The sequence below is a fragment of the Saccostrea echinata genome, unplaced genomic scaffold, assembly GCF_033153115.1.
Source record: "Saccostrea echinata isolate AGI-Se365-2 ecotype Australia unplaced genomic scaffold, CSIRO_AGI_Sech_v1 ptg000002l, whole genome shotgun sequence".
Classification (NCBI taxonomy): domain Eukaryota; kingdom Metazoa; phylum Mollusca; class Bivalvia; order Ostreida; family Ostreidae; genus Saccostrea; species Saccostrea echinata.
Window position 1 is genome coordinate 24,818,514 of NW_026889751.1, and position 72,089 is coordinate 24,890,602.

Consider the following 72,089-nt stretch of genomic DNA (forward strand, 5'->3'; position numbering starts at 1 on the left):
GAGGGAAAACGTCGAAGATGTTATTTTTGATTAAGACACAAATTCAGTGCAAAAAGGTCATTTTAAATGTACTGTAGCGCCAAAAGAAGCATATTGACCCCCATTTTTTGTTTTGATTTTTAATTAAGCTATGTGTGTAGAAGCTAAAAATATACTTGACAAAAAAAGTTTAAGACTTTAAATATCAGGATCCAACGTCGTTAAATAATACAAATGTTTACTAATAAATAGACTGAGATGCTCATATTGCAAAACTTAACCTGTGTTCTTTGATCGGTTCACTCAAAATTCTCGTGTTCTCTATTGATTGATTCTCCCCCATTCATTTTTATCTGATTGGAGAAAAAAATCAATAAATGTATATGAAGTATTACACAAAGCAGGATGGGAAGGGCTACATTCATGACTTAATACGTCACGACACGAAATATGAGAACTGCTTCTGATATGTTTTACCAGGGTGACAATTAAAATTAATTACTAACCGTTAATGAATAAAGGGTATATATACAATATGTAATATTACACTCCCGGAGGTACTTATGACTGGGATGGACACAGAAGAGAAAATATTACTGTTTTATATGCACACTGAGATTACACACCCAGGAAATCGTACCCATATTTGTTTTATTCACTACATCTGGCTGTTTTAAAGAACAGTATATCAGAAATTTCGTACCTGATTTCCCTTAGAATCATTTTCATCTTTCTGATAATTAATTTTTATTTATTTTATTCTATTATTATTATCTATTCATTCATTTTTTTTTCATTTAATTTTTTTTTTGCTTGTACATATGAAAATAAAATGCCTTTATTGATGCTATGATAACGCAGTGACCTAAACTTTTCCTAAGATCAGATGACTGCATGTATGTTTCACAAAGTATCAAACGAAAATGTACTCAATACCGAAAATATACACTAGACTGCATTGGCTTATGATCGGCGTACATGTTCATGTGCCAACATTGAAGATAAATTAATTATAGGTCATAAACCTGTGGACAATTTGGATATAAAAGCAAAAGAAATAAATCATAATTGATAACTGATGGTTATGAGCCTAATAAAGACAGAGGAAATGTGCAGGTGGGCATATAAATGGCCTCCCATCATGCACCAGTACACGTAACTACTAAACTGGAAACGTAACAGAGCAGGTGACATATTAATTAATTAACACAAATTAATTACATGTATCTATCAGTACCAATGTTGTGGACCCAATAAAAAGATTAAAAATTGACCTTTCAATCTTATTTTTGTTAAAGACGTACCTGGTGGTCCGAGGGAGAAATCAATGGGGTCATGGGTTAAAGATCAAGGTCAAAAACAGTGATAATGTTTTACAGTAGTCTGAATATGAATTTAAAATGTTCATAATTGTTACCGATGTGCTAAATACCAAGAAAAAAGCATTGCAATGGTCTGAAGCAGTGATCAGCCCTTACATCTATAATGTCAAAGTTAAATCAGCAAAACATTTTCCAAGAATGCTGATATTGATATTTTTCGCTCAATCAATTCTGTTTTTAGGGTATTCAGAAAAAAATGTTGACTGTTTAATCGATACAGCGTCTGTCTTTTGACATGAAATGGAAGAAATCCGTAATATCCATCTCCATAGGGAGAAATACAGAAAATGGCTTTCAGTGGCGGAACATGGGGTATTTTTTTCCATAAGTTCATGATGTAGATCCCAGAGGAACGATTTATTTTCTGTATACAATACAAATGACCCGAAATTAATTCTACAATATAGCAGACCCTCGACAAAATCAGAAATCGATTGCATTTTTGTGTAGGTTTATAACTTGACTTATCCTTTGATTATTATTTATGTAGGATAGAATTAAAAAAAGATCGTTTTCCTAGTATAGTGCTGACGCGTGAATTAAGTATGTTTTCATCGATATTCAATGGAAAATATGGAGTTTTCTTTGAATCAGCTGCTGCAACATTGGGATTTATAAGATTTTTTAAGGAGTGGTTTATCAATAAATATAGGAAATTGATGTGTTATGTACTTGCACGTTGTTGGACCTTTTGTAAATATTCAACTTGCCTCAGAGTTCGATTAACTAGTAGTTTATAATTTGATTTTTGTTACATGATAAAATCATAACCTACATTGCATGAGGCTGAACCAAGATAGCTGGATATGATTTTGAAGAATATCTCACACCATATAAGGTGTTTTATAGCCGACGTCTACATTACATATACAACGACAGAGAAAAAAATGTTATTTAGGTGAAAGTTACTTTAATTTATCCTGAAAATTGTTTCAATTTTGTGGAATCCAATTTTAAAAAGATGGTTCTACAAATCCACTGTATGTAACAGATTCTTCAAAATTCACTCTTTTCTTTTCTTTTTTTTTCTTTTCTTTTTTTTTATTCTCCACTGCCGGAACAAATAGTTCATGCGCATACGTATATACAACCCTGAGTCAATCCAATATAATTTAATTGGATTAAAAATCTTAGTTTATGGCCCGTGTAGTTTAATCCCTTGCACTGAACGCACCCTTCTGTATGATATGCACGCGGAAACTTCTATAGCATGTGTTACATTCAAACATTTTAAACCACATTTTCAATGTTTGACGATTTATCTCTCACTATCCATATTTGATAATATGATTATGAATATTTTACGATGCTGTCCTTTTTTATTTGTGAAAAATTGTAAAATCAACGACCTCAAGCGCCTCTCCTGTCAACCGGAAACCAAACCTTTAATATCGATTTTCGCCATGCTTATTGTTAACTTTTCTCTCAAAAATATAAGGAAAAAAGTTTTATCAGCCAAACCTTTATAAGGTCAAAAGCTTTATCTCAAGTGCATGTTTCACAATAGTTTTCGATGACAATTTCAAAATCCTATTTCCGGGGCACCTGTCCTCGTTAGCGAGCGACTTGTCTGTTGTATCGATTAATGAAAAGTCGTGTATGAGAATGCAGGTAAATGTCCCCAGGGGGTTGTAACTACTCAGTTTATCAAGATCAAATAAAACCGACGTGTCATCAGCGTTAATACCATCAGCCTAAATTAATCGCATCCTTTTTGGCAATACGGAATGATTATACTAGATGATATATCTCAAAGTGTTGATCGCGCTTTTCATGAAGTTTGTTGAAGAAAAATGATTAGGAATTTTTCCAAGCCTTTCATTTGATTTAGTTGATTTTCCTGATTTTTTTTCCAGAGGACTGTGGAAATTGAGATTTGGTGAAACTTGAAACTAATATTTCTGTGGGGGAAAATATCTGTTTTTAATATCATCTCTCAAATTTGATGAGGATTATCTCGACACGCCCCACCCATAATGTAGCAGTGTGTTCATTGATACCGAAGAGGTTCGATATCGTGTGCCTCCAGTTCTAGTCTGAAACATACAGCGGTATACACAGTTCATCGCAGAAGCAGAAGACATCTCGTTCATCAAACGGAAACCGGATAGAATTGGAATTTTCTACCCAGACTTCAACAAAGGCATTGAATTATCGACCAACAGTAGGAAAATACAAATTTATGAAAGAAATCCCGCATGATTTTGCTTGCTTCCAGCTACATCGCGTAGTCTGATAGGCGGAGCAAATTTCCGACTCTTTAACAAAGCGGGTATATGCAGGCTTGTTCAATAAATCACGGAGAGTAGCCTAAATGGATGTGCAGTTTCAAAACATACGTTACTAGTTAATGCTTGGATAGAGCGCATAACCAATATTGTTGAAAGAAGAGCTAATATTTATCTGCTCAATCTTACAGGGCCTACAGTGTCCCGCCATAAAAATCGTGAATGAAAAAAGCGTGTACAACATCGCGGGCGAGCCATTATTTTTTAAAGCCATTGTGATGTGATGGGACTCGATGATTTTATTTGTTCCGTATGGACCATATTTACTGTGGGATATTTAGTTGAAATCGGAAATTGTGCGTCAAACAAGGTTTGTATTTTTAAACTTTATTTTTAAACTTCATTTAATGTTTGTGGACATAGCTGTTTTTTTACGCTTGTCCTTCAAAATCTGACTTCAAACAGATTATTAAAGGTTAATTCGGGATTTTTTTGGCATAGAATGTGTTCAATTTATCCCAAAAATAAAAGTACCTATGACACTTAATGTAATTTCCTGTTTTTACCTGTAAGCTCAGTAAATTTAGTGAAACCCACTTCCTCGTTATAAACACTGATAAGATATATACGTGAACTACTATATAACTTCCTCGTTTTCTTGAAGTATTGATTCAGTATTTCCCCTGTCTATTTTTAAGTGTGTAACAGCTTCTGTTTTTCTTAATATGCTGAAAAAATATTAGAATCTAATATTTTACGACCCGATGCTTGAGAGGGTCTCCATTTGTTTTAATGCAATTACTAGTGAAGCTGAGTGTTTGACAGCCGACCCCCAAATTCACCATTTGGTCGGTTATCTTCGGGAGAGAGAAAAAAACGAAGAATGTTGTCGTAAACATGACATTCCGAATTCAGAAATTCTTCTCCTGACATCGTTTATTGTAATTAACCATGGTTCATTAAGCGTCACCTGTCTTTGTTGCTTGTGCCAGGGTATCCTCCAAATCCATTGATTAAATGGATAGAATGGACCCCTATTAAGACGTGATTATCTATTATGCAAAGTTAGACGGACGACTAGATACATAACAAAAGGCCTTGTCATAAATCTGACAGCCGAGAGATCTTATGGGATAAAAATTCCTTCAAATGACAAAAAAAGAAAGAAAAATAAATGATGAGTTATGCTTTTGAGTGCCTGACTGTGAGTTCTGGTGTACATACGATTTCTTTCTTTCTTTTTTTTTTTTTTTCTTCCCCCTAAAAATGATCAAGATTATCTCTATGTTGTTGTCAGTGAACCTAAAACCCAGAAGCGAACAAAAATTAGTATGTGTGGAAGCAGCGTCTTTTGAAGTGCTCATATAAAGGTTGAAAAGGGCTCTTGAGTGCGACGGTCATAACTATTGGCCTGAAAACTGTTTTTCACAGCTGGACTCTAAAACGAGCGCTGTTGTCCAAAGATAACCATCACAGAAGACGATTAATACAATAGATTCTACACATGCTTAGCTGAACCCCCCCTTTTTTTTTTATCTCCACTCTCTTTCGATTAGGATTCTTCCGTTTGACTTAGGTTAGGGTTAAATAAATATTGATAACAAGAACAAACCTGGAACAGCAAAGTTTTGTTACCTTGTGAAGCTTTTAACAACTTAAATGGAATCTATCACTTCGATGGAATCGACTTTGATGACTTTTTGCATGTTTGGGGGGTCACTGGGTAAGGCTATTGAGGAAAATATCAAATATGCTAGAACAGCAGTATGAACAATTGAACACTTTATCTGTACATGGTTAAGGCCGGAGAACAACTGGTCTTAATGTAGAAACCGTTATCTTGTTGGCGACACAGTAATTGAGTAAATAAATGGTCTGTATGGTGCCTTACTCTTACGGTTAAATTTTCACGTCTTGTGGTTTATTTGCCGCAGAATCCCGAATGACTGATGTCAAATGTGTAAGCGACCCCTGTTGGTAAGTAAAGATAGATTTTTTAAACAATTAAGACATCAACACGATGTTTGTCCGAGGTCAGTTTGCTAATTACTGCCATGAGATTTGATAAGAATTTTGATATCACGCAGCGGGACAATAATAGACGATTAGAACACTGATGACGATAAAACGATGATATTTATGATCGCAATTTGATTTTTTTTTTGTTTTGAACAAGGGTGGAGTTGCAATAAACTACCATAAAATTGAGGGAATAAGTCATAATGTCTATTTATTTTAAATATTCTTATCATTCTGGATTATTTTCTTCTAAGTACACTCCGATATTTAAGCTTGCCCTTGTTATACATTCCATGTAGCGAAAACTTGCACATTTCCTCGACCTGATGAGCTATAAAATTTAGCACAGTAACCAAGTCGCATTAGGAGAGGTAATTGAATATTTTGTCACCCAATAACTCGTTTTATTGCTTACAGGCACGCTATCGTCCATGCACTGCCGACACTCACAGCTGATTTTTCTTGCCACTGTAACAGAATGTCAATTTTCATTCTTCCACAGATCAGTACTTCTGTTTATTTTGAGGGCCATCTGGTAGCGACAGCTGGATATGTTTTATTCAGAAATGTTGTACAAGATGTCGAAAAGTCACTTGAAGGGTTTATTATCTTATAAATAGTGGCATCCTAGATACATACAAGTTGTGGCATCCTTTGCAATACCCCCTAGATATATACAAGTTGTGGCGTCCTTTGCAATACCCCCTAGATACATACAAGTTTTGGTGTCCTTTGCAATGCCCCCTAGATACACACAAGTTTTGGTGTCCTTTGCAATGCCCCCTAGATACGTGTACGTTTTGCCAAAAGTAAGCCAGATTGCCTGTATACTTCATCAAGTTCTCTGTCAGTGGGCAGTAAATGAATTCATCTTTTGCAGTAAAGTGATGGATTGTTGCTCTCGTCGCACGCGCCTTTTTGTACGCGTGCAGAATTTGCTTGATATGACCCACATGTCTGATTGCAGAATACAAAAGACAACCAAGTCTTCATTAAGAAGACATCATAATTAGCCAAGATAATACGTCTGCAATTGTCTTCAGATTTTCCTTTCTTGATGCATATATTCTGTCATTAAACCGTTTGTGATATAGATGATTATTTTCAGAAAAAAAGAGCTCATTTCTTTGATGTTCATCTTGTATTTTCACTTTATATACATGATATTTGTTTTTAATTACTAAAAAATTGATTTTTAAAAAAGATCATACCATGTGGTCAGAGGTTCCATTTTGTAATTCTGATACGGATTATTTAAGGGATAGAAAGAATTAAATAACAAATATTTGAATTAAGACCTATTCTGGAATGTGCTGAAAAAATGGTAAATGCAGTTTTGTCTGCTTCATTATCATATGCTTCGTTATCGATTACAAATCTGCCGCAATGTTTAGTGATGCAGTATAAATGTATGTTTGAGGAACATATGCAGGGAAAAAATCGCTCATCTATACGAATTGATCATTACTTTAGATCTTTGGTGAAATAAACAAATTATATCGATAAATACAATTAAAAATTTGTTCAGAAGGTCAATAAAAAGCTATTCTTTACACCAGACATCGACCTGATGTGTTGGCTATTGCAAAGTTGAAAGACTTATTTAATTTGTAGAACAACCTTTTATCAGAAGATTATAAGATTTTCTATTGGATCAGATGATCTTGGAAAAAAAATGTTACGTCAGCAGCAGACGGTATTCATAGCAGACGACATTACAGCTTGTGTCCATGTACCTTATGAATTTCAATAACTGTAACGTGTTTCTCGGCGACGGCCGCTGCACATGAATCAAAATGTCTAATTTTTCTGGCCATCAACCCCCGAGGGCGCATTCTTTACAAAACATCTGTTTCCTCTGAACTTTTGTTCGTACTTTTTGTGTAGTCAAAGGATCTTCATATTAATCGGGACACTCTCGTTTGAAGTGATGATACACTTGTTTTATTTTATTATGATGTTCAAACACTTTCCTTCTGAATTGGATGTTAAGATACTCATTTGAACCGACGAAATCGTTTAATTAATCTCTTCTCCTTTTGTTTGGATTTTTTTCAAGTGGACGGTAGGCACTCAAGATGCAAGAAGTAAGAAATGTTTCGTGTTCTTGTAGGCGAAGTCGGTAAAATTATTCTCTTCGATATCCAATTGAAAAGGTTCATGGACTTTATTGTTCTGTTACAAGAAATATTATAAATAATAATGCATTTTCATGAGAAGATGAAAATTAAACTAGAAATAACTAAGATATGAAGATATGGATACACTTTAGTAAAAAGGACACAAATAAATGAATGTTATCAACTTGTTTTGTGTAGTTTAATATTTGTCACAAGCTTTAATTTTTTAATGACATTTTGGAGGTTTTGAGGAATTCCCTGTCTTTTTGTAGACTTGACTGCCAGTATCAGTTAGGTTGCCTTATTACAAAGTGATTTCGTTTGGGAGAAGATAACCGTCAAACATAATCTTTCTTTATCATGACGTATTCGCGTGTAATTTAGATTCTGTGGAATTAGACACGTTATGTATGAATTGGTTATGCCCCTGCTGTCTGGCCCAATCCATCAAATGTGAAGTTGGAGGAAATTCTGGTGTAATGAAACATTTGTATTGTACGTACGTCTGCCACGTTGATCAAATTGGAACATCTTGTCTGTTTTATCTAATTGAACATCCGTTGTTGCCGTTCATTTGCAAAAAGTTTAGTTTGCAAGAAATTGGCTCCTCTCTCTCTCTCTCTCTCTAAACAAAACGTGTTTACTGTTATGAATACAAGTATATGTTTTATCTTCAGCTATTGCGAGTGCAGCATGATTCTATGAAAAAAAAACCTGCATTATTCTTAGCTTATCTCATTTTCATCAAATACTGAGGAACGAAAAACATCATAAACCTGTTGATATTGCAGTAGTGCACCTCTCATCACACAAATACATCTATGTATGTTTTGGCAATCTGCACTTATGTCTTAATCACTTGGCCACAAATATCTTCTGCCTACTGATAACATAAATTTGAACGATATCACTGTATATATACACTTTTACTTAACAGGGCATGGTGTTCATGGCTATTTTTTGACTATTAAACCTCATGGAAAAGAAAACCTCTGTATGAAAATATATAGGAGATTGCATTAGATATTCTAGCTGGAATATGTGGGGTTCTATTTTTCTTTACTCCATGTACATAAAGGTTTATAGCTAGAAAAATTATATTTCTTACATTTTAGTTGGATATTTTAGTTGGATTTTAGTTGACCACTGGAGGACTTAGAGAGGGGCAGCCCCCCCCCCCCCCCCCACAACTTGTGACCAAAAATATACATAGATTAATAAATTAATCTATTTTGTTTGAGGTATATTGCATTACTTATACCTAAAATTAGCTGCCTGTCTGTCAATATATTTTTTTCGGAGAGCTACAGATCTGCAGCTAACCTAAAATATACTATAGTAGCTAAAGTAAGTTAAAAACAATTGTTCAAATAAACTTAAACCTGAGAGCTTTCGGGGGATTTGCCCCTTGGGCCCCCACCCCAACAGGCCACCCCCTTTCAAGAATCCTGGGTCCACTGTTAACCACTCAGCCCCCTTAAAAGAAAAGGGTGTGTACACGAGTATATTATATTTAGCTAAATCTGAAAAATGCGTAGGTTGAGAAACAAATTGTTTCATTTGAGTAGATCGAAAAACTTTTAAGAGGCTGTAAACTTACAATCAACAGAAGAATCAAAATCACGTTAATAAGTTTCATACCACTCAATTTAGACGTGAAAGTAGAACCCTTAGACAAACACCCAGCAGGGGAAATAAAATAGTGCCTTATCATGACGCGGTGATAGGGTTTTACTGGACAACCTTAAAGTCTGGCAGAAATCGTTCAAACAGACAGGTGGCCATTTTTCGTAGCCAGCTTCTGTAAATATTTACACGAATCTAACGTCATGATCGTGTGCCAAGCTGAACTCTGGCTTTGGGCAATATAAATGTGTAGATAAGAGAACTTGAACTCCCTTGGTTTGAGCTTTGAACTCCGTATTGAGGCTGAAACATTTCATTTAGATTCGTATAAAATTTGGACGTGATGGGCTTAATCTTATAACGGAAAAACGGATTTCAAGTTTACTTTGATTTTAATAGTGTTAATAAAATTAAGTCATAAAATCTCTAAAAATCGATTTTAGATAATGTCAGCAGAGATTGAATAAAAATATTTTAAGGTGTCGGTATAATTAATACAGTTTAAAGACGGTTTTGAGTAATTTCGATGACAGGCGAAGAGCTAAATTAGTAAATGGTGATGTACAGTTACAAGAACGATTTACATATAAACATATAAAATATATTTATTTCGCTGACAGATATTCCTGAACCAAGCTGTTAATCTAATAACTTCTCGACAACGTTTGTAGAATTTGTAGAATCCAAGGATTGTCACACAAAATTGTGCACCTATTGTAAGACTATTAAATCTAAAAAAAAAAAATAAAAAAAAAAAAGGAAAAGTTACTTCATCACATATTCTTCGATAGTACATTAGTGGGCGGGGACACGTAATTATATTACGTCACACCGAACAGCCAATCAGTGTATATTTCACATTAAATCAAAGTGTTAGTAAGGTCGACGTTAAATTTCATATACTTTACTTTATGCATATTGCGTTTTCTACAATAAATACGTTCTAGGCTTACGTCATCTTTTTTTTTTTTGGCATAATTTAAAGAGCGAACTATCGGTGAAAATAGCCCTAAAAGAAAGTTACAGAGATTTCTGAATCACGTCTTTCATTGCACAAATTGTTTTTCTTTTTTAAAAAAAAAAAAGGGGGGGGGGTATTGTTTCTCGTGACAATAAAGAAAAAAGTTCACCTGCTCGACATTCGTTTTGTTATATCAAAAAGGAAGTGATCTTCAAGAAAGTTATTGATTTTAGAGAGGGGTTATTGTTCTGTTGCACGCTGCTTCTTGTATTATATAACTAATATTCCATCGGAGTAACAACTTATAAATTAGTTTCTTGTTGACTTCCTACGAAGATCGACGTTTCCTCTTGTTAACCATTTGTGTTTAAGTGGAGAGTATAATGAAAAGCATATTGAACGCATCGTATGACGTAAGTGCTATTGTAGACTTAATTGTATTATGTGAGTTCTACATGTTATAAGTTTGATACATGATTTGCATCCTGTAAGTAATTAAAATTTTATTGACTATACAGATAAAATTTTGTGGTATATTTTCGGGATAATGTGTTCTTTAAATGGTTCATAGTGTATAGGAAAAATTGTTTTGATTTAGCATTTTTATTTGTGGTGAAATGGACTAATGCATTCGGATAGTTAAAATTAAAAATGGTTTTGTAATGTTTGCTTGAAAGTTTGTATCAGGATAAAATATACATCTTTTTAAGAGGAATAAATCACAGAGAGACAGAAATTAAGAGATAAAATTTATATCTGTAATTTTAAACTATTGCTTGGGAACAATGAAATATTTCCAAACCTCACTTAGATACATGTAAGTGTATGTATAAATTACGCTCTGTTTTTACACCATATCTTTTTTGAATTATATCCGTTTCCATTAACAGTATTGCATGGACTTCTACAATATTTATTCGATTCTAGAAAGTGAAACTCTTTTTGAGAAACATCCTGTATTGATTTTGTTGAAACTTCCATTACAGGAATGATGATGCATTCGAGAAAATGATTTCCAAGTAAAATAAGACTTTATCGAAAAATCTAGAGCGTGATCTTGGCAAATCCCGGAAGATTTTTCTTCACAATTTGAATATTTTCTATCGCCTCGGTGCATGGAAAACACTTCTTAATTCTTCAGCGAAAGAGATCAAAACCGTTTAGAAATTATCAAGGGATTCTCAGTCTTTCTCATTACTTGTGTAAGCGCGTCATAGATTAACCGCACGTGCCCTGCATATACCTCACAGTAAGATAATTGGCGTTATAGCCCCATTTACACCCTTTTCTCTGAGAAGAGCGTGTGACACGTTATTCATGGTGTATTGATCTCCTGGTCACTTTTAATCAAACTTCGTATTAGTTGCTGTGCACTATATCGATAATTTGGCGAAAATTTGATAATTGTCCTTAAATTTTTATCATCCTAAAGTCCATAAATTAATCTTTTTCTTAAATAACGTGTAAAGCTGTCAACAAATCCTGAAGCCGATGCAATTACAGAAACAAAATGAAATACTGGCAGGACTTTTCTTTGATATGATAATACTCCCCGGGAAGCTGTTGTTTTTCCAGATTAGCACAGTATAAAACGTTTATTTGACAACACACCCTAAGTTTTCGTTAAAAAAATCTTTGACTGTTAAAATTTTTAATCTATGGGATGGATGCAAATTTTAAAAAAAATACAACTCTAAAATTGAAAAGTGATGTTATTTAGTTAACGTTATCAGTGAAATAAAATTAGATTGATGCAAGATACAAAAAAAGAGTTCTGTGTTAGAAAGCTTTTGATACCCGATAAATTTAATTCCGAATTCAGTAAATCTCTTTTTAGAATAAAACAAACTTACATAGTGAATTTACGCGACGTTTCAGGAAAATACATAAAAAATAATCAGTAAATTTATTTTATTACAGTGTAACACTAGCACCGATCAGCAATGCACCGATCAAGAATACCGGAAGTACATATATTCAAATCCAGAGGCATTGTGGGACATATTTCCCTGTCCGCCTCCATGGAAACCAGAGTTGATACTAGAGTTGCCATGGAAAGAGAAACTAGGCGATGAAGATGGAGACAGACTGTGTAAGAGAGTGGCCAGGCGGTGTGGCCTCGATCTAGTCAAACTGCAAGCCATGGCACTGCAGGATGCACTCATTTTTAGTGACTGTGATTTGAAATGCTTCATTGGTCTTCTGCTGGGATTCTTGACACTGTGTCTCTGTGTAGTTATTGTTGTGATTTTCTTCAGAAGAAGGTATTTTTTTCTATTTTTTATTTTAAGATGTAGGATTAACAATATATCTTTATATGAAAATTAACTTTGACTGCTAATCATGCTAATGGTCTCTTTTCTTTCGTATATCATGGTGAGACATTCCTAGAATGTTTGGGGTGGGGTGGGGTGGACTTTTTTTTCTTGGGAAAAAGAAAAATGTTTCAAACTGACAAGCGTACACTTTAACTGACATTTTCTGTTATGACTAGTGCACTCCGTTTCAAGTTTACGGTATGATTAAATTATTCTAAATATTATAAATACATTCACTTCACTTGTCAGTTGAGATTGAAAGGAATTTCGTTTTGCTTTTCAAACAAATTGGACCGTCACGGTAGCTCAGCGATCGGAAGGTCGTGTGTTCGAATCAGGGATACGATGCGACTGACCTAAGTCGATAAAAACACGATAAAGATCCCTCTCTGCTCAGTTACCCTGAGTGCCAAGTAAAGGTCTAAATTTGAAGTCCTTCACCGGTATATGGTGACGTCTCTTATATGAGTGAAAAATTCTTGAACGGGACATAAAACAACATACAATCAATCAATCAATCAAACAAATTGGTTTCCTTTAAAAAGAAGACTTGCTGATTTTTGATTGGAGATTTTTTTTTAAAATACATAATGAGACTTTTCGCAAACGCTTTTTTTCTACGTATTAGAATCATTAATTAAAGGATAAACTGATTTAAACTGATCTTGAACAATACTTTAAGAACTATATATGGCTTAATTTTTTTTACTTATTCCAGAAAAAAGAAATTTTCCAAAGTCCCAGATCATAAAAATGAAACTCAGGTAAGTTCACATACTAATGCCATGAGCACTCTTTTTCTAATATTGTGCACTATAAAATGTGTTTAAAGTCATTTTGTCATTCTTTGACAGGTTATTTTAACATCCAATGGAGTTCAAACAAAATTGATGAACGGCGAAAGTAGTTCTGGAGAAAACAGTTCCCCTGAAAAGAGAGGAAAGTATGGTATAGATTTTGCTCGTTTCTGTCGGAGTGCCAATGTTTATGAATCTGATGAAGTGAAGCGCCATCGGAGCGACATTTCGGAAAATGCGTTTCTGAGTGCTGGAGACATGTCATACACGTATGATTCGGTTAATACCAGTGAACAGAGCTTCTCTAATAACATGTCGAATTCATTTGAAAACCATCGTTTTAATGAGGAAATGATTTCAGAACTGAGGGAGAAATATGGATTCAGAAATTCCGAGTCAGCTTCTGTACATGAACCTCGTAGCGTAAACACCCCGGTGTCCAATCTACTGTACGACATGCGAAGTCCCAACCCCACTGTTAGCAATGCTCTTTATCAAGCTAGACGTCAATGTGAGGCCAGTTCTATCCAGTCAACCAATCAAATTCCGCTTAATTGTCCGTGCAATATTTGCTGCCAATCAAATTCTTCAATTCCGTACAGAGGACAGGTGATTAATTTAAAACAAAATTATAGTGTTCAGCGTCAAGATTATCCCGTATCTTGTAAGTGTTACCCAAGAGGATATCCAGACGAACACAAATGGAGAAGAAATAATGTCATTGAAAAATTTCCTTACGCAGATGACGTAATCAATTCAAGTGTTCAGAATCATTCCTTTTATGACAGAGAGCAAGGGGCTTCAGACTTTCGAATAAATAGTGCTTGTAGTTGTAAACAATGTGTTGAACAAAGGCTTTCTATATCCGAAGAGGACTATTCAACTTATTCAACAGGAAGTGACGTATATGGTGTGCCAAATACTGATCTGAATTATCCCAGGGAAATCCAGTGTAACTGCCGACAGTGTACAAAAATGATTCCGATTGCCGCTTACACAAAACGGTTTTCTCAGACGGAGGAATATACACAAAGGGATAATGTCGACATGCAGTTTATGTCGGCAGGTGACATCATTGATAGCGATGGACCAGAACACAGAAAGCGCAGGCGCAGTAAACAAAGACCACCCATATCGTCAACGGCTTCTTCATCCGATAACACCGGAAGTGAGAAATCTTTTAGAAGTGGTAAAATGAAGACAAACGGTTCCCTCTTTAATTCAAAATTAATCAGCAGATAGCGTCGGCGCTCTATTGCATCACTTTGAATAAAATCAAGGTGCAATGCATCTCGTAAGAATTTCCAGAACAAGAAAAGTGCTTAATGGAAGCTTTTGATGTAAAACCCCTTGTTCCCAGTGTGTTCGCCTTTCTGCATTGATACAATGTGCTACTTCATGACGGTGCAATATAAATTAATTTTTTTATGGTAGTACATGTACGCAATTTTAAATTGATTTGGCTTTCGTTGCATTCCAGCTGAAAGCGATAATGTCACAAAATAAATGAAAAAACATGCCAATTTTTGTTATTGTCTTCAGTACATGATTTTGGTTGTCGTACATGTATAATTATGCTTTTCAAATTTCATGACTGTCAATTTTCACGAAGTTATAGGATTGTTTAGGTATCGATCATCGAATCCATAACGGATCATGTTAGATTTTATTGAGTTGGTTCGTAATTGTTCGTGAATCTGTTGAACTTTAAGTCTTGGGTTCTGAAAATCTCTGTGTATCAAAGAACTAAAAGGCACCAAGAGAGCATTTTCCTCCCATTAAACCAGGTCTTGCAAGACTGTAACCCATCCAGGCAAATCCCTGGCGTCCGTACATATATTTAATACCGTTGCAAATGAAGTTTGGGGAGGATACTGGAATCTCTAATTCTTTTGTCAGAGAATTACGCAGGGATTATTTCTAAAACCATGAAGTTATTTTATTCAAACTTTGTATAACTAAAGAATACTATTTAAACTAGTGCATCTGGCAATTTTAGATTTTATTAAAAAAAACATTTAAGGGTTCACTGTGACAGAAGTAAAAAAAATAAAATTCGTGTGTGGATATAATTAATTTGAAAAGTCTTTTAAACCGATAAACTTGAAAAGCATATACTTCAAAGATGGTCTCTGTCTAGAGGCGTAAATTGACATTGCATGAATGAGATCAAGGTCATATGGCATGAAGGTATTAAATCATGGTTCCAGAACAGGTGTTAAAAGATTAATCTTGAGACAAGATTGATTTTGACCTGAGAGTATGTCCTTATCCAGGGTGATATGGACAGAGTCAAAGTGAGTTTTCAGAAGTGTAAAATTCTTTCCGTGGCCATAATTAACTTTGAATCAGCAGAGCATTTTAATAAATTGCCAGACAAAAAGGTTGCTTTTGACCAGAGGGTATGTTAAAACCCTCTATAATGGTCATTTGGACAAGGTCACTGGGTTGGAAGTGTAAAATTATTGTTCGTAGTAAAATTCTGTGATGGAACATCTTCCTCAGAACATACTTAGCCTTAGAATTAAATATGATTAAAGGAACTTCAAGGGTTCTGACGCTAAAATAAGGACATTTAGACAAGGAAAAATGATTCATTTTTTAAAAAGTGTAAAATGTTAAAAGTGACCAAGAAGTCTATATCCTGAAACATAGCCATAATTGTTTGGATAAGATCAAAGTCACATTGTTCAAAAAAGACATTCTTATGCCCCGTAATCGAAGATTCGAGGGCATATAGATTTTGCCCTGTCCGTCCGTCTGTCTGTCTGTCTGTCTATTTGTCCGCAAAAACTTTAACCTTGCCCATAACTTTTGATTGGTTGGAGCTATGGCTTTTATATTTCACATGTATATTCCTTGTGACAAGACCTTTCTTTGGGTACCATCAAATTTGACCTTTTGACCTTGGAGTATGACCCACTTTTGCAAAATTTTATGAGACTTTAACCTTGGCCATAACTTTTGAACAGTTGGTACTTGGGCTTTCAAACATGTGTATTCCTTGTAAAAGATCTTTATTTGGATACCAACAACTTTGACCCTTTGACCTTGACCTTGGAGTTTGACCTACTTTTGTAAAAAAAACTTTAACCTTGGCCATAACTTTTGAACAGTTGGTGCTAGGGCTTTCAAACTTCACAAGTGTATTCCTTTTGACAAGACCTTCTTTTGAATACCAACAAATTTGACCTTTTGGATACAAAAATTTTCGCATTGACCTTGACCTTGGAGTTTGACCTACTTTTAAAAAAAACTTTAACCTTGGCCATAACATGTGAACGTTTGGCTCTAGGGCTTTCACATTTCACGAACATGTGTATCACTTTTGACAAGACCTTCCCTTGGGGCCCCATTTGACCTTGAGCTTGACGTTTTACTTACTTTTAAAAAACTTTAACCTTTGTCACAACTTTCGAACAGTTAGAGCTAGGGCTTTCAAATTTCACAGGTATATTCCTCGAGACAAGACCTTACTTTGGGTACCAACTTTTTTTTATCTCTAGACCTGGATTTTGACTTGCATTTGAGAAACTTTAACCTTCGTTATAAGCTGCCATACGGGGGCATCAGTGTTTCACAAACACATCTTGTTTATCGTAAGACATGGAAGGTCATACTTTCAACTGATCTTGAAATAAAGGTTGCTCTTTTATAAAGGTGTATACCCAAAATTACATATAAAATGTAAAACAAAAGACCATTGGAGGGATTCAAAAAAGTGCAGAATTGAGGGAACAAAACATATTGCAAAGGGCTATAAATCTTCCATTTTTAACATCGCCTTGCTCCTGAAGGGTTAGACCTGTCTCGCCCCCGGCCTACCATGGGAGGGGGGATGAGACCAAATAACAGAATCCGTGTGGTCTTAAAATCTTTCTGTCCACAGCTAATGATCCTTGGCTATGCGTGTGTAAATACGATTATACATTGTGGTGAAAAAAATTTTGAATTTACGTTAAGAATTTATTTCTTTTCCCATCTCCCTTAATACATTGTGTCCTTACACGGTGCTAGTTAAAGGAAAAATATATTTTAAAATTTATTCAACATTTTTTACAAGACCTTCTTTTCTTAATTTTCACTTAAAGCCAAACAATGTACTTGAAGATATGCAATTGCTAGGATGTTATGGGACTAAATTGCAGGGGGGGGGGGGGGGGGGGTCTTGATTAAATGGTAAACATGCTATCAATATTTCACACTACTACCCATAACAGAGGGGGAATATTTTTGTTAGAATTTTTTTTTACTACGTACGAAATATCGATCATTAGAAAAATCACACTCGACTGATCCTAATGGGCAAACTGCAGATACTAAATCGAGGGGTTATCGTCATTTGTGTTTTTCTACAATAAGTCGAGGTGTTGTGACTAGACAAATTAAGAAGAGAGGTCGACGTTTCTATTAACAGTTAATCTCTTCTATGTCCAAAACCAAGGAATATAACTCAATATCTATCGGTACTGATGGGTGTTTCCTGTAACCCTTGTGTCGATCTTACCGCAATCTTATCTTTGTTTTGTACTGAATTTACCACCAAGATAGGGTTTCCTACTATATTTCCTTCTCTTGAAATCCTTCATTGACGAAAGAACAGGGGCCATCATCTATTTAAAAATAAATTCGTTACCTACTTGCGGTCTTGGGTTTTGAAAATTTAAATTACAGTCTTACGTTCCTGCACGATTTAAAACTAATCAGATAAGATGTTTGTTACATAATCCTTCGACGATTTTTTTTCTTTTGGATCGTAACTAAAAAAAAAGGGGGGGGGGGTTCAAGGTTGACAGCCAATTCATTGAGTAATTATGTTTTCACATGCAATACCTGTACTTTAGTATGTAAATGACGAATTCTGTTACAACACAACATGTGTAACACGTCATTTAAACTGGAGTAATGAATTCTTTATTACCTGACATCAAATGAGATGATTTGCGATCCTTTGAAGAGCGCCTCTTGCGGGACAATGCTATAAAAAATCAGTCTGAATGCAGATATTGGCATCATTCGCTCAACTCAGCTGGTAGCACAAATCCTCATCATACTTTGAAATATTTGAATGTTTTTAAAATCAAAAAGTACACAAAAATTGGCTTCAACTTCTGCGAGATTCGTCTGCAATTGCACCTGTTAAATCATCGCGAATAAGATAAAGATGGACATAAAAATATAACAAAGCAAAACGTCATTTTTCTTTTCCAGAAATTAACTAGGTTATGCTTCGGAAGGTAATGTACACGAGACTAAAGCATGGGTCGCGAGGAATATACCTTTAATTAAAGAATGTAACCTCAGAGCAAGAGGGAGATGCTAATAACTTTATAATGATCTGACAAAGCTAAATTTTGTGTTATTGCGGGGGAAAATTGTTCGCTGCTTATATAGCAGGACATAATGTAGAGGGATTGTTGACTTTAATGTTCGATGTCTGCTGAAATGCAGTTAGTTTGAGGAACCATCCTCTGTTATTTTAGTACCTTGTGTAAGAACGACAATCCATTTATACCATACCTCCCTAACAAAACTCTCTCTCTCTCTCTCTCTCTCTCTCTCCTAACAAACAAAGAAAAGGAACTGAGTTAAAAATTAAGATTCACCCATATACCGTAGGTCATTTTTTCATTTGTGCTAATGGAGCAAACAGCCGGTAATATGGAATGCATACTGGTTAAAAAGATACTCTATCTTAGCGATGCCCCTCTAGGGAGCCAGAATACATTTACGATTTGGAGGGCATAAATCGACTTAACGTTAACACGAGGGTCCGACACCTCGTAGGTTTTAATAACGGCTCAAACATTGGCAATTGTCATTTTGCAAACGTCACGAAAAGTTCATATCTATTTCCAGAATGGTTCTGTAACATGTTGGTAATATTCCTCTATCAATCATCGTTACATGTATATTTGGTTGGCCTGGGAAAATGGACATTTTATTCAAGAATTCGTTAGCTACATTATGGATTTCAAACCTCCCTCCCTCACTCTCTCTCATTAACGAGTAGGCTACATATATATTCTACATATTACCTTACTATACCTACTCTGGAGAAAAAAATATTTTTGCAGAGAGTTGCCCATTAAAGTAATTTTCCTTTTAGCTCATGTTTGTCAGATATTTTCTAGTCTTCAAAGCAAAGTAAAAGCAGGTTTGTTGAAATAAAGAATTTGTCTGAGATAATCTATCTATATTAGTCTTCGTTTTGCATTGCATGTACAGTAATCGCTATAATGCAACGTAAAAAAGAATAGATATGGTATCATAAAATTGAATGTACTTCCAACATGAAAACAAGGCATGTGTGAAATGTCTAGAAGTAGGACAAATTCAACATAGAACACTAATTAGTTGGGATGAAGATCGTGGATTTATGGAAAGTCGATCATTTAGTATCATCTTAGAGAGAGATTTATTGACCATCAAAACAGAAGCAGACGATCTGATGGTATGCATTTTACTATTGGATTGCGGACTGAGTTAATGGACTTCAACAGTGTAAACAGAGGTAGAATTTTTACAAGAACAAAGATACAATCCAGACGTTTGGCTATTTTACCTATGATAAATACCTATGATAGATTATAGATTTATAATATACCCCCCCCCCCTTTCAAAAAAAAAGATCAAGACTCAAGTTCCGGATTTGAGTGGTTTAAAATTTAAGGTGATCGTCATAACAATATTTGGCGGCATGCCTCGTTCTACCAAAATTCTTTCAAAAATCTTGCGTGATGGAAAAAAAAAGAATTTCCCTCTTTTATTTCCATTTAATGTTTCCTCTCTCCAATTGAATAAAATGTTGCTATAAAAATAAAGATTTTCAAAAAGAAATCTAAATTATTTTTGAAATGCAAATCATGTTAGCATTCATTGCAGTGCAAAATTTGACAGAATTTGCCATGTGACAATTTTTTATAGGGAATAAAAGTTGTCAATCCCAGTTAGAGTTATCTCTCTTGTCATAGAGTCAATGAACCTTAATAGAGTATTTTCTTGGAAAATTAAGTAAATTTTATTTCATTTACACCTAATAGATATACACTAATTTTTTGATTGAATAAATAATACACACGCATATAACTTTGTAAATAAAGGGTATTTTCTTCCGCAATCTGAATACAACTTCTGCAGATATGCAGTGAAAAAGCCAAGTGTACATGTTGAGTGTGTCTGCAAGTGTGCACCTGGCTGTTTATGTATGAACACGTGAGCACCTGTTACATAATTATATTTCCAAAACTAACAATAACAATTTTTTATGATTTTTTTTTAATATAATTTCCTGAAAATTATCGACACTGCAATGTGCTCAATGTACTTAGTTGCAATTTTAGAGTGCGATATTTCCTCACTGGAACAAATACCAGGACATTAATGCTATAATAAGCCAGACAAAGTCATGATTATAATTTATGCTATTCTGCTCAACACAAATTATTTATTACAAGAATTCTAGGCGAACTCAATATAGATAACTCATCACCGATATCAAGATTAATGATTCATCTTTAACTACAGCAGGCAAGTTCAGAATTTTATCTTTTTCAAAATTTTAAACATCGTTAAATTTTTTTCATTATAAATTTAATCTGTTTAAATATATATATATATATAACTAATACGTATTTTGGTGCATGGCTTACATCAGAATTTTTCTTGTAATTTCTAATTCAAAAAAGCTCAATTTATGGACTTTAGGTTCAATATTGTACCTGTGGTGACATTGCTTGTCGAAATATTCGGAATCTCAGCTAATTTCAGAGTCTTTATGGAAAGGTTCATCGAAAATGAGCACATATCTTAATCAAGCTCAGCATGTCCTGCTGTGTGATTGTCAAAATCCGGTTGAATTTTCTTGTAAACGGTGTCAGGTTCGATTATGTGAGGCATGCTTGCCGGTACATACACGACTCAAAACGGAAAACGGACACGCCATTGTTGAATATTTTACAGAAGACGACGAAGATAACGAATGTTCTTGTGCTTTGCATCCTGAATTCGATCGTGGAGCATTTTGTGAAACCTGTGGAATTCCTGTTTGTCTGCTTTGCGTGTCATTTGATCACAAAAGTCACGTGATATCAGAACTGACGAATAAAATACCAGAGCTTCTTGAGACTGTTACGCGGGAAAATCTGAGACTTGAATCATTATCAAATTCTTATGAAAGAGCTTTACAGTACATCAATACAAGGAACGAAAACATAGAAGAAAACTACCAAAAAATGACAGACAATGTTAAGCAAAGGTTAGTGTTCTTGAAGCAAGAGATTGAAAAGGCTGGTGAACAACTACTCACCGATCTAAAAGAGCTCGAAGAAGAGCACAAGGATAAAATGGAAAAACAACGAGTGGAGGTTGTAGACAAATTAGACCAATTAAGAAAATTCCGAAGTAAAATCCCAACGAAGCAGAATATAAATAGTGCATTAAAACTGCTGAAACTGGGAAAAGACTTGGAAGAGTTCAACAGTTTACCGCAAATAGAAGATGCGACAATGCCATCCATCATATCAAGATTTGAAGTTGAAAAAGAACTACGGAAATATTTTGGAAACCTTGCTATACCGGAGCACTTTCAGGTCTATCTACCAGAAACTGAATCCACTAAAGGCATACTGACTGTTTTGAATCCACCCCAGCTTTCTGCAACCGTAGATACCAAGTTTCCTCCTCGATTAAACCAAAATCGATTGTTTGATCTGGTATTTATGCGTGGACACAAATTTTGGGCTGGGGGTAGTGTTCAGAAACTGAAATTGTTTGACTTTAATGGAAATCTTCTTGATATCAAGCCAATTGAAAGTGAATGCGGTCTTTACTTGACTCTTCATAAAGGAAAGTTGGTCTTCAACAACTACATGTTCAATCGATTGGACGCGATCGAAAATGACGCAGGACAAACCACTTCTACATGCATCATTGACTTTGGCGTCTGCTGCACGGGATGGTCAGCTTCCGGTATTGCAAGCACACGAGCAGGGGACTTCCTGGTTTGCATGAAACAAAATGAAAAGTTGATGAAGATTGTTCGATTCAGTCGCCATGGAAAAACAATCCAAGAGATACAGTTCGATTCCAAAAATCGTCCACTGTACAAAAAGCTAGTTTACGTTGCCGAAAATGGAAACGGAGATGTCTGTGCAGCGGACTGGGGGAGGAAAGTCATAGTTGTGGTAGACGAGTCGGGGCAGTATAGATTTACCTACCGTGGACACCTGAAGGAGGACAGTCTTGTCGGGGGTTCCCTGACCACGGACAGTCTCTGTAACATAATTGTCGCTGACTGCCTTGGGGATAAGATTCATGTCATTAACAAGGACGGGTTTTTCTTGTGGTACATAATTGTGCCCGAATTGGACAGTCCCCGGGCGCTGTCTGTGACGGACGAAGGGGAACTTCTTGTGGGAGAGTGTCGAAGTGGACTCGTCAAATGTATCAAATATTTGAAGTAATAGTCCTTTGTGAATTAATTGTATTACAAGGGTTTATATATATAGCTTGCCTTACTAGTACGTAAGGGAGGGTTCGTGTCGCCCTACATATGTATTATATATTGTCGCCAGCACATCATAAATCATCTATATTAAAACTTTATCGATAAAAACATTTCGGAATGCCCTTTAATTAATGAAATTGTGCATTATTTTAAGATACATATATTTATATGTCATGTTCTATGCAGTAAACATTTGTCTCATAATAGCCATCTTCGCTAGCCAAGGGTTTTTGATCCGCTACTCTCCTCACAAACCCTTGGCCCATGGTGCTGTCAAGTCGGGACTGTTTACGTCATGTGATCTCGAATCTTACAACATACGCTTAAACTGCGTCATCGACAGAAATAAAAAAGCTAATTCAAAAATTAAAGTGTTTAGAAAATAAACAAGAAGATATCGAGCGATGTTTATTTGTTTTTTAAGTTGCAAATTTATATCTGCAATATAGATTTCTCATCAAATCTTTGCACATCAACTTAAGGACAAGATCTAGTAAATGAAAGGTGCCTACAGATTTCTCAAAATTGAGAAATAAATTCCTTTAATGGTGCTTTATAACTTTAGCTTGGTCAAATAAGGTGTTTCGGGGCATAATTTGTAGATGAACAAGACGAAAAATTATATTTTAAACTGTCATTTTCAATAAAAAATTAAGAAAACTAGTCATGAATACGGGAGGTTTTTTTTTCCATATCAGACAAAGAAATGCATCCAGATTGCCTACAGTCTCTCAGAAAACGATAATTTGTATGTTCTTGGCCTCTTCTTTAAAATAATATTAAATTGAATATAGTTATCGAGATTATTTTTCACATTATTTCAAATTGAATTCCATGAAAGTACTCTATTTTCTACAAAATTCTACTAGAGCCGTTAAGTACGGGAAAAAGAAAGTTAAAATTGATTATGACGTCATAATGGATCTAGCACCAAAAAGTTAGTCTAAAGTCATTAACTAGATCTTGACCTTAAGATTGGATGACACCATAGCTATTGTTATCTTACGGATCGTTGTTTACTTGTGTTTTTCATTCCCGGGACTAAAAAGTCAAGATATATCCCGAACGCAGATATCGTCATTTACAAAAACCATTTGCTGATTGGTCGAACGATATCAATCAACTCCAATCACAACTCGAGAAAAAAATCCCAACTTTTTTTTTAACACCGTAGGCCAATGGTTTGTGAGGAGAGACCCTTGGCTAGCGAATATGCATAATAGCTTGGGGGGGGGGGTTATTCGTATGTACGTGTAAATAATGTAGTAATTATCATTTTGGGGGAAAAACCAGTCATTCGTCAATTTCATGTGTACCGTATGTGTACGATAAGTAATGGACATCCCTTCTCTTTTTGTATTTTTCTAGAATAATAGAGACTGAAAACAATAAATAATGTTATTATATAGTCTATAAATAGTCCCTATATAATCTATACAAACGCAAACAGTTCATAATACTACTTATTATACCTCTACTGTAATTACTCTATATAAAATTAATACCATAAAACTGTCTATTTCCACGAGAAGAGACTATTTCCCTCATCTGAGGACTACTCCCTGGAAAATCACAGCTACTCCCTGGGACTACTCCCTCATGAATATTTATAAGTAATTTTAACCAATCAAAGTGTTCAGTGGGCGGAGCGTTTAAGAAATCTCGAGTCTGTGACGTCTTGTTATTAGCAATGTAACTATGACGTCAAAACATTTCGACATGCGATGTCAAAATCATACTTGTGCCCTGTTCACACGGAGAGTTTAATTCGCAGTAAATTAATGCGAAGCAAACTAATGCGAATTAAACTAATGCGAATTAAATTGCGTTCACACGACAGCTAATGCGAATTAAACTAATGCGAATTAAATTTTTATTTCTACAGTAAGGCTATTCAGTAAGGCTATTATGACGTCATTTTGCGAATCACGTCACATTGTGCCGAGCAGATACATTTGACCACTGATTTGACATAATGTCATAGTGTCTGTACACATTTGAGTGATTATCATAATTTTCCTTTGTTTTCCACTCAAAAGTAGCACAAGTACCTATATCTGACCATCGACATGTGGCCTGTGACTTAATTCTGCCCTTACGCATGCGTCAAAATTTAATTCGAATTAGCTTTGCTTAGCGTTCACATGGAGCTAATGCGAAGTAATTTAATGCGCAGTAAATTAATTCGAATTAAACTAATTCGCATTAAATTCTCCGTGTGAACGCGGTTCAAATTTAATTCGCAGTAACTTACGTTTAATTCGAATTAAACTCTCCGTGTGAACAGGGCATTGGATTCTAGCGAAATGAAGGCAACGATAATTCTTAGAAATGTCAGTGAAAATACTTTTTAAAAATAATTTAATTGTTTTAGTACACGATGCATTACTTATAACAATGTGTCAAACCGCATGTATTTGTGATTTTGCCTCTACATTGTTTTTTTTTTAAATGTCGGAATGTCTGGTGAAAAAATTAAATCGTCTATGATTGTTTCGGTATAATAAAACAGTTATGGAATGGGTACGAGGGAAATAGCAAATTTATGGTTCCCCTCGGTTGGAAACTATTTCCCTCGGCGGCTTCGCCGCCTCGGGAAATAGTTTCCTCCCTCGGGGAACCATAAATTTGTTATTTCCCTCGCACCCATTCCATAACTGTATAATATTCACTGGATTTGAAGCCGTATTCACCGGAGGGTCAGTGCGCGTGCAGCGGCATTATGACGTCACAATCAATACCTAGAACAACGTTGAAAACAATGGTTGCAACGGCCGGAGCCAGCTGTATATGCTGTATATCTGAGCAGGAAAACTTTTAGGAAAATTTCTCGTAGGATTATTTTCCAAACATTTCGATGTCTTACACACAGCAAAAAGGAAAACACGGAAGTTATAAGTTATAATCTGGACATTTTTAAAAAAATTTCTACGACAGAAGTTCGTTAATGAAAATGGAGTCGTCATGCAGCCTTCAATGTCTTATTCATTCAAATCCTGACTATATAATAAAACAATTATGGACTCTTTCGGTGGTGAATATGGTTTGTTATTCACCAGAAAAATATCAATATTGACCTCGGCTTCGCCTCGGTCAATATTGGTATTTTTCTGGTGAATAACAAACCATATTCACCACCGAAAGAGTCCATAATTGTATATTATTCATGGCACACTGACAAGACACAATTTGGCGGATTTCAAAATTAGTCCGCATCTATGATTTCTAAAGAAAATATTAAAAATACTGTAATCTCAAAACCTTCCCTCAATAAATTTGTTTACACAGCTACTAAACATAAATAAAGGCAAATCAATTCATTAACATTTGTCTTATGCATAGCACCGCTTAAATTGGATGAATTCAACATTTGGTAGTATATATACACCTCTAGTCAATACACTGATCAGTAATCAAAAGATAGAACCTGCTTTGATTTTTTAGAGAAAAAATTTAAAATAATGTGATTATATTTTGATATTTCCACCAAACGTCAAACATTATTCATATTATGTTTTATTACAATTCAATTTCAAAATCAATCCACTACTTAAACGTTGAACATTGAGAATTTCTGTCAGGAACAAGAAGCTCAACAGAGTCGTCAGTGAGAAACGATAGGTCGGTTCGATTAGAAGTAGTCGAGGTCAGCCTTTCATACATGTGCTTTGAATGAAGTCTTTGAAAATCAATTCCAGATGATCTATAACTGTTTCCTTCAATTAAATTACCTTCACAGTCAGAATCATCCGAATAGATAGACTTTAATGTACTACTTGTATAAGGTTCATTTAGTAAGGACGGTCTGGCTGTATCGAACACACTCTTTTTAATTGTTGCATAAATATGATTCGTCGTGTTACTAAAACTGTATGTTGAATTTGATAGATTAACTTCATTAATCATTAAATCACAATCAATATCATTGTATTGGTTTTCTGATTCGAAATTCTCTTCAAAGTCGTAATTCGAACGTTTCCCACTACTTTTCGGACTTTCATCGGAATCTAGTGATGTCATTTCCATGTCATTTTCACTTCCACAAGCGTATGTTTCCTCCGTTTTGCGTGAATATGGCGATTCTGTAAAGTCAATATCGCGACCATAATATTTTTTAAAAGCTTTCCTTAATAGAGTGAACTCATCTATTCGAGATTTACGTTTTTCAAGGTCTTCATAATGTTCACTTCCGGTTTTTTCATTACATTGAAGTGGCGAGCTTTGTGAATCGAACACATCCACACAAGGAAATTGTTTGTATGTGCTCTCCAGTGGAGACTGATCAGAATGGTCCGAATGTTTCTGATTCCGCCTCGGTATAGATCCAGTTTTTGTATATTTTCCATAATTATACCGGCAGTTACCCTACAAAGAGATTACGATATTCATATTACAGCTGGACATTCGAGACTTCAAATTCTACTGACAAGAGACGAACAATACCCACATTACAGGGGGAGTTGGTTTCCTTTTCTCCGTCAAGGTGAATACAAATACACCGATCACGTGATCTGTAGGTTACCATGGAGACTGTCTTTTGTCGACTTTGATTCCTAAGAGAGAGAGAGAGAGAGAAAGGGGAGATAAAAAAGAATTTTCGCAAAAGCGTGCCATAAATATCACAACACTTTATTTAATTTTAAAAAATGAAAATGTTAACAAAAAGTTACCTTATAACATATATTACTATTATCACCATGACGACAAAAAAGATTAAACAGGAAAACACGATTGTATTTACACACTCTGAATCACAAAACGTAAAGATGGCGTTCCCGCCAAGTCGAGCAGGAGATTTTAACATTTCCGGTACAGGAATGTCACAGCGTTTAGCTATTCTCAAAATTATTCTTAGACCATCTTCGTCACTTAGAAGTCTTTTGTAATCAACTTGAAAGAGAATTTGTGGGTTAGAAGGTGGCGGGCATGGAATTTTGTCCCAGAAGGAGTATGGATCCGCCAATAAGTCGCATAAAAGTTTGTCTTTGATGAAGCAGGCATTATTCATTATTCAGGAAGCTGAGAATGAAATCCAGCTGGAATTAGAAAATAAATTTAAATGGTTAAATATTTTTAATTGTTTCCCTATCTTGAACTTGTCGAGTGACGTTCTTAGGAGTGCATACGGAACAAAGAACGATTACTCTGAATTATAGCTGGCTCTATAGTTTAAGAGAGTTACGTTTCCTGACATAATAATCCGAGCATTCATTCATGATATTTCCATTGCAAGATATCCATGCCACCAGGCAAAAAATTATAAACGGTCTAAATGCTCCACAGACTTTTCTAAAATTCAGCACAAATGGTAAATATAGAGGCGCGACTATTCACTCCCTACAAAATCTTGGTAAATTTACACTAAATAAATTGTTAAAATCCTGTTCGTTTTTTGGATGGTTTATCGCTGCTTGTTAATTCCTTTCTTTTGTCAAAAACTTTTATTGCTTAAAACACAGTAGGGTATCTCTTTATCAAACCCATAGAGAATAATGGGCTGTCATACACTATAATCCAAATCGGTGAGGTCAGTAGTTGATGACGTTCAACATTGTCCAGTCCTCTAAGTACTCGTATGTATATAATAGTTATGATTTGTTAATTCAGTGATATTTTGCATTGCAAGAAGACTGCGTGTAATACAAATTGGTCTACAGATTTTTAAATGAAAAAGAGAGTATGATGGAAATAGATCTAATGCATGAATTTTTTTAAAATGAATGAAACTTCAAAGAGCATCGTTGTATATAATATTACTTTTTTGTCATTTTTACACCACCCATTGTTAAAAAAAAGAAACGATTTCAATCAGTCGTTTGTATTTGGACGCTGCCGTGTCAAGAGTCTTATGATACATAATTTCGCAGTCAAGATATAAAAAAAATCAGTATGATACTAAGAGAGAGAGAGAGAGAGAGAGAGAGAGAGAGTTTGAGTTAGCATTTGTTCCCCTCTCCACACTTGTAAAACAAATAAAGTTCGATGCAGTACGTAATGTCATGTCAATTGTTTATGTAGATAAAAAATCAGTGATAAAGAGAGGGCACAAACAGCTGTACTTCAAGTCGTTCAAGTAGTCACTTAAATGAAAAGATTAACACTTAAGCTAAATCTCGTCGAGATATTTTTTTTTTTTTTTTGGAGTGTGATAAAATGAAACTTCTTCTGCACGTCAACAAATCGCGTTCGCAACCTGAACACCACACAAACATCCTCTTTGTTACGAGGAGGAATTCGTGCCGACATGCAGATCCCACAATACAAATTACACAATGTTCTATATAAAAGACATAAAGTTCAGCTCCAGTCCATGATAAAAAGAGAAAATAATGAATTCAAAGAGAAAAAGTCTCATTATTTGGGATTGTTAGTCGGGGGATTACCTCGGTTATTTGAAGATCAAACACATTATGTATCGTACAGAACTTTTGATAAAAGATAATTAGGAATAAATGGAGGATGTGTGATTCTTTTACAATGAAATGAACAATATCGTATTAAAATTATATCATGGCATCTATAAACTACACAGATATACGCATAATAAAAAAAATCTTTTATTCTAAATCTTATACAGATGTCTTCCTTGTACTTTTATATTCAAAAAGATAACCTTGTCCCTGATAACCAAAAAAAAAAAAAGAATAAATAAATAAATAAAAATTTAAAAAAATTAATAAAAAAAATTAATAATAAATAAATAGAAACAAAGAAACAAATATAGCAAATATATCTAAAACTATTCTAAGGATCCCCCACTCTCAGCTGTTAAAAACATTAGCAAAGCTAAAAATATCATAGGACGAGGGAAAGAAATATAAATAAATCTGTCGTTGATATGACCTTGACCTTATTCAAATCTAATAAATCTTAGGTATAACAAAGTATGACATTACAAAATGAAATTGGTATGTAAAAAAATGTATTACTGATCTTGACTGTATGACCTTGACCTCTCAAAATGGCCATGGCACATTCTATGGTCATGACAACACTCGTATCAGGTAACCCCAGCAATACAAAGATATAGCCGTTCAGGATTGCCGTCCTGTGACTTTGTTACTGTCCAAATGACTAATAGCTAAAGTTCCACGGCATGATATATTTTTGGTTATGATTTTATGGTCTATCAAGTGTGAACTTCAATAATGCTAGAATACAGACAGAAATGAGAGACTTTTGGGCATTATATCTTGATTTTGTATACATGACTTTGACGTGGAATAGCAGTACACGGTTTGGTCATGAGTAACTTTAATACCAAGAGTTCCTGCACTGCAATGTTACACCCCCAGCCCACCCCCCCACCCCCACCCCCAAGGGACACAAAGGGGTTCAGCTAGCTAATTAAACAAACTAACAGAAAATGTGATTTCTAAATTCCCTCTCCAGTATCTTGCAAGAAGCATAGAAAACCACGGACGAGATAGCAGATGTAGGGTTCACATTTTTTTTAAACCATCGACGTAAAGTTAATTGCGCATGAATCTTCAATTTCATCAAAGACAGTTGTTTGAATTTATATATGTAGGTCTTAAATAATCTGTAAAAGTTACTGCAAAATTGGTTTCAGATGGCTGATTAAGCAATAAACGGACCCCGGTGATGAATCACATGTCAGAAATTAACATCAAATAATAATTCTAATTTCTGGTGTTAACTCGCGCTTTGAGTGCTCAGTTCCTCAGAACTGTCTTACAAACCTGATTTAGCGCCGATGAAAGAGCTATTTTTTTTCTTAAGTCATAAATAACGAGAGTGAAGGAAAAAAAGATTTTCTCAATGGATATATTGCTCTCAAATTCAGACAAATATAACACTAAGAGAACATCTCAATGTCTTTAATTACAGTAAAACCCGGTTATGAGGAAGTCACATTACAGTAAAACTCGGTTATAAGGAAGTCACATTACAGTTCAACTTGATAATAAAGAAATCACATTACAGTAAAACCCGGTTATAAGGAAGTCACATGACAGTAAAATCCGGTTATAAGGAAGTCACATGACAGTAAAACCCGGTTATAAGGAAGTCACATTACAGTAAAACCCGGTTATAAGGAAGTCACATGACAGTAAAACTCGGTTATAAGGAAGTCATATTACTGTAAAACTCGGTTATAAGGAAGACACATTACAGTAAAACTCGGATATAAGGATGTCACATGACAGTAAAACTCGGTTATAAGGAAGTCACATTACAGTAAAACTTGGTTATAAGGAAGTGTCAGTGAATTCGAATTTTTCTTTCTTAAAACAAAGATTTTTTTTCACATCCGTGAAAGAAACATGTTCCAGTCTTCTGGAGATTTATAAAGTTTCATTATAACCGATATTTCCTTATAAGCGGGTTCTTTATAACCGATTTTTACTGCTAGGTGTTACAGGTCACTAAATTATCCCTATTTCATTGAAAGTCCAAAAACTTTATACCAATTCATGTATCCATTTTTTTTGTAGCAAGTACAAGTCCTTACGGATAAATTACATAAACTTTTTTTCAGAATTCAGCAAAATATCCAATGCTTTTTATGTTCAAATAATTTAAGTAACTTAGATAATATTTGTTAGAGTAAGTGTGGAAATTTTATTACATTTTTTAGTGTTATAAAATTTGTGCAAAATTTTGTATAAATTTATATAGAAAAATAGCACAAAGTTGCCTATTTCAGCACAAAGTTACCTATTTCAGCAATAAGGGGTTCATTATTAATCCATGCATCATTTATTTATTCTTAAAAGCGGTCCTTCTTTATAGCTTCACTCGATTTAATTTGTAACTTACCTATCATGCAATTTGTTTGAATATCTGACAGTTCTCACGTTTCTGTTACGGCTGTCTAATCTAAACAGACTTCCATTTTATACAAAAATACAAACAATGAACTAAAAAAATACACGTATAACCTATAGCTTATAGTAAATACTGATTATTTGTCCGAAAATAAAACCAGAACTACTTTTTGCGAATTTCAGCAACATCAATCGTGTTACTGTCCGCAAAGAAAGCTTACTGCGGAAAGAGAAATTGGGCCTATTTGACATTTGCGGATGTATAACAAAACTTCATTTCCGGCCAGTAATTCCTACTTCTGATTGATGAGGCTGGGATTTGGATTGTTTTGGGGGGTTCAGGAGTTTACAATACTAATGAAGTGTCATCTAATAAATAGTTTGATGTAACGATAAGCAAAAATAGAATATTTTGACCTATATTTCTGTTTTCAAATCTCTTAGTGCATTAAAATACAATGCGCACCATGACACCTACTTGGTATTAATATGTGGTACTTAAGAAATCTGGACTAAATCTCAAGCAACACCCATTCTTCAACGACAATGTCATTCTCATTCCACTTAAAAGTTTAAATAAGACTGTGTTCTTAAACGATACAATCAAGTTCTGAGTCGCAAACCAAATATTTTGCCACCGATTCCAGAGACCATAACAAGGGGGCTTTGCAGAACAACAAACATTGCAGTATGTTGCAGATTTACACCTTTTAATCCATTAACCCTATTTTAAGGCCCCTCTGGGGGATCTTTTTATGATTCCCGAGGACAATGTCTAGCACGTTAAGTCTGTCTGGGTATCATGAGTTATAAATTACAGGAGAGCCATGTGTCTCTTTCTTCTCTCAGACTTGGGACAATTAATTGTAAGATCTATTAATTTTCCTTTCATCATAGCACTATTACTGTTTTTGTGACTCCTTGCATAGAGGAGGGTTTAAAGCATATTGCACATATGTACTTAATGAAAACGTATTGCAGATGCAAATGTTAGGGGGGCAAACCATAGTGACTATTGTCTAAACAAGGTTTGTGGTTTCTTGATTTGACAGAGGAAACCAATGTAATGTGAAAAATTAAGATGTCTTTACAATGCAGGGGTTAAAAACTTGAAATTTAATAAGAAACACCAGAGGCGGATCTAGGATTTTTTGTGAAACTTTTAAAAAGTTAAAAAAAGAAAGAAAGAAAGAAAGAAACTAGATCACAATTCTTGTAATTTATATGAGTTTAACATCATACTTTTTCTTAACATTTTTTGTCGTTTACTGATTTTTATTTAAAAATTAAAATAAGTACACTTATTTTAATTTTCAAATAAAAATCAGTAAACGACACTTTCTTAAATTTAAACAAGGACGTCAGGTGCCGCGCTAAATGCATCGCTGATAACGACGCTCAAAACGACTAAGACAATAATTTCAAGAGCTGGAATAAAACTGTAACATGCAAAATATTTATTCAAATTTAACCTAGAATTCCAAGGTTTCACTGTAAAAATAACACTGAAACATGATTAAAAAATCACTGAGATATGTAGAGCTTATTTTAGGATATTTTCAGGTCATGGGCATTTTATATGTTGAAAAATAAGTTCAACTGATCAGATAAATTCAACATTTTTTCATGTTAATGAAGCACATGTGTGATATGTTACATTCAAATTCCGACAAGTTAGCTCTAATACGGGGCTTATTAAGATAAATACATGCAAATTAACTAATATGCACGATTATAGTCATTTATACAACGCCCGTGTGCATTGATAGGCATGCGCATGAGGATAATTAAACCTATGCCTTTTTAAAATGGGGAGTTTAATTATTGAAACATGCACTCAATATAGAATTTTAGTTAAGAATTGTAAGTCATTTTCCCAAGCTATTTCAACCACTTAAATGTCACATAAAGGAGTTCTACATCAGAAGCAAAGGGCGTATGAATATTGTGCCTTTAGGGTGTTTTTCATGTACACTCTCTTAGGCCAACAACTAAATGAATTGTTATTATTTTATCCATTATTTGTTTTCATTGGTTGTTTGCTCCTTTTGTTTGTTTGTTTGTTTTTGCCACTTTTTGAAATGTAGAAAATATAAAGAAAAAAATCTTCTTTATACAAAATATATCACCGTAAATTAATTATCGACGTTTTAAATCTAAATATCCAATCGATCAAAGAATTAGTCGAAAGCAACCCTGATAAGCTTTTAGGCAGTGGATTAGAGAAAGTGAATAATTATTTGCCTCGTTGGTCCTCTTTATTAGCGAGTAAACATTTTATTATGAATAAAACCTGGAAATATCGATTCGAAAGATCCTTCACAATTTGTAAAACAAAAATTCCTTCATCATTGTAAAACATTTTACTCGCGAGTTGATCTTTTTATTATCGCTGTTTGTCATGATCAATGTGTATTAAAGAAGCATTAAACATGTCTCTATTTCCATGCTTAGTTTGTGTATAATGAAGTAGAAAGGGTAAGCTCAGATCAATGCATGAAACAGCAAATGAATGTTAACTTTATAAAGGTAGAAAAATAGATTGGATTCTCAGTAGGTATTCCAAGTAACTCAGAATCTACCAAGGTTTAAAGATGTGTAAATTTTTACAAAATGTTCTTCTTCCACGAGTATGGGTCAGCAGACTTCATCTTGACCCTAATGAAACGTGGCAACAAATAAATTTACCAAAAAAGCAAAAACTGTGGGAAAAGTTGGAACTAGAAAATTAGTAGAAGACTCATGCTTTCTGACTCAATACTTCCAGTACTGCAAGGAAAGTTCTAGCGACTGACACATCCGTCTGTCTATCTGTCTGTATACACTCCCACCCCCACCCCCACCCCCACGCAAACACACAATTCATTATTGTCTCATGTGGTTTCAGATTTTGATCAGTTGCATATTGCTTTTTGAAAACTATTTTTAAAAGAGGAACCGCGCCTGCAATTACATGTATTGTAATTTACTAACACACCTGAAATGGTTGTAAGGGTCGAGGAAAGTGTATACCCTCATACCCTTTGATTAATTCTTTCAAAGAGATCGTTTTCATGATAAAATATGGTGTATTTTGCATTATTTATGTACATTGAGAGAAATGTATCTACAGTGCCCGTCTGTCTGTTATGAAAGAGAGAAAGAAAGACAAAAGAAAGAATGACATTATGGCCAGGTATTGTGCTACTAAAACTACTCTTACACGAAATATTAAAATACATTCTTAATTATCAAAGGACTTGTATTGAACTTTTACAAAATTGACCTAGCATTTTGGATAATGTGAAGTAGCTAAATCTGCAAAGTTCCACGAACTTTATGGACAATCTTTGTACATTTACTAGTACACGTATGTCACTACATCATAGGGTAACTTGAGAGAATGCAGTGCAACACAACGAATGAACTCAGTTTTTTCGTGATATCGTACTGGAACTTGAAATTTTGAATAATATGCAGCACGAAAAATGAGAAGTGCAGTCTAAATTATTCATATCGTCGATGGGTTGATTTATTACAGTCCGCTGAACTCTTTACAAGATTTGAAAAATTAACCAATACATAAAACTTTGATCAACAATGATAATTTTTTTTTTAAAAAAATAATCATAAAAAGGAGAAAACGTGAAAACTACTCACTTTGAAGTGCCTCCTGTTTAAACCTGTGTCTCCGGAGATTTTCTAAATGTACTTTCATCCAAAACATATGTTTTTTTGTCTGGAAATAAAGAGAGGGGAGAAGTTATTTTGAGGCCACACAACGATCTAACCATGTAAGACATTAATTATCGCGTAATCAAATATTTTCTGGCACGCTATGTTTGTTTTAATAAATTAATCTAGCAAAAGGCTCGAGCTATAAAGAGGCCAGTTGATGTGATATGCAGAGCATATATCTATAATCTCGCGTGTGTTCGATCGCCGTATCCACAATGGACTCAATGGTTTTCTTTATGTTTTCTTTTCTTACCTTTCTGAATATATAAAATAGAATTTTGACTTCGATAAATCTCTGTATTTAACCATCAATACTATGCATTGAACTGACCATACTCCATCCACCTTTTTTTTTGGGTGGGGGGGGGGGGGGTTACTAATTATTGTTGTTTATTATTACTTCTATTATTATTTTTATTTATTTATTTATCTCAAAAAATAGAAGGGAAGAGATAATTAAGTGCTATATGCAGTTTACATTGTTGGTGGCTGGAGATCATAAATCCACCGGGAAAAAAAACAATAAGTTTTTTTTTTCGTTTTGGAACGAAACTGGTAACTTAATTGTAGAAATGCAAAGGTTATTGATGTCATTTAAGGTTACTTTATATTAAGAGGTGGTCATGATTTTAATGTGGTTAAACGGTTTGGCAACACTCACATCAGAGATATGGTGATAGTGCATTAAATACTGACATTTATTAAGGCACTAAAATTCGCCGGGAAGAAAACTATTCTTTTATGTTCACTTTTCCCAGAATTAACATTCTTTCACGAATAAAGTTGGTGGTCTTGTATAGAAGAATAGTGTATTTCACGATCGTAGCACATTCTATGTATATATATTTTCTTGTATCCATTCAGAAAATTCATAATATTAAAGTAAAATCGCCGAATTATAGCATTACTAATTTAGATTATGAAAAATCATTGTTCATGTCATGGCAAAAAATAAACTGTGGGATTTCTTGTAATGACACTTTACCGGTCATGGTTAAAGATCGGGGAGGCTGGGGTGGGGAAAGGGGGAGGGGGATCGTGGTCATGATTAACTTATTACAAAAGTAATCATTTGAAGGTCAATACCATCAGTTAGTTATAAAGGCAAGCGATGCAAGTGGTGTACGGTCATAACTCAGCAAGGGTCAATTGTCCAAAACCAAGATGTGTTTGTGAAACACTGATGTCCCCGTATGGCAACTCATAACAAAGGTTAAACTTTCTCAAATGCAAATCAAATATGTTGGTACCCAAAGTAAGGTCTTGTCTCGAGGAATATACCTGTGAAATATGAAAACCCTAGCAGCAACTATTGAATAGATATGGAAAAGGTTAAAGTTTTTCAAAAGTAAGTCAAACATCAATGTCAAATTCAAATGGTCAAAATTAATGGTGTCCAAGGAAAGGCCTTCTCGCAAGAAATATACATGTGAAATATGAAAGCCCTAGCACCAACCGTTCAAAAGTTATGGCCAAGGTTAGAGTCTTTCAAAAGTAGGTCAAATTCCAAGGTCAAAGGGTCAAAGTTGTTGGTATCCAAAGGAAGGTCTTGTCACAAGGATACATAAGTGAAGTATGAAAGCCCTAGCACCAATTATTCAAAAGTTATGGCCAAGGTTAAAGTTTTTCAAGAGTAGGTCAAACTCCAAGATCAAAGGGTCAAAGTTGTTGGTATCCAAAGTAAGGTCTTGTCACAAGGATTACATATGTGAAGTATGAAAGCCCTAGCACCAACCGTTCAAAAGTTATGGCCAAGGTTAAAGTTTTGCAAAAGTAGGTCAAACTCCAAGATCAAAGGGTCAAAGTTATTGGTATCAAAAAAAAGGCCATGCCACAAGGATTACATATGTGAAGAACGGAAGTCCTAACATCAACCATTCAAAAGTTATAGCCAAGGTGAAAGTTTTGCAAAAATTGGTAAAACTCCAAGGTCTAAGGGTCAAAGTTTTTGGTATCCAAAGGAAGGCCTTGCCACAAGGATTACATATGTGAAGTATGAGAGCCCTAGCACTAAGCGTTCAAAAGTTATGGCCAAGGTTAAAGTTTTGCAAAAGTAGGTCAAACTCCAAGGTCAAGGTCAAAGGGTCAAAGTTGTTGGTATCCGAAGGAAGGTCTTGTCACAAGGTATACACATGTGAAGTATGAAAGCCCTAGCACCAACCTTTCAAAAGTTATGACCAAGGTTAAAGTTTTTTCAAAAGTAGGTCAAACTCCAAGGTCAAGATCAAAAGGTCAAAGTTGTTGGTATTTAAAGGAAGGTCTTGTCACAAGGTATACACATGTGAAGTTTGAAAGCCCTAGCTCCAACTATTCAAAAGTTATGGTCAAGGTTAAAGTCTGAAAAAATTAGCAAAAGTGGGTCAAACTCCAAGGTCAAGGTCAAAAGGTCAAATTTTATGGTACCCAAAGAAAGGTTTTCTCACAAGGAATACACATGTGAAATATAAAAGCCATAGCTCCAACCAATCAAAAGTTATGGGCAAGGTTAAAGTTTTTGCGGACAGAAGACAGACAGACAGACGGACGGACAGGGCAAAAACTATATGCCCCCGAATCTTCGATTACGGGGGCATAAAAAATTGTCCTTTTCGATGAAAGTCAAGTATAAACATATTGTATATATAAACAGTACTAGCACGCATCAAATCACGCAAAAATAGCTTTCTTGACAACAAAGAAAATTCTGGTAAAAACAACTTCCGCTAATATATGTTAAAAATCTAAATGAAAACCAATGGGTATAGTGCTTAGTCTTCTTAGTATACCTATAAAGTCTCCATACAAAACCCATAAAATTACAACTACTAGAATGTGATCTATCACTTCCCAAATAAATTCGCGGTCAAAGGCCAAGGTCGATATTGGTGTTATGACATACCGTATATACTCGCCTATAAGTCGGTTTTTTGGGAGTTAAATTTTGGTCCAAAACTCTAGGTCCGACTTATAGGCGAGTCATAAAAAGATTAGTATTATCTGGACGTCGAAATGTAGTATGGATATATCATATCATTTATGCATTCTAAGATTATACATAAAGTATAAGTATTTACTTTATTTTTATTTAAAGTGTGCATTATGTATTTTTCTGAATGATTTAAAATTAAATATCGGTGTCATTTCTAAGAATATTAACCGAAACCAGGTTAAAACATCAGAGCATTGGTTTGAAATTGTCAACTGATTCTAACAAAAAGTTGTACCGACTTATAAGCGGGTCAATGGCAAATCCCTATTAAATAACCTCAAAAAATACAACCGACTTATAATCGAACCGACTTATAGGCGAGTATATACGGTATGTCTTTCTTTTTTGCCCATGAGGGCCCTTAATTGGTAAATAAACTAATTGAATATGTCTTTTGAAAGATACCAAATACTATTATATTCGTTATACCAATGAAAAGTTATTAGTATAGGGCGAGTCGGTAAAACATTCAAATCGACCCTTACGCTGATCTAACTTCGTGAAAACTACAGTAGGTGCAGGGAGACACAGTTGAAATGTAATGAGTTTATAATGTGCCAAATAAGTTCTATATTAGTTCTCTTAATTTGAATTCTCATTCCAGTAAAATCATATTCATGTACATTTGTTTGGAACAAACAAATTTGGCAACCTGCTAATCCAGTTGAAGCACCAAAAGTAAGAGTTACAATATCTCGTTATAAGATTATATCTGGATAAAATAGCTTCTGCGCATGTAAAAACGATGTGTATCCATTACCAAACAATATTCTGAAGGATATAGAAGAAATCAAAAGGTAAACGGCCATATATTTAACAAATACTTCTCCTGCTTCAAATCTTCTCAGTCCCGTTGATAGACATTTTCCACTCATAAGATATGCCTCATTTCTAGAAAGTTATGTTAATGGCGATTTTAAGAGGATGAAGGGGGTGAAAGATAACTTCAGCGGCTTTTTGTTGCATATTCATCACCTTCGCCGTGATAATTATCTAACACCGTTCCTGTTGATCTTAGCGAACAGGAAGAAGGTTAATTATCATTTAATTAGGTGTGTTCCTTCTGCTGTAGTCATGCTGTGCCATTTCTTTTTCCGTGTTTTCCTTTTTTTCAAAACTGCACGACGGAGTATATAAATCCGTAATACTGTGAAACAGGCAAAGTTTCATTAATTTTGTGTATTAACAACCAAACTTGCGAAGAAAGCGCTTTTCCCTCTACAGTGCTATATCCTGTAAAGTATTGTCGTAATACAGCTGCCAGCTATGCAGACGTTACGCAGACAGATTAAGATCTATGCAACAAAGGAACAAAATTTTATTGAAAAGGACATTTTTTTTTATTATTCCGCTTATCTACATTATCTTTATAATCATGTGGACTTGATTGAAAGATTGTCATTTTTCATTGCCTGTTTAGGGAATAAAGTCTACTTTGAGCACATGGTATCACTAAACTATAAATAGTAATACATGTAGGTAAATAGATGTCCCGCCAAATGGTATACAATTGTATTGCAACACGAAAGGAAATACATGTATATATGAACATTTGTTTCTACGGACTGGCCTTTTAGTATAAAAAATTAAAAATACAGTTGAACTTCGGTATCTCGAACATTGATATCTCGAATACCATGGATATTTTAAAGTGATATAGAGGTCCCAACCATTTATTCTTTAAGTATTTCACCCCTGATATCTCGAATCCTCGGATATCTCGAAATTTTTTTTTCTCGGTCCCATCGAGTTCGAGATAACGAGGTATATCAAAAGAACAGTCTGATTAAAATCAAATCTTCACTAGCTCCTTTTTTTATTTTGATTGTCGCGTACAATGAAAATAAAAGGAGGTTTAGTGAAGATTTGATGTTAATCAGACTGTCAAAAGAAGAAATTTCAATTTTTTAAATGTTCACAAAAACTCCTTCCGTAAATTTGTTGCTTTTTGTAGCATGACATGCAGTCGAGGTTGATTCTACCAAATAGAGGTTAACGGCTCTGATGTCTGTTTTTCAAATTCATTGTTGCTCTGTGCAGCAAATTTAAAAACAGAGTCAATTTCACAAAATTGAGGTATGATAACGTTGCCCTCAAATAATCCACTAATTCAATCAATATGAATTTAGAGCAAATTGGGTTAAGTCGTTTATTTTAAAATCGTAATTTCTTGAAACTTGAATAAAATTTTAGTGGAATGAACGAACAGACGGAAGGACGTCAGGTTTGAAGGACAGAAATGCAAACATGCCCCCGCCATATATCTGACATCTGACAGCAAATAAGATGTACTATAAGGCACCTCTACGATCATTATTTTGGTTATGTAATAAAACGAAGATAACAATCAAATATTTTTCTGGCTGAAATAAAAGACCTTTACGTTTCTTTGATGTAAAGTTACATTTCCAACCCCCTATACTTTAATGAAATATTAATAACACTGCGTATGAATTATATTGTATATCATATCTTTACCTATCCCTTATGCGTGTACTGTGTAAATTACCATGGGGTTTATCAACAATATGCCTGGCATTTTCCATTTCGGAACATCACATAAAACATATAGACAAGAGTACGTAAATATTTCATCGATCCCGGTCCCTCGTGTGCGGATGAATTTGGATAAATATGTATTGTGATATATAATTCACAATTAGCTTAATGATCACTAATCGGGTGTGGGGTTCTACAAGTTACTCTTCCTAACAAGGCAACATATCTCCCATTGATTTTTTGGGAAGTTGGATCATTAGGATCTCTTATAAAGGACTAAAAATGTGTGTTTATCCTTAGTGTTTACTGCGATTTATAATGGCATCAAGATAACGAACGCTCAACGGCTGTGTTCGATTGACAATTTGTGTAGAGAATACGGGGAGAATATGTGGTTTACTAATGATTCTTAAATCCAGTGACTTATTAGCGTATCCTTTAACACACTTCCTCATTTAAAATTATTTATGTATATATCTTTAAGAAGAACAAGCACATTTAACAATGGCTTGGAAAAAAGTACACATTGTTCAGTTACTGTTTAAGTTTTTAGCTACATTACTAACAAGGTACCTTTTTGAAACACAGTCAGATGTGACTTACCTCAAAAAGAATGAAAATGAATATAATTTAGGGAGATTGTATAATGGATCATAAAACCATAACGAATGCATTGATTTCAAGAAAATAAATAAGAGAAGGGTCATAAAAGAACAAAATCAAGACCATATGTTACGAATCCGCGTATAGGGAGGGATCACAATGTCCAGGAAGTGTCCCTCCTTTTTACTTATACTAGACTAGTTGACTACTTGTACTAATAAAAGAATATTAATTCACAAAATTCTCATAATTTATAGGATATAACACCTGGTAGATTCTTATGTCACGTGCAATGTACTTCACACTGTCTCTTGAATTTATATTAGCATACGAAAACACCGTTTCAAAAACTTTCTAAAAACCAGTAGCGGATTTAAAAAAAAGACTGTCAAAGTTAGATTCATAGTTTCGACGAGAAAATGTAAAAATGTCTACTTGGTAAACCTCATTTTTACCCTACAAAATCTCGAGAGTCCAGAAGCTTTCGGGGGTTTCGCCCCCTAGGCCCCACCAGAGCTTCGCCCTGGACCCACTTGGGACCGGGACCTCAAGGCGCCCCAGACCCCCTGCCTAATTTTTACGCCCCCCCCCCCAACTTCATTTTCTGGATCCACAACTGAAAACGACATCCAACTTCTGGTTATTTAAAACAAAATCATCACAGCAGTATCATAATTACTTGATAATTTTAAGATAAACTAATACTCATTCAAATAAATTAGTCCCTTTTAATCATTTTACTCTCGGAAATAACTTAAATTTTTCTTTTGCGCTGTATTTTTTTTAAGTAAAATATGTGACGAAACAAATGTATTGGTTCTTAAAATTTTTGTACTCGAAAGAGGACTATTTATTTTGATTTAAATCTAAAATGAGACTGAAAGCATTATTTAGCAGAAGTATTCTACCTCCATTACAGCTCTCATTTCTCTTAAATTACACAGATTTATATAAAGAAAAGTACATCACTCAAGTGAAACTCTCTTCAAGAAAAAGCAAATGTAATTTATTTAATCTCTCAAATTGATTAAACGGCAGTTGACCTCATTTTTCTATTATTTCTTTGGAGCCAACAATTTAAACAAATTAAACTCTAGCTCTGGTATACAATTTATTTCCATGTGTGCGTTTTTTTTTTCGTCGAAAATATATACAACCACTGTTTCTTCTAGATAGCATTTTTGTTAAAGTATTTTTGAAACCGCAAAAATTGTATTTATGTTTCTAAATGCGAAAGATTTAAAGAACAAATGGAAAGTGAGTTTATTTTGGGGGTAAATAGCAGTAAAAATGGTTCACTCCAAAAAACCTCACAAAGAAAATGAAGAATGCTGTAACAAGAAAGAAGAAACATCTTTCTTAAAAAAGAATAAAAATCTTGGCTATTTGCGGAGGCAACTGTTTTCAGGGGCGACCATTTTAAATGACTTAATGAGCCATAATCGAATCACCACTGGACATAGGCGTTACTAAACAAGCTTGTTCCGGGAAACGATGAATGTCAAAAATGTATGTTTCGTTTGAAGATGTCAGATTTCCCAAGCGATCTTTCGGTAAATTAGACGATTTAGGATAAAAGTGAACATGGAGTTAGCTTCTAATAACGTTGTCTATTTCATTGATTAAAGTGATAAGGACACCCAAAGAGGAGTAGAACTGTATGCACATCTCTACGTAATTCGGTAATTTGATAAAATATATGTCAAAGGGGCATCTTTAATTAATTTAATCTAATACCATGATATATTCGACGTATGTGAAATACTTTACATTTTCTCTATAAATCTTTAAATACTGATTTTTAACGACACATTTAAATAAAGTGCAAAAAATCAGAAAAATATGTTTGTTTTTTTTTTTGTTTTTTGTTTTTTTTTTAATAAAAGCAGAAAAGCATTTCAACACCAGGGATATCAAAAGTGTCATTAAATAGTCTAATGAAATTATTTAATAATAGTTAATTCAATCTTCTTTTCTTTAAAACTAAAAATAAATACTCTAACCTACCTAACAGGTTAATACCGAATATACATCCTTGAAAAATAATTATCCCCCTTTGAAACCACACAGCAAATGTCAAAAAAATGTTCCGATCATACCTACATAAACTATATATTCTCTAAACAGAGTGCATGTATCTGATACTTCGGAACATCTCGTGATTCGCTACATGATTGGGCCTCGTCGTCAATGGGTAAGTATAGTCACTCACAGAAAAACCATCTGCCAGAGAATGAAGATGTTAATAGCTGCAGTATTTAATTTTTTCTCTGCATGCCGTGTACATGTTTTTGTTTATCGTTTTTGTTTGCTTGAGTGTAGGGGGTTCTAACACTTTACACATCTGTCGCTAGTAAAACTGAGCTGCTCAACGTTCAAACAAACTCTTTCTGATTTTTAACGATGAAGGGTTAGCATAAATATTCCAAACTTCATTGAATATCGATATAAATCACCAAAACGGTACTTGGACAACTTGTTAGTCGTTGATATACAACTCTCTTGTTTTTATTTGTCAAATATTTTCATTCATCCAGAGTCATTTGAAGTTTCTCAAGAAATGCACACAAAGCAAAATGACATCTCCCCATAAATTCCTTTATGTAAATATGGATAACACCTTCTTGAAGAATACTGTAATCAAATCTATTGGCTTTCCTGGGATTTCACTAATCAGGATTCTCTAAAGACAATGAAGTGGAGTCAGCGGTCGAATGGATGTTATTTGAATCTTCGTAATAATATTGGTCGAAATGAACCAATCGCAATTTCATCAGCTGATGGGCGATTCTCCAATCGACCACATTCTTTTTTGTTTGAAAAAAGGTAGTCAAATGCACCAGGACATTTCATTGTTAAAATCTTTGTCAACATATTATTGTAAAAGGATTACATTTTATTGATAGGTTATTTTTATATCTCGGTTAAAAGGGGGTATATTTTTATTGGGGAAAATATCTACTGTTGGTGTAGGAATTTAGAGAAACTCTTAAAATCTCTTCTTTTTTTTTCAAATCGATCATTTTTCGCAGTACTAGTATTATAATTCTGAATGTTGAAGATTAAAGAAAAATATTTAAGAAACAAGCTGATTCAAAATGTGGCCTTTTTAGAATACAACGTGTCTCTGAAATTTTACACCAATTTTTTTTTTTTGATTGACTATTTAGTAATCGGACAGATTTATTATTAATGATATTCAGTTTTGCTTTCTATTTCTCCCTTGAAAGGAAATAGTTATATTAACACAAAAATAAGCAACAGATTTGCACCAGTAGTTTACTCCAGAATGATGATAAACAACATGCTTAATTTATCATCTATCGAACATGAGGAGAATGTGAAGAAATCTTCTGATAATTATTATGAAAGTCATGATCGACATCATCACTCCTCAACAACTTCTTAGACACTAGCAATCCTACTTAATGTGGATGAAACAGATGCCCGGATCAAATTGTAGGACTAGAAGTAATACGTTTCGAACATTCCCGGGGTCGTTAACGACATTGGAAACTTACCAGCAGACACAACGAGAAGCAATTAACTGCAAATTAGGAATTTCTTCTATAATACCTGTTTTTTGTTTGAAGTTGATAATTAGAGTTCATAAGTTCTAATTACGTGTAGATGTAAGGTAATGTGCATCAAACAGCATGCACTTCTGGAAATGTTATATCTAATTTAAAAAAAGATATTTTTTACTAGATATTGTGAGCAACTTTTTTCAGGAAACGACCGCGTGTAAGAATGCACATAAAAAACTTTGAATAAATGAAATATTTGTCAAACTCTTCGATAGTTTAGAGATATAAAAATCTTCTCTTTTTTTCAAGCGATTTTACAAAACTTATCTGTCGTTATCTTGCACGTGAATATTACGAAATAAGTCCTTATCTTTAGTTGTTAATCTTGAGGTGGGACCGTCTCTATTGCTCCAATATCGTGTCTCTTTTTTCACAAAGGGTTGTAATAACTAATCCAAATTGTAGCTGGCATTGATTCAAATAAAGAGAAACGACAAACCATCTGGTTAAATTATTATTTCTCAAAATTGTTATGAAAAAACTAATAGCCCATAATGATAATTCTATCGTAAATACGAAAATATACTCTGGTTTATAACAACAATTATTGCATGTAATGGTACGAGAAATGAGATCGTGTTCGCTTCGATGCAGGTTTTCCCATGCGCGCCTATAGTATATTTTCCAGGATACCGACAAAACAGATGCTATGATTTAATCTTGTAATCCCCTTGCTAACTTTCCCCCCAGGGTCACCATTACAGATAATCTGAATTAATTGAAACTGTTTACACCGGATAAATATAGCAGGAATAGGACTAAAGTTTTAGTGCATTCCTCTTCAAGAAGTTTTCCTAGCCTAAATGTTTAGTCTTATATACAGTGTAATTACATAAAAAGCATGCAATAAGTAAAGACAGGCGATTTTTAAATCCCATTTGGTAGGTGCCCAAACGAACCATTGAAAAATTATTTGAATCCAATAAGAATATGAAAGCTCGCTCTCTAAACCAGAATGTCCAGAACCATATTGCAGGGAAAGATCGATTTCACATGTTTTAAATACCATCTCGAGACTGTGTCGTATTTTTTAAAGGATAAAATGGGGTTGTATTTTCCTTCCGTTTGTTTGGATGACGGTGAAGAGGTTCATGATGAGAGACAAGAGAAAAAATTACTGGAAAAAATGTAAACGTTTGAGAGGATACTCGGGAAACACTTCCCGGGCAATAGAGAAACAGAGACTGAACTTTCCGATGAGAGGGGTCAACACACAGTAACAAAATACGGACAATTCCATTAACGAGATATGTATGTGTTCAAAGGGCAAGGTATTTATTTACACACTGAACGCATTATATATCAGTTCTATACAAGATTCCCATCTATAAGCAAAAAAAAAAAATTATTGCAAGACCTGGCGGAGAAAAAAGTATCCGAAGAGAGCATATCGTATTCTTCATAAACAGTATTGTTTACAAACCATTAGCAATCGTACATCAAATTCACTCACACGTAATGCTTGATAACGTTGTCTGTCGCGTGTAGAGGTCGAGGTGCTCTCAGAACGTCTGCTTTATTTAACGCTTCTTTTCTTCATCTTGGGATGTGTTGACGGACAGACATGCGCCTACATATTAACAATCAACAGAGAGAAAGAGAGAGAGATGGGAGGGTTAAGACCTCCGACGAATTAATCAATTTACAAAAATAAATAAATAAAATGGAGCATCTTAAAGGAGTTTGTCTTTCAAACAGTGATAATGGTCTCTTGATTTTGATTTCCGACAGATACTTTCACTGCTGCACGATGTACTCTCCTTTCGAAAGCAACACTGCTCTCCTCAAAATAAGTTGCGATCATTGTCAATTCCCCCCCCCCTCCCCCCCGGAAAAAAAGTTAGCAATGAAACTCGTCACCAAGAAAACAGAAGCGTAACTTTATAGATATCTGTCAAATTTGGTGTCCTCTAAAAAAAAAAAAATCTGATCCTGTCGTCGAGAAAAAGATAATTTCATTTACTCCCTGTGGAACACTCGCATGATGTATCGAGATCTTGTATTCTGCAGCTTGATTTATATATCTAAAATAAACAAGGTTTCATATTCGGCACTAATGTGATTATCTGTAGCTAATGTAAAAGTTCACTAATTGTTTCTGAATTGGTTTATTTTAGGTGCTACATAAATGTTTATACAGCATAAAAACTCGAAGCGCTTTGACAGATTTTCCTGAAATACCATGTATGTTGCACTAATTTAAACTTTTACACAAATATCACAGGGGTGTAGAGAGAAACTGGAAATGAACGAATTATGTGTTTAAGTGATTATCAATTTTTATTAAATTTAAAATCACTGCACGACTATACAGGAACATGTGTATGTATATATGAAAAAAACTCATTTTCGTTTTGGTATAGATATTGTAAAAATTATCTCGTTTCGTGAATTAATAAATTAAAATCATGGTTCATTCGATGAACATTCAACAAAAACGTCTCTTACACCGACATTAATGTGTAAAATACAAACAATATGTTACATTTCCACCTAGAATTGATTGAAGTAAAAAAAAAATGTGATCGAATTTCTTATCTTGAGGATGCTTTGCACAAAATATAGTTCAAAATGACCAAAAGCTTCTTGAAACAAGATGTGTTTGTGAAACACTGATGCCCCCGTATGGTAACATATAGCGAAAGTTAAACTTTCTCACATGCAAATCAAATATGTTGGTACCCAAAGTAAGGTCTTGTCTAAAGGAATATACAATGTACCTGTGAAGTATGAAAGCCCCAGCAGCAACCATTGAATAGGTATGGAGAAGGTAAAAGTTTTTCAAGAATAAGTCAAACATCAAGGTCAAGGTCATATGGTCAAAATTAATGGCGTCCAAGGAAAGGCCTTCTCACAAGAAATACACATGTGAAAATGTGAAAGCCCCAGCACCAACCGTTCAAAAGTTATGGCCAAGGTTAAAGTTTTTTCAAAAGTAGGTCAAACCCCAAGGTCAAAGGGTCAAAGTTGTTTGTATTCAAAGGTAGGTCTTGTCACAAGGATTACATAGCAGTATGTGAAGTATGAAAGCCCTAGCACCAACCGTTCAAAAGTTATGGCCAAGTTTAAAGATTTTCAAAAGTAGGCTAAACTCCTAGGTCAAGGTCAAAGGGTCAAAGTTGTTGGTACCTAAAGGAAGGTCTTGTTCACAAGGATTACACATGTGAAGTATGAAAGCCCCAGCAACAACTGTTCAAAAGATATGACCAAGGTTCAAGTTGGGTAAAATTTTGCAAAACTGGATCAAACTCCTAGGTCAAAAGGTCAAATATGATGGTACCCGAAGAAAGGTCTGTCACAAGGAATAAACGTGTGAAATATGAAAGCCATAGCTTCAACCAATCAAAAGTTACGGGCAATGTTAACGTTTTTGCGGACAAACAGACAGACGGACGGACAGGGCATAAACTATATACCCCCGAGTCTTCGATTACGGGGTCGTTGATCTATTAATTGAAAACCCATGTATTTATAGATTTCGAGACATAATGCAAAAAGTTATGTCCTTGGTACCGTGAGACAGATTATAAGCATTGATTCAAGTACATGCATGTTCAAATAATTGCTTCATTTATATGGTATAGGTCTACAAAAGCAGGTCATAAATTACATGGAAATATACAGGGAAAATCTGAATACAAGAAGTGAAAATATTTTTTTTCAAGAATAACAGGACAACTATTATTCAAATAAAAAGGGAAGACATGTATCTTCATGGTTTAGTTTCGAAGCCAATTAAGGCCACAAACAGGAGGTCAAAGTCAGTTTTATTTAGGAATAATAAGCAGCCTATATCAATGGAAATTTCTTACTAAGACTACAGCAAAAGACTATTCTACCCGCCCCTTCCTGGTTCTGCGGGCCTAGATTATATTGTTTCATTTAAGATAAATGGGGTTTGGGTTGTTGCCCATGGACATCTTGTAAAATGTATCGGGGGTTCTGGTACATTTTTCACTAGTATACAATATTGATTAAATTTATCCATACCTGATATATATGAAATGAATATAAAACATGTGACTTCAGCTTTGTAAGGTTCATATCGCCGTTTAAGCTTGAGTATTAAACAGCCCTTTTTTTAACCCAATTCTTCCTTCGCAGTCGATATTTGGCTGTGGAAATTATCAACATTTATTTACGCTACATTGAAATGACGTTGTACGTAGTAGATCCTAAATTGATACAATAAATGATCTATCGTATGTCACAAGTCATCTAGAGACGGTATGATGTTAACACCCAGCTGTGCCATACTCCAGATGTTAACTACACGAGAACAATTATCAAGTACATGCGGATATTGATGTTAATTTATGGGAAACAGACAAGTCTCAATTTTGGCTTCTTCACAATCAGTGTAGTAAGGTAATTTTCTTTACTCGACCCTAGCTTAACGAATTCAAAATATCCAAGGGCCAAAAGGCTCACCAGAGTCGCATGGGCAAAGCTTCATGTTTGCAAATCACATCATTTTTTGAAAATATTGAAGCTTTCTTTTTTCCAGAAAATATTTGGAAGAATAAAAACCGCTCCAGCCAAAAACTTTTTGATACAAACATACTTGACTATATTGTTTGTATATTATGTGACCAATTCACACTTCAGATTTCCATTTATGTGAAAAATAAACTGAATAGAAATAAGTCTCTATGGTTTTCGCTGATAATTTTTATTCAGTATCATTAAAATATTTTATGTAAGTAATAGAAATGTAAATACAAATGAAAAATCATTTTCATGAGTTACAAGACCATTTTTTGTTTTAATTTTAACATACTATATTCAGATAAAAAACATTCCTTTCATATGCAAGAACTTAATAATATAGTCTCATTAAATTTTTAGACTGAGAAATGCAGCGATAAGTCACGGGACCCCATATTTCAGACCTAAAGTATTCATATAAAAGAACCCAGAAAATTGTAAAACTACTCACCCAAAGTCCAAGAAAATCATTCCTATGCCTCCTTAGGAAGAATTGATGTCAATTAAACACCATCACGGGCCACTAATGAGAGTGAAGTATTTTATAAAATAATTACGAAGTGGCACTTCCGCACGTGCGAACGTTGCAATATACGGCTACTGGGTATAACATAACGTAACATCCGGGCTACACTTTAAAATGAGCACTTTATTGGATGTACACAAAAACCATATGGTTACGTATTGAGCATCCAATTCTATGCATGTAAATTGAGATAGCGGTATTGAAAATGCGGGCAACACCCTTATCTTAACTCGAACACAAGAGACCCCTGTGCCTTTTAATGCTCAGCCAAAGATAATTAAATTTTAATATTTCTGAAGTTGAAATAAGAAGGGAAAAAAAGAGCTCACCAGCTGAATTGCTCACCTGCATGCATGATCTCCTTTTAGATACAGATGTTGTGAAAAAGACGAATCAGAATGAACAACGATTGAAATTATAAGCCACCTTTTATGGATATTCTGAATTAATATAGCATAAAAATTAAATATATTTCAATATCTCACCAAATCTTTTTGCTATGTGCAATATTTTCATAACATTTGACAATGAAATGGTCAAACTGAAGTGAGTTTGGGTACACTGAATAAAGCAACTTTTTTTTAAACCGAGATACGAGTATAAACCCTTCATTTGCCTGTACAATTTATTTCAGTTAATTTATTGTAATAATGAAATATGGAGATAACGATTCGGAACATACAGTTTTCAAGCTCAAAAGTTCATTTAAACAATACAAATCAGGAGCATGGGGGAGTGAGCATCCCCCTGCCGACTGGTCACACCCGCCGTGTACTCCTTGTCATGAACGGGAAAAACGGAACAATCCGTTAATTCAGTGTGTAAATAATGGCCTAACAATTAGTATGAAAAACGTCAGTCAACATTTGACTTAGTGATAGATTGTATTTGCTGACAAGGTCATTGTATCGACCATAGGACTTGCGAAATGATGACTTTAAGCAAACCCGCGACCTACCTTATAGGAGACTGTTGATATTTTTGTTTCATCAACTTGTTTGTCAATAGCTTGCCTCCTTTTAGAAATTGTTCGTAAGTAGAGCATGTTATTGCGTATCGGATCAACTGAGAAACATAAACCCCATATGCAGGTGATAAGGGTATATTGTTACATAAGTAGGGAAAGTTGACGATTGAAAAATTGGAGTCATCACATTTATCATAAAGCTTTGTTGTAGGTTACCATTAACGTCTTTTTCTAATCTTGTAAAATAACCAATTTGAATATGAAACAGATGTGTCAGACTCTGTCATATCTTTTATTTCAAGCTCACTTGGTTATATCGAGTCAACATATGAATGGAAGTAACTATTGTTAATTGATAATACGTCGTCAATATATCTAAATCTCGAGTTGATGGACATAGCAAGTGTTTTCTTCTCATATACATGATTTTGAATAAATTCTGCTTCATATGAATACAAAAAAAATAAGCCGACTACTAATAACGGGGCGCAGTCGGTACCCATGGGAATTCCGACGGATTGTTGGAAGACCTGGCCCTGGGGCCATAAAACTTATATGAGCTCACTTTTGATCTCAGTCTCACTTTTATCAAAGGAATTAATAATGGAAAAGTGAGACTGAGATCAAAAGTGAGCCCGTCTAAGTTTTATGGCCCCGGGTCTAGGTCTCCAAAAACTACATAGATATTGTCAATCAGAAACTCAAGCATCTTTTTAATGTCAACTTCAGACTTGTGTGCACACTCAGAATGTTTCTTTTTTACCAAAATAATGTTGCAAATGACAAGGTAGTAAATTTACGAGTTCCATATTTATTGAAAAGAATCAGCTGTAAATGTCAAAAAGCCTAGACTCGGTGTATATATACTTATGTATAATTCGGGAAAATTGGCTTCTAGGTACATACTGTTGGTTAAAGAGAGGTATTGGTGCTATCGGTGATTTCAAGCTCAAAGACAGGCTACGGACGAAGACCGATCAACAAAACTCTTTTGAGCCTTTGGCTTTGGTGAGTTAACAACAGAAAAATTATTTAAGTTTATAAATATGATATTGACGGGTTGGCATCAATAATAGAGTATTTCTCTTCTCATTTTTTGGTTAACAAAATGATCTAGTAATTATTTGTATCTTCATTTTTTTAGGCTGCAAAGGTATCGCCAAGTATATAATGTTTATAGATCTGCTCCTTATCAAAAACGACCTTGGATAATTTTCTTGACATGCATCACTTAGATTACGAGCCATCTTTCTGATGAATTCAAACTTCTTACGTGTCTCTATAGCTCAGTGATGTGGCATAGGCTTCCAACAAAGGCACTGAAGAGTTCAAATGACCCGAGGGAAGTTCAGGTCTTATACAATTTTAATTCAGACTTTGATTATAATTGTGATTGATTGATTGATTGCATGTTGTTTTACGTCCCATTCGAGAATTTTTCATTCATATAGAGACGTCACCATATACCGGTGAGGTTATAATTGTGTCACAAGCGCAGAGCAAAAGCAATCGTTGTTGTGAAGAATGAGTAAGGAAGATTATATAAAATCTCTGATCGCGAGATATTGGTGTTCATTAATTATATACAGTACAACCAGAGTGTTTTCTCCCCACTCAGGAAGTAAACGGTTGTAGTTCAGTGTGTTAACTGTAACTATTGGACAATACAGAGATTATATGATCTAATTGCAAAGCAATTTACACGGTAGATCAAGATTGTTGCGGTCAGTCCTAATTAAATCGTATACAGCTAAAATAAACTAGACAGACCGCAAATCATTTACTAAATCCAGGATAAAGTTCAATACCAGTATATAACTTCCCAGTTAAAGTCATATTTATAAGTTCAGACTAACTAAAATTAAAAAGATCTTTCTATTTGTTTTATTACTTTATATAAAGATAGGACTTTCCTGTAAATTACACAATTTAAATCAATCACGTTTCAAAGATATTGGAAATTTAAAACAATAACCGATTTATTTACCTACTCCGCATTTAAATAACAGACACAGTTTAAATTCAATTTAACAATGGAAACATGAGGTTATTCAAGTTCAAAATCGGTGAAAATTTTAATTTGAACGTAAATAACATACTGGTATATCATGTTCATCTATAGTCAATCTCGTGTTTTTATTTTTTAGCTCAGATACGCCATATATAACTTTAATATTATTTGAAAACAATTTTCAATGTCACCGCAAGGTGCTATTGAAAACATCTTCATCACGTGACATGAGTTAGTTGATCAATAAAAGATTATAGTCACTTTCATAAAGAAAACGGTCTAATAGGTATGATTTCCAATTCCGAGTGCAAATGCTTTATCAAATTTCACGATACTTTACCAGCAAGTCTAAAGACCAAAATCTAAGTTCAAACATCAGAGAAAAAAAAACAGTTCCTAAGGAAAATTCCATCTTACATTACAAAGTGACATTAGAAGCTGGTCATCAATTAAGGTCACCCTCTGCAGAAATGACCTGTGTACAATTACTTATTCCAAGGTCAACTGAAATACTGGTTAGAAAACAAATTACTTTGACCTTGATTTGCCTTCATATGAAGTTGAAATCACCGATAGCACCAATATCTTCCTTTATCCAACTCAGTTGTAAGTTCATTACCTAAAATTCACGTGTGATCATGCCAACTTGTATACCGGTCAATACAAGCAGAAATTACATTTCAGTTTCCAAAGTTACCATGCATGGAAAACTATTTGCAACACCAACAAGATAAAGTATTTTTGGAGGGAATGTATGATATGTATTACACAATTATATTCACAAACCAGAATTATCTAACGAGACTGTTGCTCTAGTGGTTTGTACTTAGAAAAGTATCAATTGGACTTTGCAACAGCAGTAAATGATATAATGATCCTTGGTTTAGTCTCTTTTTGTGGCAAGATTTATGCAATCAAACTAAAACTGTAGGAGTAGTAGCCTTTTAAGGATATCCGATCCTCAGCCAGGAAGGATAACTCTAAAATTTACTTTATTTAAAAAGTCTCAAAATGAAGCTTGGAATTGAGATCTTTTCGTGCAACAGTTTTCATTTTATGCATCTTAATATGATTCAAGGTTCTTTGAAGTCTTAGAAATAATCTTGTAAAAAGTTGACATTTGTATCCCATAAAAGAAAAAAATGAATTCATTTTTAGAGAAATCAAATTTTCTTTAGTCTAGCATTAGATACCACTGCTTATTAGCATATGAAATTAGATGCTATATGTGATGTCTAGCAATGATAGCACATGCAAGCTTTTTTACACTATGTATTATATCACTATTGAAGTTAAAAAAAGGGAACTAAAATACTGTATAAGCATAAAAAGATGCCATTTTCTCCGAATGCCTGGATAACTATGTTTTTCTATCCTAAATTATATTTGTTGATCATTTTCAATTGGAAAAAGCATAGCTGGTGTTTTTATTCGCATTTTCTGAAAATATATTTGAGATTTGATAATTTTCCCTATATAATATGATGAACTTTAAAGAAATTCCATGGGTAAATTCACGTTACTATGTGAAATCAGAGACATTTTCAATTACTTAAAAGCTGATTTTTAGAACCTGAGGATCGGACTACCTTAAAGGAATTTTAAAGAAATTTGGATTTTGGTCATGACAACAACATTCATCAAAATCGAAAACAGATACAATTATGTATCTTAGTGTAGTCTACTTGTGTGTCAAGTTATATTGAAATCAGATCAAAACTATAGGAGGAGATTGTTTACAGACGGACAGAAAGACAGCTAGACAGACGGACACCTTATCATCGCATAAGCTCTTCCGGTCTCTGACCAGTAGAGCTAAAAAAATACGATGAAGATTCAGGACGCAACATTCTTTTCAATATGCATCAACTGATAGAGATTCTTACACAGCATGTTCCATGTTTACAAGCGTTACTTCTAATTGATCACTATAACCTTCTTTTGTGCCATATCACCCCTATCCCCAGAATGAACTTTTGAATATGCATGACCATAAAACTTAATGAGGTCATCGTGACCTACTTTTGAGCTGGAACATATCTTATACTAAAGTCATCGACTAAGAGGACCTGTCGAAATATTCAAAGATACATATAACACAGAAATAATTTGACTATGCATGGCCATGTCACTGGGACTTGCTTTTGGGTCATTCAAGGTAAACGTCTTTGTATACAAGCTGACTATTCTTGATCACTTGGTGTATATGATTTCATCAGGCAACACCTGGCCAATGAATGGTCCCTCAATAAAAGGCCATTCAAAAACATTTCACAACAGCTGAAAAACTGAACTAAATAACCAACACAAAAATGCCACAAAAGATAAGTTTTTGTTTTATTTTTTTTTAAGAAAGAAAAAAAAATGAAGATTGATTTTTTTTTGTCGACAACAGTTACACATAGCAGTCAGGCATGTTATACTCTCTGACTAAACATCTCCCAATTCCATACATACACTCTTTTTTTTTTTTTAATATGTAATATTTTGTTCCTGGTCAGATTATATAGAGCTATACAATACAAATCACAGCTTTTCCTTCCCATTTCTTGTTAAATATGCTCAAACACCAATAGTTCACTCACAATATTGTATAATCAAAATGTCAGCCATTTACAATACAAACATATCTGTAGGAAAGAATTTTCTTTTTAACTAAAACATAGAGTAAAAAATGAGAATAAGATGCGTTTGTAAAAACAATCATGTTACCGAACAGAGTTTTCTAATATGTTTATAGAATTCAAGATATGACGAAATGTCGATGGATTAACAGACAGACAGACAAAGTGTATCAATCATTAATGTGTTTTCCTGAGGCATCAGAAAAATTGGATCATATAAAAAATTTGTACGAAATTTTTTTTTTTATACTTTTTTTGTTGATAAAGATGCATTATAATAAAACTAGTGACGTTTACATATTATCTCCAATTCCCCCAAAAAATGAAAGAAAAAAAGTGTTACACCGGAAAAAATATAATGGGAAAAACATACTACATACCTAGTTACACATTCACTGCAATGAAACAGGATAAGTGGAGATTTACAAAGGACAAATGAGATCACTAAATGCTCTTGTTAGAACTGTGAATAACATAGTGTACATTTAATGTAAGTCTTCCATATTAGCACTGATAAATATGGCGCATTAGTTTCAACAAAATTACAGAAGTATAGATAAATCATTCATATCAAGATTACAAAATTTATATTTTTTTTTTTTTTTAAAAATTCAGTTTTTCGAATCTATTTACCCATACAAGTGACTTCTTCTTGCCACCAGCACTCTCTAATCAGAACTTTGATAAAAATCTCAATGTTCAATCTATTGTACTTAGATTATCACCCAATCATCTCCAGTCATATGTACCCTTTTCATACAATACCAAATTCACACTACAAAAGAAGTAATTTCAAAATAATTATAAACACCTTTCCCTACCGCAAGCATGGCCCAAATTGGGCCACATATTATAATGAACAAAAGCTTGTCCTGTGATATGCAAACAACTTAAACAAATACAATAAATTAAATGTGCATAATGATGGTGGTCCAAAGTTTACCCATGTCCATGCAATGTTTCTTTCAAAACAGCACTAACTGTTGTCTAGTGAATTCCATTTTCATTTCTCTTTGAATCTAACTGAATTTGTCAAATATATCCAATACAATAATTCTTTTTCCACATAAGAATTTCATTCAATATAACTTAGTGGAGATATTTACTGCACCAACACTTAAAGCTACATAAAAAAAACAGAAGAGTAAAAAATACAGAAAAATTCTATCATATGTCGTATTCCCCAAGATATTGCAAGTTAATTATACCATGCCGACAGAAAAGTTTATATGAAATCACATCAGTAAATGAAGTCTGCAATATGTTTATTGGCACAAAACATTACAATCATCTCCAACACTTGTTCATGAACTAAAAGCAGATTGTGAAGTTACTTACAGAACATACACTTTAACTTCAAACAGTTTTTGTAGCAGTACATAAACAATTTTCTCAACTGTACCATGGAAAAAAAAGCCCATTTTTTTCCCATTAAAAAAAAAAACAGAATTATATCCTAGAAATTAACAATATAACAATAACATTTTCCCTTGATTCGCTTACCCTTAAATGAACTCGCTACAAAACAGTGAAATAACCCAATCCTCAATCATTCCAGAGTAATTTCCCTTTGACAGTGTGATTTAGTAACCTGACTATCATGATCTATGATCTGGAATGCATTTGTGTCTATTACAGGAAAACTTAATGACTGTTTTTTTTCTTTTAAATTCCATGATGATTTTCTCAAAGAACAAACACAGATTGAGAAACCATTCTCCTCTTTTTAATTACGGAATCATAATTTGTATGACCTCTAAAGGCACATGCACTCATCCTATTGCAATAGCCAGACTCCCAATTTTTTCATATACAAATTGGCAACATGAACCGAAATTTACAAAAACTTTGCATATAAAAGATGAAAAAGTGGGAGGATTTTCCCAAACCAGTAAGCTTCATCACTTAAAATAGCATTAAAGGTAATTCCAATATCAATTCCTGAATTCAGAGTATCATCCAAAATAATTGAAAGAAAAAAACCCAATATGCATACACTTACTGTTGCCAATTTTTTTCTCAATTTTACAAATAATTTTTTATTTTTGTTTTTGTTATCCACATATTGTTCAAAAAATGAGAAAAAAAACCTCAAGTAAAAAAAAACATCACTAGAATTTGGCTATTGTTCACATTTTCCTTTATAACAATTGAAAACATACATCAACATATCAGTAACACAATATTTTAAAAAAAAAAAAAGATGACCAGATTCTATCACAGATTTCTTGCTTAAGAATAAGTGAATATACACAGGGAATAAGTGAAAAAAAATCTATGGGGTGTGTTTCTGGAATGCAACATTTCCCTTTTATTCATCTTTTCTTTTTCCTTCACTGTTTAAAAGACATCTTGATAATACATTCATATAGGCCAGAATAAAGGAAAAAAACACAATATTTTGATAATCTTCAACAAGTCCCATAATACACATGTACACTACAGTGCAGAGTATCCCTGCGTTATAATGTTTCATTTCAGCGGGAACAAACATATAGTTTTCTTTCAGGAACAACATAAAACACAGCTTTGGCATCTATCAACTGATCCAATATTCAACAGTACCCTCACACTCAACATCTTTTTTTTTGATGACAACCATACAATTTACATAGAAACTAGAGGGGAGAAAAAAAGTTTAAGATTACTTATAAGTGCATAGTTTATTCAGAATTATACCAAAATAATGGTCAATAAACTCAGAGAGAGAGAAAGGAGGGGGAGGAGGGTGTCCTATCACAGTGCTTTATAATAGATGTGTTTCCTGTCTTTTTCCACCAATGGGGAAGGCCTCAACACAACAATAATCTCGGAAATTTTACCCATGATACACTGCAAGTCAACTTAAATCAGTACAGGCGATCCACAAACTGGACATTTCTGATTACTGATAAATAACAATTTTTTTTCCCTTCTGCTTATTTCCATTACCTAACACTTTTACTCCTCACTATGTGAACTACATAATCTTAAAAAAATATTCTACAACCAAACAAATTGAACATAATACATATATAAGTACACCATAAAAATATCGTGTATATAGATACAATGTACATTTATAAATATGTATAATTGATAATTGTTTCATTCATTAACCTGGGCATCTACAAATTAAAAATTAATACTCGGACAATTGCACGCACAATCATACACAAACACACACACAAAAATAAGACATGGCTACATGATTGACTTGCAGTATTCCAGGTTCACAATTTTGTCTCCTCCATTTTGTTTGTTGCATTATGGTCCTCGGTATGGCATTTGATATTGTGTCTCAGTTTGCACTCTGGCTCTCGGCGGAGGTAGACAGATAGTCTTCACTGCGTTTGTGAGACTCCAAGGCCCTAATCATGCTTATGTCATGTGGTAGTTCTGATTTCCGACGAAGTAGCGGCTTTTCTTTCCCTTTCTTCTTCGTCATCTGAAAAAGAGAATTATTTCTTTTTAAAGACTTACAGTAACGCAAAAAAAAAAAATAATAATAATAATAAAATAAAATAAAATTCAAACCTTTCGCAAATACAAAGAATTATAACATCTTTCTCATACTGTTCTATAAATTTTAATTTTCATTAAAAAAAATTACAATTCTTATTAAGAAGTTTACTACATCAGAGCACATTTTGCCAGGTACTTATACCAACACAATTTGGATCTATTTTTATACAGTGGGCAGTATCACTGTCTCAGTGCATCACAAAATGACTATGTCCCTATGATGCCATTCAATACAAAGGATGCAGTAATACCACACTGGTTCATATCAGCAATTCTTGTTTCTCCCATATGCTACCCCCCCCCCCCCCCATCCCTCTTCCCCAACAAAAAATGAATTTTTGAAGGGACTTCCCATTGCCACATTTTTGATTCACATTCTTAACCAAGACTTTATTCACTAGATATTTTAATGTATTATCCCAAATTCATGCAAACAAGCAAATCCAAAGAATTTTTGTTTTCTGCCTGTAAAATGACAATAATTAATATATTTATATCCCGTTTCTCTGTAAACAATTACTTGTAAATTTTCCAACTAGCTAACATCATAAGCAAATCCTTGCAGAAGTTTGTTCTCATACTTTACTTTTTTTTCAGTTAGATAAGTCTATCATAACATTTTCTGAGGTAAAAAAAAAAGCACCATTTTAAAACTTGCAAAACCCAGCTTTAGTAAAAAGCCGTAACAAATGAATCAGATTTCTATAGGGAAAAGCAAAGAATTCTGACCAGGTTTTAATTTAACTATGACTTTCCAAGAAAGATGCTGCATTCTATTCATAATATTTCCAACGATAAATAAGCTCATTCATAAAAATATTCATGCTAAATACTATATATTTTGACATTCAGCAAGATACAATCTTCAATCTCTCTCTTTTGCGAGTTATGAAAGCTGTGCCTGAGTGAATTTACTTGGAAGTCAAGATGTTATAAAAAAGACAATAAGTTGGTTGACGCAGCAGATATTTTAGGCAATTTTCTATTTAAAGAATTGTTTACAATATTTTCTTGAAGGCCAAAGAAGCAGGTTTGAAAGCCACCCTTTGATTGGTGCATTGTACACAATATTTAATATCAAACTTCTCATTGGCTTGGGAATAAAGCTCATAAGTAACAGGCAATGTGATTAGCATACAGGTCAGCAGCACACTATATAACCTTCCTTGTGTATGTATTTTCATGTGCAGAGTATCCCCCCCCCCTTTTTTTTTTTTGAAGCAAGACTGCAAGGAATAAATCTTTTCTGTGGAGGTCTTTGAAATATCACAGCAATGAGTACCGAAGCACCAAATGCACAGTCTTTATCTAACATGGCCCATGGGCTACAATGCTCACCTCAGTCACCTTTGCCTTGCTGTTTTTCAGAACAGTGGCTCCAAACCCATCCCCAGGGGGCTTGATCTACAAGACCTCTGGATGGTTGCTTAATTATTAATATGACTCATCATGACATACTGGTCTTTACACAAATTTCTCTTTAAAACATTTTTTCATCCTTATCAAAAAGGTTTTTCATATATTCCTATGTTAAACTTTGATCTTCTATGGTGACCCAAACCTGCCCCCTAGGGTCTTTTGAACATTTGAATCTACACAACTTGGGAATACTTACATGTTCAGATCACTGATCATGGTCCTGTTGTTTTTGAGGAGGAGATTTTTTAAAAGATTTTTTCCTATATATTCCCATGTTAAACTTTTATCTTCTTTTCTGGGCCCAACCCTCATTCATTACAGAAGATTTCATATAAGTTTCATCCTTTCTGGCCAAGTGGTTCTTGAGAAGACACCCTCCCATTTTTTCCATTTTCTTGATTATCTCCCATAGAAAGAGGACAAAATCCTTCATTTAAAAAAAAGCAGCCAAGGATGCTTTGTGGCAAGTTTGGTTGAATTTGGCCCTGTGGTTCTGGAAAAGAAGTCGTAAAAGCCAACACATAGACAAATGGACAGATAGATGAAAGGTGATCAGAAAAGTTCACTAAAACCTTCAGTTCAGGTGAGCTGAAAACTGAAAAGTATATAATTTTCATTTATTTTTTCATTTGCATTTGTCAGTTAGTATTAACAATGAACAGGGGAAAAAAATTAACAAAACTTAATAGAAAAAAGAGGACTTCAAATTAAAGTTTTAGAAACCATTGCAATGAAATTTTAAAATCTAAAAAAATTCCAACAGAAATACAAGTTTGACTAAGGGAATGACTTTCCACCCTACACAAGACATATATGTACAGTTACAACCACAGGCAACATCTTCTTTCTCAGATAGAAAAGGAGTGTGTATGAAACACTAAAGTAAATTGAGAAACCTTTTATACAACTCAAATCTACAGTGAATAATTCATCAAATTTGGTATAAGCAACATTAAGAAAAAACCTGGATGGAACTTGCATAAATTCTGGTATTTATTAGAAACCATGCAGGAGGATTTCAGAATCTCGAAGGAAAGGACTTGTTTGTTAAGATCTCCAGGGGGGTGTCAGATTTTTTTCTCTCAATGTTAGAAGTGTCAAGCCAAATGAGCAGGGATTGTGAATGACTTTGTCCAGTTATATAGTGTTGTCCAATATTTAGTGTGGTCAGTTATTGTGTGTTTAGAGGCAGAGGACAAACCTGAGAATTTAGCATTTATCAATCATTGCCACGCTTTTCATTAGTCCACCATGTTGAGCCCTAAAACGAGACGCTGCTAATTTTACACCATCTTAACTAATTTCTCTTTTTGATACTACTCTAAAATTAGACTATGGTATGTTAAACACTGATATACTGAAAACCTGAATACCTTAAACCTAGGAAATACTCTTGACTTTATATAATCAAATATCTCAACTTTGATATCTCCAACTCGGTGATATTTCATTGATTTGAAAATCATGCAATGTGTGAGATATCAAGGCTTGATTGGACATAAAATCTCTTAGCTCTATTTAAATACCAGATTGTACTGTTAATAGGTGAAATATTCAGATGAGTATTAATCTCAGTATGTTAATGATCAGAGATGTGAGATGTGAATTTACACCAGCATATGGTATTGACAGTATTTAAATGAACATGTACATTGCACAAGAAAAGTAATGGCTTTGCTAGAACATAATTTTATGAAGAAAAAAAACGTAAACATAAAACCTTTGATAATATTTCCTAGCCCTGCCTTATCAAACTTTATCCATTACCTTGCAAGGGTAAAGAGTGGCCACAAGAAGAGAGCTACTCCAGAGAACATTTCTGGACAAAAAGTAAAACTCTTCATAATACATGTAATGGCTATCCCACCTTCCAAACAATAAATCGTCTCTCAAATGTGTGTCTGGTAAGTGAAGGCATTGCTTACACAAATGAATGAGTCATAAATTAAAAGGTATGCAAACTAGACTATATCAAAACACAGCAGTCATTTCAAAAGTTGAACAACAAGTCACCTAGAAATGATGTGAATAGAGAAATGATCACGGTAGACACATTCAATGCCATTTTTTAACTTTATACTCAACTCTTTGACAAGTTTTTACATCACAAAGATCTTCCCCTCCCATACACAGGCACTTGGGGGATGGACAGCCCCCCCCCCCCCTTTTTTTTTCTTTTTAAATTTGGGATCAACACACCTTTTTCCTATTATTGTATTCTAATTTGCACTAGATGTTATCGATAATGTAACTCTTTTGTCTCATCCCCCAAATGCCTGTGCTCCCATACCTAAAATAGGAAATTTTTGTGAAAGTTCCCCCCTTTCCCATTTATGTTTAAGTGTTTCACAAAATTCTATTCACATTTTCCAGAGGGTGGAAACATGACTCTACACTGAGGTATCAATCAGTTGGGGATATCAGAAGATAAATATCGAAGAAAGAGATTTCAGGTTATAAAACGAAGCACAAACATAAAACAAAATTAATCTTACCGAGAGCTGCACAAAATTAAAATGATAAAATAATCAAATATTTATGTTTTCATCATTATGAATCTGTAAGGCTGATTTTTAAGTAAACAATATCATTAAACAATGCAGACAAACAGTATATTTCATCCAAAAAAAAAAAACAAGAGGCCCAAGGGCCTTAACGGTCACCTGAGTATAATACAACAATTTAGAAGTTAAATACACTGATAGATGAAGCATTGTTGCCCTAGCCCCCCCCCCCCCCCTCAAGAACCCCAAAAACTGAGGCCATATATTTAAAAATTTTGGAAGAGGCATCCTTGTCTATCATAATCATGCACTTAGTTTGTTTAAATAATCTCCAGTAGCAGAGAAGTTTTTCAAAGAATCAATGCATTTTCACTATATAATCAATAGAGCCCCGCCCTAACACCAGAACCCCTGACCCTGGGGCCATGAAATTCACAATTTTTGAAAAGGCATCCTTATGCGTTTAAATAGTCTCCAGTAGCAGAGAAGAAGATTTTCAAAGAATCAATGCATTTTCACTATATAATCAATACAGCCCCACCCTAACACCAGAACCCCTGACCCTGGGGCCATGAAATTCACAATTTTTGAAAAGGCATCCTTATGCATCATAACCATGCACTTAGTTTGTTTAAATAATACCCAGGAGCAGAGAAGAAGATTTTCAAAAAATTAAAGCATTTTTACTATATAATCAATAGAGCCCCGCCCTAACACCAGAACCCCTGACCCAGGGGCCATGGCTTTCACAATTCTGGAAGAGGCCCACCTCCTCATCATAACTACGTACTTAGTTACTTTATTAAATACCCAGGAGCAGAGAAGAAGATTTTCGAAGAATTAATGCATTTTCACTATATAATTTATAGAGCCCTGCCCTAACACCAGAACCCCTGACCCTGGGGCCATGAATTTCACAATTTTGGAAGAAGCACTCTTGCTCATCATAACTATGTACTTAGTTCCTTTATTTAATACCCAGGAGCAGAGAAGAAGATTTTCAAAGAATTAATGCATTTTCACTATATAATCAATACAGCCCCACCCTAACACCAGAACCCCTGACCCTGGGGCCATGAATTTCACAATTTTGGAAGAGGCACTCTTGCTCATCATAACTATGTACTTGGTAACTTTATTTAATACCCAGGAGCAGAGAAGAAGATTTTCAAAGAATTAATGCACTTTCACTATATGATCTATATAGCCCCACCCTGGGGCCAGAACCCCTGACCCTGGGGCAATAAATTTCACAATTTTGGAAGAGGCACTCTTGCTCATCATAACTATGTACTTAGTTCCTTTATTTAATACCCAGGAGCAGAGAAGAAGATTTTCAAAGAATTAATGCACTTTCACTATATGATCTATATAGCCCCACCCTGGGGCCAGAACCCCTGACCCTTGGGCCATGAATTTCACAATTTTGGAAGAAGCACTCTTGCTCATCATAACTATGTACTTAGTTCCTTTATTTAATACCCAGGAGCAGAGAAGAAGATTTTCAAATAAATTAATGCATTTTCACTATATAATCAATACAGCCCCGCCCTAACACCAGAACCCCTGACCCTGGGGCCATGAATTTCACAATTTTGGAAGAGACAGTCTTGCTCATCATAACTATGTACTTAGTTCCTTTATTTAATACCCAGGAGCAGAGAAGAAGATTTTCAAAGAATTAATGCACTTTCACTATATGATCTATATAGCCCCACCCTGGGGCCAGAACCCCTGACCCTGGGGCCATGAATTTCACAATTTTGGAAGAGGCACTCTTGCTCATCATAACTATGTACTCAGTTCCTTTATTTAATACCCAGGAGCAGAGAAGAAGATTTTCAAAGAATTAATGCATTTTCACTATATAATCAATACAGCCCCGCCCTAACACCAGAACCCCTGACCCTGGGGCCATGAATTTCACAATTTTGGAAGAGACAGTCTTGCTCATCATAACTATGTACTTAGTAACTTTATTTAATACCCAGGAGCAGAGAAGAAGATTTTCAAAGAATTTATGCACTTTCACTATATGATCTATATAGCCCCACCCTGGGGCCAGAACCCCTAACCCTGGGGCCATGAATTTCACAATTTTGGTAGAGGACTCAATGCTTATTACAATGATGCCAACAGTTTGACTGCTTCATGTCCGGGAGTAAAGAAGAAGATTTTTAAAGATTGCATTATTTTTGGTGGTTTTAGCCCCACCCCTCAGGCCCCGGGGGGGCAGGGACCATGAAATTCACAATTTTTGTTCCCCTTCACCCATAGATGCTATATACCAAATTTGGTTGAAATTGGTTGAGCGGTTCTAGAGAAGAAGTTAAAAATGTTCAAAAGTTAACGCACGACGGACGACGACGGACAAAAACAGATAGCAATAGGTCACCTGAGTGACTCAGGTGACCTAAAAAATGGAAATTCCACATAATGTCTACTCTAATCAGGAACTTGAAGAAGGAAATTGTCTAATAGACTACCACTTCTACATGTAGCTATCTCGTGATGTAAATCAAGCGAAGTCGATAAAAATACGGATAATCCTATGACATGTAAAGCAGGCTTATTCTTACCATAAATTACTATCTGCCAAGCATAGCTGGCTAAAATATGAAAAACCTTCTTCTTTAATAATACCAACAAGTACTGCTATCTCACAAAGGTTTCGATTATTTTACCTTTTTTGATTATTCAGAAAATGATTCTCCTACACATCAACTACTTCTTTTTATTTCAACTTCTTTGAGATTTACAAGAACACCTACGTTCTCTCTTCAGAAACCTATACGTTACACATTATTTCATTCTGTAAATGGATTTTGATCGACTCCCTTGCCCCAAAAATTAAAACACAAATATTCATAAATTCTCTTTTTTCTAAATGACCAAACACTCTACAATATGATACTCAATTTCTGGGTGATTTAGCAAAAAATTCATAAAAATGGTCCATTCTTAAGGACAAAAATCTTAATTTCATGCTATTAATTCAAACAATGGAACTTTAAAAAAAAAAGTTTCAATATGCCCATGCCATTGAAAGGCAAATAATTTTTTTTTACATTACCTAAATTCAATGCACAAATAAGAATGTGAAGTCGCTGCAGAGACAGAATTTCCATCCATGAAGATGCAAATAAAACTTCTCGTTAAGACAAAATTAAAATTTGTTACCAAGAAGAAAGGCACCTACATGTACATTGTATCTCAGTCAAGGACTACACAAAGCAATACACACATACCTCGCTCGCTTCTTTTTGTAACTTTTCAAAATTCGCCATGATATCGCCGTCATTGTCCTCTACACTGTTCGGCGTCCCTGGATTTCCAAATTTCTCCGAATTTAACGAAGCAAACTGCTTAAACTGCAGAGAAAGAGAGAAAAAAAAAATACGTCATCAGGCTTACTTCTCATACGTCTCAGTCAACAACCTTTCACAATTATAAATTTATAACATTAAACAAATGCACCAATGCAATTTTTTTCAGATTTTCCTCAGAATGCATCTCTTTATGACCATTTTGTAAACCAGTCTTCATAATTTACTTGAAACTTTAGGGAAAACATCATCTTATTAAACATACTTGCGGATTTCCCATTGCCAGATTTTGAACTTTACACCAGTTGTCTTCCCTTTGTTTATTCTTTTCTTTTTCCCTACAAGATACAATTGACAATACCGTAAATAAACCTATATTTTACAGTTGCTTTACATTATCTGGAGTACACTGAGATATCCAGTTGTTTTACATTATCTGGAGATATCACAGTTGCTTTACAATATCTTGGATCTTAGATACTCACTTTTGTCTCTCTGTTTTATACTGTTGTGTACAGTCATCAAAGAGCTTCTGGTTCATTTCCATGAACAGTTTCAGAGCATTATAGATGAGTCCATGTATAGTTCTGCAAAACCAAACACCAGTTAATCAATAATTTTGTATTAATTAGAAAAACTAACAGGCATTCAATGTACATCTCATATTGAGGATCATTTCCAAATTTCCAATGTAAATATTGTTGAGACATTATAGTTGATGATTCACTATATGCAAGGCACACAAATGGCAAATCCAAATTCAACTTAACACATTTCTTGAAATTTAGACATTATCATGCAGAATTAATAAAGCTTGCAGAACAATACTTTATGAAAATCAACTTCTTAAGTGTGAACTGAAATATCTGTACATTCAACCATACACACAATCTGCAAAATTTCAAATAGAGGTTCATGCTTCTTATTAAAATGGCCACAGAAACAGGATATGCCGAGAATAATGATGACTGGCAATGAGTTAACACAATCAAACCACACACTGATTAATGAGTAAGCAATTAAAGAAAAAATGACAACACTCTACACAAACAAGCTTTTCTGAAACCAACAGATTTTTAAAAGTCTTGATTTTGCTCTTTATTAATCAATACTAGGGTATCATCTTATTATGTGGCACACTACTAAAGGAACACATTTAGGCCTACTACTTCTGAAAGAGTACTGAAGCCACAATCATAATTTTCTTCCCCTAGATTTAACAACAAATTTACAAACTTCCTATGGGTACGATTCCCTCACAGTGCTTAAAGGGGGGTTGAGAGAGGAGGGGATGATAAAGGGGGAGAGAAATACACAAGATTTACAGAGTTATCTTACTTGTTCCAATGTTCCTTGCTCTTATACAAGGCTGGAAACATAATTGGCAGGATTGTGGACGCGTTATCGCTAATCAGACTTAGGATGTATTCATTATTCCAGAAGTACAACGCTCGCTCAGCCACCTGCAGGTTAAGTAACACAAAATAATTCAACAAACAAACAAAAAAGAAAATACAAATGTTACGCAACCAATCAGTAAACAAGCGCTTTTAAAAGGAAAAACAAGAAAACAAAATTCTTGTTAGTTCAGCTATATATAAGCAATTTCTGCTTGGTTACTTGCAAAAATCCCCCCCCCCCCCATTCTCAAAAAAAAAAAAAAAAAAAATGAACACACTGTTGTTTGTTGTTAAATAATGCTTGTTCATCCCAGTAAATACATACTATTTACCACGAATATGGTCTCAAACTGAATACCTTGCATCTTACAGAATAAAAATCATAAACTTAACAACCCCAACCCCCACTCCCCCCCCCCCCCATTTCTTCCAGCTCTGCAAAACAAAGTAACCAGACAGATTGTTAAATAAAAGCTCCGCTGAAAAATAAAACGAACACTTAAAATATTAATTACAAAAAAAACAAACAAGACCACAAGATGCTGCGGAAGATGAATCCACAAAGCAGAGTAGAAATTGGTCTTACTTATTCCAGTGCTGCTTGGTGCTATAGAGGGCGGGAAACATAATGGGAAGGATAACGCTAATGTTATCACAGATAAGACTCAAGATGTACTCATTGTTCCAATAGTACAGCGCTCGTTCTGCTACCTAGAAAGTCACTCACAAGTCACTTATAACATCATAAAATACCTAGAAAGTCACTCACAAGTCATGTTTCCTTATAACATCATACAATACTGTATAATGGGTAATTTTCGCGATGATACAATTTTTGCTTTCTTTGCGAGCAATTTTTAAGGTTGCAAAAAATGAACTCCCATTAAATTGCCACCAATTTAACTTAACTAAAAATAATGTTATGGCATATTTTCTCAAAAATTGCAATATGCAGAAACAATCCATTATAAAGTATACACAAGGACTTGTAGTGCCCTTATGGGGTCATCAAATTTTGCATCTTGATAGTGTTTGGGTAAATTTTTCATGACCTGAACACCCACCTTGCATCAGATAACTTTGCCCAATCCATGCTTAAAATTTTTGAATATGATTGCTCTAAATGGACATATATACTTTTAAAACTAATTTTGGCAATGTCCATAAAAAATAATTAAATATCAAGAAAAAATTACTCTCAATATTATACAGATGAACTGTGAGTGCCAGAGTAACTGGTGAAGGGTCGTTATAGGTGTGATCAAGTTCTGGTAAAGTGTCAGACATGATGAATCCACCCACAATGACTATCACTATCTGTTTTCTAAATAGTCACAGATTTGGAATATATTGTAAAGCTTTCACACTTCAATAAAATGTGATAAGATATATATAATCTGCATAGCATCAAATGAAGAAACATCTCTGTACAGTGTACAGCAAATGCTGACTTTTTCTTCACTACCATCATTTTTCCCAGCTTTAGCTAAAAGTGGGAGATACATGTATTAATTTGACTCTGTCCATCCTTTTGCTCACAAGTCTGTCATTCTGTCTGTCTGTATCAATTTAATTTCCAGATCTTATTTTGAAAAGTCCTTTAACTTTTGCAATCTTTTTTTCCTCTCTTGCTCCTATTTCTTAATGTCACAAACTTTAAAAAAGCTCCAACTTTACAATAACCCATAAATTTTGCCAACATACCTTCATGCATATACATGTATAATATAATTTTCTGAGAGGAGCATATTTCCGAAATAAAATATAAGCAAAATACATGTGTAATGCACCAAAATTTCAAATATTACCCAGTTAAGTTATACAATAATTTTTTTTCAGTTGAAGAAATTCATTATATGCAAACCTGGAAATGTGGACTGGAGACACATTTAGCTAACTGTTTAAAAAGAGGAACCATGATTTTGTTAAATTCTGCAGGTTCTATCACATCCATTATTTCTTCTAGTTCATTCAGGAACATCACCTGTCAATCAATAGATTACACAATTTTACATTTATTTTACAAAGGTTTGTCATGTGTAAACATTCAATAAATGTTTCACGAAGAATGAAAGAAATATGTCAATACACATTGTGAAATGTTCTGCTATTCAAAATACACAGTGTTGAAATAAATAAGAATGCTATAACACACCTTCACTTTTGTTTTGTTTAGTTTTTTAATTGGTCATTTCAAAATATGGAAAGAATTTAACTTTGGAAATTAAATAAATAAATACTTATAAATTTCACCATCCAGTAAATCGATTACCTCTTTTGGACTGTGTACTTTTGGCCAGTACTTTAGAAGCCCCATTATTACCTGAAAATTGAAGATTTATTTTCCCTTAATCATCATGATCATGAGAGAAATGTTTTTTTTTTTCCATGTGAGAAAAGTTTACATAAAAATCACAGGAGTATTTTCCCCAAATTCTTTCCTAAATTCATACTTTAATTTCAATTTGCTGATTTTTTCCCTCTAAAACTCTACTCTCCTTTAATCAAAACTATGTCAGTCAAAAGAGATTTAAGATTTACACGCAAATCAAATAAAATCACAAGAATCCATTATGATCTCTTCATACTCGGATGTTAAAGGCTTCATCAAACGTCAGTAACATATATCCACAAAAAGACACAACCTGATCATACAACTCTTTTCATTTCAAAAATTATTTTCTGCTTCAATCACTCCCATTCCTTACCATTATTTACCCCCCCCTTCCCAAATCCCCTCCCCCCAAAACCTACCGGTTCTGTTAAGCTTGGGTCTTTCTCCAGGAACTGCACCACACAGTAAGCTAGCTGTGGGTGGTACACACTGAGGGATTTGGCCTTGTGTAGGGGAAGCAACACCTTCAGTAGGAACACCTTGTGCTCCTCCTTTAGGGGTAATGCAAACCCATTGATGATGCTGCAACAACAACATTTTCAATTCAAACTTTTACCTTTCTTTATAAAGCACTTTTTGAGCATGCTTAACTACATGGATATTCATTTAAAATGCAGTAACTACAGTATGTATTTTCTTCTTAAACTGCCATAATCTATTTCTTATATATTTGAATTCTTTTAAAAAGAGGACATTTTGTGAACGACTGCACCCCAAATTCAGGGGCTTCACTCCGCTCCATCAATACAATATTTCATCTCATCATGCAGGGCTTACAGACATTAAATTTGAAGTAAGGCATATTTACCAGGTAGGTCAAAAAATGTACTGGTAATAATTGGTACACTTCTTGACTTCAGTTATTTAAATATGCCTTGCTTTGAATTTAATAGCTATCAATCTCTTGTCCCCCCCCCTCCCCCACCTAACCCCCACCACTCTATGAGTTGGTGTATCCACGTCCTATACTCAATAAGTCAGTCATAGTCACATACCTGCCTAATATTTCCAACAATTCTGCTATACCATTGCAATGTTCAGTTTCATAAATATATCTGAAAACAAGAGTTACAAATACATGTATTATGAACTATTTGAGTAGTGTTTTAAAAAATAATTTACATTTTTTACCTCTTCTTTAATCAAAGTATCATCATTCATTAAAACAAACCTCCTTATTTATTTATTTTTTTTTTTATAAAAATGACGTACCTGTAAAACATATTGTTTATGTGTTTCCTAATATAAGCTCTCAACCCTAAGAATTTTCCATAGATCCTGTGCAATATAGTTTTTAGAAAGTCCCTTTCCCTGGGGTCTTCACTATCAAATAATTCTAACAGCTGTCAAATGAACGAAAAAGGAATATAAGTTATATGTTACAAACATGGATCAATATATACATGTATGAACAAAATAAAGAGTCTCATGAGACACAAAGCTTACTTAGTCACTCTGTTAATAGGACTATTCAACTGAATTCTTTTTTTTTTTTTTTTTAAAAAAAAAAAACAAATCAAACAAGAACAAATTTTTACTTTCAGTTTGAAAATTCTGTTCCTAGAAAAAAAAAGCATATTTTTCAAAGAAAACAGGAAAATGTAACAGGGATAAAAAAAAAATACGGACACTTTTCTGAAACATGCTCTGCATGCATTCACAGACTTGGAAGAAATTCCTGTTGTAAATTTAACTCCATCTCATATAAAACCAACCAACATTATCTAACTTCTAAATGCCCCAAATTTTAATTTTTCATTACCTACATTAAGAGTACATGTCTACTAAGTGTCCAATATCTTTTTTTAGATCACTGCTGGC

General features: G+C 34.2%; 4 protein-coding genes across 10 annotated transcripts in view; 2 read left to right on the forward strand and 2 right to left on the reverse strand.

The window, feature by feature from the left end:
• Positions 1 to 3,239: 3,239 nt before the first annotated feature.
• On the forward strand, positions 3,240 to 14,953 carry LOC133175345 (uncharacterized). 2 transcript variants are annotated; one of them, XM_061310442.1, is made up of 4 exons: positions 3,240 to 3,959; positions 12,236 to 12,579; positions 13,352 to 13,397; positions 13,488 to 14,953. In XM_061310442.1, the coding sequence occupies exons 1-4, from the start codon at positions 3,873 to 3,875 to the stop codon at positions 14,670 to 14,672; spliced, it is 1,662 nt and encodes a 553-aa protein (XP_061166426.1). In that variant the 5' UTR covers positions 3,240 to 3,872; the 3' UTR covers positions 14,673 to 14,953. The 2 variants fall into 2 exon arrangements, with proteins under 2 accessions (XP_061166426.1, XP_061166432.1); XM_061310448.1 differs by lacking the exon at positions 3,240 to 3,959 and adding an exon at positions 10,604 to 10,728.
• Positions 14,954 to 21,226: 6,273 nt separating this feature from the next.
• LOC133178183 (E3 ubiquitin-protein ligase TRIM71-like) lies at positions 21,227 to 22,905 on the forward strand. The gene has a single exon (XM_061312932.1). The coding sequence runs from the start codon at positions 21,227 to 21,229 to the stop codon at positions 22,892 to 22,894; it is 1,668 nt and encodes a 555-aa protein (XP_061168916.1). The 3' UTR covers positions 22,895 to 22,905.
• Positions 22,906 to 26,438: 3,533 nt separating this feature from the next.
• LOC133201891 (uncharacterized) lies at positions 26,439 to 35,632 on the reverse strand. The gene is made up of 4 exons (XM_061337686.1): positions 35,370 to 35,632; positions 27,609 to 27,974; positions 27,386 to 27,491; positions 26,439 to 27,303 (listed from the first exon to the last, which is right to left on the reverse strand). The coding sequence occupies exons 2-4, from the start codon at positions 27,944 to 27,946 to the stop codon at positions 26,485 to 26,487; spliced, it is 1,263 nt and encodes a 420-aa protein (XP_061193670.1). The 5' UTR covers positions 27,947 to 27,974; positions 35,370 to 35,632; the 3' UTR covers positions 26,439 to 26,484.
• A 19,784-nt stretch (positions 35,633 to 55,416) lies between these two features.
• LOC133175360 (serine/threonine-protein phosphatase 2A 56 kDa regulatory subunit gamma isoform-like) overlaps positions 55,417 to 72,089 on the reverse strand; it is a 26,297-nt gene continuing 9,624 nt past the window's right edge. Inside the window, exons 7-17 of one of the 6 annotated variants that reach the window (XM_061310497.1) lie at positions 71,481 to 71,611; positions 71,264 to 71,323; positions 70,628 to 70,790; positions 70,146 to 70,196; positions 69,738 to 69,857; positions 67,812 to 67,936; positions 66,959 to 67,060; positions 66,739 to 66,811; positions 66,396 to 66,518; positions 61,845 to 61,904; positions 58,939 to 59,147 (exon numbers count right to left, since the gene is read on the reverse strand). In XM_061310497.1, coding sequence (XP_061166481.1) covers positions 61,863 to 61,904; positions 66,396 to 66,518; positions 66,739 to 66,811; positions 66,959 to 67,060; positions 67,812 to 67,936; positions 69,738 to 69,857; positions 70,146 to 70,196; positions 70,628 to 70,790; positions 71,264 to 71,323; positions 71,481 to 71,611 — 990 coding nt within the window. In that variant the 3' untranslated portion in view covers positions 58,939 to 59,147; positions 61,845 to 61,862. Of the gene's footprint in view, positions 59,148 to 60,517; positions 60,629 to 61,844; positions 61,905 to 66,389; positions 66,519 to 66,738; positions 66,812 to 66,958; positions 67,061 to 67,811; positions 67,937 to 68,459; positions 68,585 to 69,737; positions 69,858 to 70,145; positions 70,197 to 70,627; positions 70,791 to 71,263; positions 71,324 to 71,480; positions 71,612 to 72,089 lie in introns of those variants that run through there. The other 5 variants (XM_061310489.1, XM_061310472.1, XM_061310457.1 and 2 more) reach the window with 5 other exon arrangements.

Excerpts from the sequence above, each read along its gene's own strand:
- LOC133175345 (XM_061310442.1), top strand. The coding sequence starts at position 3,873 with ATGGGACTCGATGATTTTATTTGTTCCGTATGGACCATATTTACTGTG. Across the intron at positions 3,960-12,235 it reads GAAATTGTGCGTCAAACAAG|TGTAACACTAGCACCGATCA; the intron begins GTTTGTATTTTT and ends ATTTTATTACAG. Across the intron at positions 13,398-13,487 it reads ATCATAAAAATGAAACTCAG|GTTATTTTAACATCCAATGG; the intron begins GTAAGTTCACAT and ends ATTCTTTGACAG.
- LOC133201891 (XM_061337686.1), bottom strand. The coding sequence starts at position 27,946 with ATGAATAATGCCTGCTTCATCAAAGACAAACTTTTATGCGACTTATTG. Across the intron at positions 27,492-27,608 it reads ATAGTAATATATGTTATAAG|GAATCAAAGTCGACAAAAGA; the intron begins GTAACTTTTTGT and ends TCTCTCTCTTAG. Across the intron at positions 27,304-27,385 it reads AAACCAACTCCCCCTGTAAT|GGTAACTGCCGGTATAATTA; the intron begins GTGGGTATTGTT and ends ATCTCTTTGTAG.
- LOC133178183 (XM_061312932.1), top strand. The coding sequence starts at position 21,227 with ATGAGCACATATCTTAATCAAGCTCAGCATGTCCTGCTGTGTGATTGT.